At 46.2% G+C, this 54,485-nt stretch overlaps 3 protein-coding genes, 1 non-coding gene and 1 pseudogene across 5 annotated transcripts; 1 reads left to right on the top strand and 4 right to left on the bottom strand.

Moving 5' to 3' along the window:
• Nucleotides 1-11,999: 11,999 nt before the first annotated feature.
• On the bottom strand, nucleotides 12,000-13,308 carry LOC125554360. The gene is made up of 2 exons (XM_048717933.1): nucleotides 12,636-13,308; nucleotides 12,000-12,333 (listed from the first exon to the last, which is right to left on the bottom strand). The coding sequence occupies exons 1-2, from the start codon at nucleotides 13,306-13,308 to the stop codon at nucleotides 12,293-12,295; spliced, it is 714 nt and encodes a 237-aa protein (XP_048573890.1). The 3' UTR covers nucleotides 12,000-12,292.
• Nucleotides 13,309-15,191: 1,883 nt separating this feature from the next.
• On the bottom strand, nucleotides 15,192-16,448 carry LOC125554950 (annotated as a pseudogene).
• Nucleotides 16,449-28,618: 12,170 nt separating this feature from the next.
• Nucleotides 28,619-28,700, top strand: TRNAS-CGA. The gene has a single exon. It is a non-coding gene; the product is annotated as a tRNA-Ser (tRNA).
• A 5,311-nt stretch (nucleotides 28,701-34,011) lies between these two features.
• LOC125553091 (phospholipase D delta-like) lies at nucleotides 34,012-39,164 on the bottom strand. 2 transcript variants are annotated; one of them, XM_048716849.1, is made up of 9 exons: nucleotides 37,436-39,164; nucleotides 37,160-37,276; nucleotides 36,857-37,051; nucleotides 36,435-36,695; nucleotides 36,271-36,339; nucleotides 36,014-36,161; nucleotides 35,704-35,877; nucleotides 35,017-35,178; nucleotides 34,012-34,901 (listed from the first exon to the last, which is right to left on the bottom strand). In XM_048716849.1, the coding sequence occupies exons 1-9, from the start codon at nucleotides 38,372-38,374 to the stop codon at nucleotides 34,324-34,326; spliced, it is 2,643 nt and encodes an 880-aa protein (XP_048572806.1). In that variant the 5' UTR covers nucleotides 38,375-39,164; the 3' UTR covers nucleotides 34,012-34,323. The 2 variants fall into 2 exon arrangements, with proteins under 2 accessions (XP_048572806.1, XP_048572807.1); XM_048716850.1 differs by having other exon boundaries at nucleotides 35,729-35,877.
• A 145-nt stretch (nucleotides 39,165-39,309) lies between these two features.
• LOC125553092 (protein SPIRAL1-like 1) lies at nucleotides 39,310-42,592 on the bottom strand. The gene is made up of 3 exons (XM_048716851.1): nucleotides 42,253-42,592; nucleotides 40,419-40,561; nucleotides 39,310-39,656 (listed from the first exon to the last, which is right to left on the bottom strand). Exons 1-3 carry the CDS (start codon nucleotides 42,473-42,475, stop codon nucleotides 39,642-39,644), a joined length of 381 nt encoding a protein of 126 aa, XP_048572808.1. The 5' UTR covers nucleotides 42,476-42,592; the 3' UTR covers nucleotides 39,310-39,641.
• Nucleotides 42,593-54,485: the final 11,893 nt, after the last annotated feature.

Genomic DNA, 54,485 nt, shown 5'->3' with positions numbered 1-54,485 from the left:
GACTCCACCTGGCGCGCCTCCTCTTGGCCGCCCCCCCTTTGAACCTTTATATACGGAGGCAAGGGGCACCCCTAAGGACATAAGTTGATCCACGTGATCATATTCTTAGCCGTGTGCGGTGCCCCCTTCCACCATAGTCCTCGATAATATTGTAGCAGTGCTTAGGCGAAGCCCTGCGACAGTAGTACATCAAGATCGTCACCACGCCGTCGTGCTGACGGAACTCTTCCCCGTCACTTTGCTGGATCGGAGTCCGGGGATCGTCATCGAGCTGAACGTGTGCTAGAACTCGGAGGTGCCGTAGTTTCGGTGCTTGATCAGTCGGGCCGTGAAGACGTACGACTACATCAACCAAGTTAACGCTTCCGTTGTCGATCTACAAGGGTACGTAGATCACACTCTCCCCTCTCGTTGCTATGCATCACCATGATCTTGCGTGTGCGTAGGAATTTTTTTGAAATTACTATGTTACCCAACAGTGGTATCAGAGCCTAGGTTTTATATGTTGATGTTATATGCACGAGTAGAACACAAGTGAGTTGTGGGCGATATAAGTCATACTGCTTACCAGCATGTCATACTTCGGTTCGGTGGTATTGTTGGACGAAGCGGCCTGGACCGACATTACGCGTACGCTTACGCGAGACCGGTTCTCCCGACATGCTTTGCACATAGGTGGCTTGCGGGTGACAGTTTCTCCAACTTTAGTTGAACCGAGTGTGGCTACGCCCGGTCCTTGTGAAGGTTAAAACAACACCAACTTAACAAACTATCGTTGTGGTTTTGATGCGTAGGTAAGATTGGTTCTTGCTTAAGCCCGTAGCAGCCACGTAAAACATGCAACAACAAAGTAGAGGACGTCTAACTTGTTTTTGCAGGGCATGTTGTGATGTGATATGGTCAAGACATGATGCTAAATTTTATTGTATGAGATGATCATGTTTCGTAACCAAGTTATCGGCAACTGGCAGGAGCCATATGGTTGTCGCTTTATTGTATGCAATGTAATCACGCTGTAATGCTTTACTTTATCACAAGCGGTAGCGATAGTCGTGGAAGCATAAGATTGGCGAGACGACAACGATGCTACGATGGAGATCAAGGTGTCGCGCCGGTGACGATGGTGATCATGACGGTGCTTCGGAGATGGAGATCACAAGCACAAGATGATGATGGCCATATCATATCACTTATATTGATTGCATGTGATGTTTATCTTTTATGCATCTTATCTTGCTTTGATTGACGGTAGCATTATAAGATGATCTCTCACTAATTATCAAGAAGTGTTCTCCCTGAGTATGCACCGTTGTGAAAGTTCTTCGTGCTGAGACACCACGTGATGATCGGGTGTGATAGGCTCTACGTTCAAATACAACGGGTGCAAAACAGTTGCACACGCGGAATACTCAGGTTATACTTGACGAGCCAAGCATATACAGATATGGCCTCGGACACAAAGACCGAAAGGTCGAGCGTGAATCATATAGTAGATATGATCAACATAGTGATGTTCACCAATGAAACTACTCCATCTCACGTGATGATCAGACATGATTTAGTTGATTTGGATCACGTAATCACTTAGAGGATTAGAGAGATGTCTATCTAAGTGGGAGTTCTTTAAGTAATATGATTAATTGAACCTAAATTTATCATGAACTTAGTACCTGATAGTATCTTGCTTGTTTATGTATGATTGTAGATAAATGGCCCGTGCTGTTGTTCCGTTGAATTTTGATGCGTTCCTTGAGAAAGCAAAGTTGAAAGATGATGGTAGCAATTACACGGACTGGGTCCGTAACTTGAGAATTATCCTCATTGCTGCACAGAAGAATTACGTCCTGGAAGCACCGCTAGGTGCCAGGCCTGCTGCAGGAGCAACACCAGATGTTGTGAACATCTGGCAGAGCAAAGCTGATGACTACTCGATAGTTCAGTGTGCCATGCTTTACGGCCTAGAACCGGGACTTCAACGACGTTTTGAACGTCATGGAGCATATGAGATGTTTCAGGAGTTGAAGTTAATATTTCAAGCAAATGCCCGGATTGAGAGATATGAAGTCTCCAATAAGTTCTATAGCTGCAAGATGGAGGAGAACAGTTCTGTCAGTGAGCATATACTCAAAATGTCTGGGTATAATAATCACTTGATTCAAATGGGAGTTAATCTTCCAGATGATTGCGTCATTGACAGAATTCTCCAATCACTGCCACCAAGCTACAAGAGCTTCGTGATGAACTATAATATGCAAGGGATGAATAAGACTATTCCCGAGCTCTTCGCAATGCTGAAAGCTGCGGAGGTAGAAACCAAAAAGGAGCATCAAGTGTTGATGGTTAACAAGACCACTAGTTTCAAGAAAAAGGGCAAAGGGAAGAAGAAGGGGAACTTCAAGAAGAACACCAAGCAAGTTGCTGATCAAGAGAAGAAACCCAAGTCTGGACCTAAGCCTGAAACTGAGTGCTTCTACTGCAAGCAGACTGGTCACTGGAAGCGGAACCGCCCCAAGTATTTGGCGGATAAGAAGGATGGCAGGGTGAACAAAGGTATATGTGATATACATGTTATTGATGTGTACCTTACTAATGCTCGCAGTAGCACCTGGGTATTTGATACTGGTTCTGTTGCTAATATTTGCAACTCAAAACAGGGACTACGAATTAAGCGAAGATTGGCTAAGGACGAGGTGACGATGCGCGTGGGAAACGGTTCCAAAGTCGATGTGATCGCGGTCGGCACGCTACCTCTACATCTACCTTCGGGGTTAATATTAGACCTAAATAATTGTTATTTGGTGCCAGCGTTAAGCATGAACATTATATCTGGATCTTGTTTGATGCGATACGGTTATTCATTTAAATCAGAGAATAATGGTTGTTCTATTTATATGAGTAATATCTTTTATGGTCATGCACCCTTGAAGAGTGGTCTATTCTTATTCAATCTCGATAGTAGTAACACACATATTCATAATGTTGAAGCCAAAAGATGCAGAGTTGATAAAGATAGTGCAACTTATTTATGGCACTGCCGTTTAGGTCATATCGGTGTAAAGCGCATGAAGAAACTCCATACTGATGGACTTTTGGAACCACTTGATTATGAATCACTTGGTACTTGCGAACCGTGCCTCATGAGCAAGATGACTAAAATGCCGTTCTCCGGTACTATGGAGAGAGCAACAGATTTGTTGGAAATCATACATACTGATGTATGTGGTCCGATGAATATTGAGGCTCGTGGCGGATATCGTTATTTTCTCACCTTCACAGATGACTTAAGCAGATATGGATATATCTACTTAATGAAACATAAGTCTGAAACGTTTGAAAAGTTCAAAGAATTTTAGAGTGAAGTTGAAAATCATCGTAACAAGAAAATAAAGTTTCTACGATCTGATCGTGGAGGAGAATATTTGAGTTATGAGTTTGGTGTACATTTGAAACAATGCGGAATAGTTTCGCAACTCACGCCACCCGGAACACCACAGCGTAATGGTGTGTCCGAACACCGTAATCTTACTTTACTAGATATGGTGTGATCTATGATGTCTCTTACTGATTTACCGCTATCGTTTTGGGGTTATACTTTGGAGACGGCCGCATTCACGTTAAATAGGGCACCATCAAAATCCGTTGAGACGCCGCCTTATGAACTATGGTTTGGCAAGAAACCAAAGTTGTCGTTTCTGAAAGTTTGGGGCTGCGATGCTTATGTGAAAAAGCTTCAACCTGATAAGCTCGAACCCAAATCGGAGAAATGTGTCTTCATAGGATATCCAAAGGAGACTATTGGATACACCTTCTATCACAGATCCGAAGGCAAGACTTTTGTTGCTAAGTTCGGAAACTTTCTGGAGAAGGAGTTTCTCTCGAAAGAAGTGAGTGGGAGGAAAGTAGAACTTGATGAGGTAACTGTACCTGATCCCTTATTGGAAAGTAGTGCATCACAGAAAACTGTTTCTATGACACCTACACCAATTAGTGAGGAAGCTAATGATAATGATCATGAAACTTCAGAACAAGATACTACTGAACCTCGTAGATCAACCAGAGTGAGATCTGCGCCAGAGTGGTACGGTAATCCAGTTCTGGAAGTCATGCTACTAGATCATGATGAACCTACGAACTATGAAGAAGCGATGGTATGCCCATATTCCGCAAAATGGCTTGAAGCCATGAAATCTGAGATGGGATCCATGTATGAGAACAAAGTGTGGACTTTGGTTGACTTGCCCAATGATCGGCAAGCAATTGAGAATAAATGGATCTTCAAGAAGAAGACTGACGCCGACGGTAATATTACTGTCTACAAAGCTCGACTTGTCGCAAAAGGGTTTCGGCAAGTTCAAGGGGTTGACTACGATGAGACCTTCTCACCCGTAGCGATGCTTAAGTTTGTCCGAATCATGTTAGCAATTGCCGCATTTTATGATTATGAAATTTGGCAGATGGATGTCAAAACTGCATTCCTGAATGGATTTCTGGAAGAAGAGTTGTATATGATGCAACCGGAAGGTTTTATCGATCCAAAGAGAGCTAACAAAGTGTGCAAGCTCCAGCGATCCATTTATGGACTGGTGCAAGCCTCTCGGAGTTAGAATAAACGCTTTGATAGTGTGATCAAAGCATTTGGTTTAATACAGACTTTTGGAGAAGGTTGTATTTACAAGAAAGTGAGTGGGAGCTCTGTAGCATTTCTGATATTATATGTGGATGACATATTACTGATTGGAAATGATATAGAATTTCTGGATAGCATAAAGGGATACTTGAATAAGAGTTTTTCAATGAAAGACCTCGGTGAATCTGCTTACATATTAGACATAAAGATCTATAGAGATAGATCAAGACGTTTAATTGGACTTTCACAAAGCACATACCTTGACAAGATTTTGAAGAAGTTCAAAATGGATCAAGCAAAGAAAGGGTTCTTGCCTGTGTTACAAGGTGTGAAGTTGAGTCAGACTCAATGCCCGACCACTGCAGAAGATAGAGAGAAAATGAAAGATGTTCCCTATGCTTCAGCCATAGGCTCTATCATGTATGCAATGATGTGTACCAGACCTGATGTGTGCCTTGCTATAGGTCTAGTAGGGAGGTACCAAAGTAATCCAGGAGTGGATCACTGGACAGCGGTCAAGAACATCCTGAAGTACCTGAAAAGGACTAAGGATATGTTTCTCATATGTGGAGGTGACAAAGAGCTCATCGTAAACGGTTAAGTTGATGCAAGTTTTGACACTGATCCGGGCGATTCTAAATCGCAAACCGGATACGTGTTTACATTAAACGGTGGAGCTGTCAGTTGGTGCAGTTCTAAACAGAGCGTCGTGGCGGGATCTACGTGTGAAGCGGAATACATAGTTGCTTCGGAAGCAGCGAATGAAGGAGTCTGGATGAAGGAGTTCATATCCGATCTAGGTGTCATACCTAGTGCATCGGGTCCAATGAAAATCTTTTGTGACAATACTGGTGCAATTGCCTTGGCGAAGGAATCCAGATTTCACAAGAGAACCAAGCACATCAAGAGACGCTTCAATTCCATCCGGGATCTAGTTCAGGTGGGAGACATAGAGATTTGCAAGATACATACGGATCTGAATGTTGCAGACCCGTCGACTAAGCCTCTTCCATGAGCAAAACATGATCAGCACCAAGGCTCCATGGGTGTTAGAATCATTACTGTGTAATGCAGATTATTGACTCTAGTGCAAGTGGGAGACTGAAGGAAATATGCCCTAGAGGCAATAATGAAGTTATTATTTATTTCCTTATATCATGATAAAAGTTTATTATTCATGCTAGAATTGTATTAACCGGAAACATAATACATGTGTGAATACATAGACAAACAGAGTGTCACTAGTATGCATCTACTTGACTAGCTCGTTAATCAAAGATGGTTATGTTTCCTAACCATGGACAAAGAGTTGTTATTTGATTAACAGGATCACATCATTAGTTGAATGATCTGATTGACATGACCCATTCCATTAGCTTAGCACCCGATCGTTTAGTATGTTTCTATTGCTTTCTTCATGACTTATACATGTTCCTATGACTATGAGATTATGCAACTCCCGTTTGCCAGAGGAACACTTTGTGTGCTACCAAACGTCACAACGTAACTGGGTGATTATAAAGGAGCTCTACAGGTGTCTCCAAAGGTACATGTTGGGTTGGCGTATTTCGAGATTAGGATTTGTCACTCCGATTGTCGGAGAGGTATCTCTGGGCCCTCTCGGTAATGCACATCACTTAAGCCCTGCAAGCATTACAACTAATGAGTTAGTTGCGGGATGATGTATTACAGAACGAGTAAAGAGACTTGCCGGTAACGAGATTGAGTTAGTTGTGAGATGATGTATTACTCCGATTGTCGAAGGTTAAGATACCGACGATCGAATCTCGGGCAAGTAACATACCGGCAAACCTTCGACAATACCTAGTTCAATCTCGTTACCGGCAAGTCTCTTTACTCGTTCCATAATACATCATCTCACAACTAACTCATTAGTTGCAATGCTTGCAAGGCTTATGTGATGTGCATTACCGAGAGGGCCCAGAGATACTTCTCCGACAATCGGAGTGACAAATCCTAATCTCGAAATACGCCAACCCAACATGTACCTTTGGAGACACCTGTAGAGCTCCTTTATAATCACCCAGTTACGTTGTGACGTTTGGTAGCACACAAAGTGTTCCTCCGGCAAACGGGAGTTGCATAATCTCATAGTCATAGGAACATGTATAAGTCATGAAGAAAGCAATAGCAACATACTAAACGATCGGGTGCTAAGCTAATGGAATGGGTCATGTCAATCACATCATTCTTCTAATGATGTGATCCCGTTAATCAAATAACAACTCTTTTGTTTATGGTTAGGAAACATAACCATCTTCGATTAACGAGCTAGTCAAGTAGAGGCATACTAGTGACACTCTGTTTGTCTATGTATTCACACATGTATTATGTTTCCGGTTAATACAATTCTAGCATGAATAATAAACATTTATCATGATATAAGGAAATAAATAATAACTTTATTATTGCCTCTAGGGCATATTTCCTTCACGGTGTACAACCCGTACAATCCGTATGAGGCGCCTCTTCCTCGGATCACGCGCCCACTACGTCCGGTTCCCCTGCCCACGCCTCGCCCCCGGATCCCGTGTCACGTGCACCTGCCGCCTCCTCGGATCACGCGTCGTCCTTGGACCCCACCGCATCCACCTCCCGTTCCGCGCCAACCACCCCATCGCCTCCTCGCCTACCGGCTCGTGCCGAGCCCGTCCAACCTCCTCAAAACTCTCACAAAATGCACACTCGTGCCAAGTCCGGATTTTGCCAACCAAAACGTCTTTTCTTAACAGCCACGCCTACCCCAACCATCTCACCCATCCCTGCCACCTACCGCTCTGCCCTAAAAGACCCTAATTGGCACCACGCAATGCTTGATGAATTTGCTGCTTTAACAAAGAACTCGACCTGGTCTTTGGTTCCCAAACCTGCAGGTGTCAACGTGGTCATGGGCAAATGGATTTTCCGCCACAAGTTCAATACTGATGGTTCCTTGGCCCGGTACAAAGCACGTTGGGTTGTTCGCGGTTTCACTCAACAGGAAGGCGTCGACTATGATGAAACTTTCAGTCCCGTGGTCAAGCCGGCGACGATCCGTGTCGTCTTAAGCATTGCCACATCCAGCTCATGGCCCATTCATCAACTTGATGTCAAGAATACATTTCTTCACGATGACCTCAAGGAGACGGTCTATTGTGCCCAACCAGCCGGCTTTGTTGATGCCTCTCGCCGGACCATGTGTGTCTCCTTTGTAAGTCACTCTATGGCCTCAAGCAAGCTCCTCGCACATGGTTTCATCGTTTTCAGTCGTTTCTCTTGTCCCTTGGGTTCATTGCATCCAAGAGTGACTCCTCTCTTTTCATCTTGCACCGTGGGTCCTCTATTGCATATTTGCTAGTGTATGTTGATGGTATCATACTCACTGCTAGCTCGTCCCACCTTCTCCATCATATCATTCACTCTCTCAAAACCGAGTTTGCCATGACCGATTTGGGCGCTTTACATCAATTTCTCGGCATCAATGTCACACCCAATGCATCCGGTTTGTTTCTCTGTCAACAACAATATGCCCTTGAGATCTTAGACCGCGCTCATATGCTGAATTGCAAACCTGTTTCTACACCCATCGACACCACCTCGAAGCTCTCTGCTAGCGCTGGCACCCCCTTGTCAAACCCCACCCACTATCGCAGCCTAGCTGGTGCCCTGCAATACCTCACGCTGACTTGCCCCGACATATCTTACGCTGTCCAACAGATTTGCCTCTTCATGCATTCCCCTCGCGACTCTCACATGCAGCTCATCAAGCGTGTACTCAGGTACTTGCGTGGCACCTCACACTTCGGCTTACAACTCTACAAGTCCTCCTCCCATGATCTAGTGGCCTATACCGATGCCGATTGGGCCGGGTGTCCTGATACACGCAAGTCCACCTCCGGCTTTTGTGTCTTTCTTGGACCCAACTTGCTTTCCTGGTCCTCTAAACGGCAGCCCACTGTGTCTCGCTCACTGTGTCCCGCTCTAGTGCTGAAGCTGAATATCGAGGTGTGGCCAATTGTGTGGCTGAGTCGTGTTGGATTCGCCAACTATTACACGAGCTGCGCCGTCCTCCCACTAATGCCACCATCGTGTACTGTGATAACATTAGTGCCTCATATCTCGCTTCCAATCCCGTGCACCATCAACGCACCAAGCACATCGAGATAGACCTTCACTTCGTCTGGGACCGTGTGGCACTAGGCGAAGCTCGTGTTCGCCATGTTCCATCGAGCTCGCAGTTTGCGGACGTGTTTACGAAGGGGCTGCCGTCGCATGTCTTCCATGAGTTTCGCTCCAGCCTGAACGTCCTTCCCCACGGCGTTCCGGCTGAGGGGGGGTGTTAGCATGTACCATACGCCTGTTGTATTCTACTGCTTATGTACTCATGGTAGCTCCTACTTTTTAGGATCGGAGTACTCGCCCGGGCCTGCGTGCCACCTAGATCGGGCCACTCATGTAACTGCCTGCATATATTGTACTGTTGTTGATCAAGGAAATACACAGAGAGCATATTCACACTCCAACTATGGTCAGTGAAGGCTTCTCGCGCCACAACCCGGGCCGAGGCCCCTAGGCCTGGGGTGTAGCTATAACAAATGCACCGTGCCTTCCTCTCTCGACAGCAGAGCACGAGACGTGTCGTTTCTGATCGCATGGTCAATCTCATACTCCTGTGTCCTGGCCACGCCGGAGCGTGCAGATGTACTGGACACCGAGGAACTGCGAGCACCTTGGCAACGGTGGCTCGCCATGGCAGCGCCTCATGGTGGCCCGCCTTGGTTGCGGGGACGGACACAGGCACGAACAACACCTGCCGTCGCCAGTGCGCCTCCGAGACGCAAACATCAAAGCGATGCTGGCACTGGATGGGAGTGTCAGGCGGCCGTGCATGGTGACGCGAGCGAACGGTGCGACTGCCCTTGACGCAATGGCGACTTGATTGGTGGGCGGAGCTCTGCACACTTCCTGTACGATGCATTTCGTATAGTTTCCCTATCAGTTTTTGGGAGATGTGGTGATAATCTTCACTTGAATCATGTCTGTACGACATCTATGATTTAGCTTCGTATTATGTTATATATTTTCAAAGAAAAGCTGTGAAGAAACTCCAGCGAAATGCATTGTAATCGTCAAATTTAACAAAACAAAGAAGCTCACTGGATACAAGTTCACAAGCTATATATTCAGAAACTTTATTTTGTACAAATTCCCAAACACGGGGTCAAAATAAAGAAAATCAGCATTTCAAAGCACTGAACCCTCCATGTAACTAATAACTACATAAAATCCAACGTTTTTAAAGAAAGGGAACAGAGAAGCCTTGCCTTGCCTTGCTCCTACTCCCGTGATCCATAACATATCTCTGAACTTGAGAACGATCATCAGTCGAAAAAACCACATGCTACTATGCCAAGTGCTCCATGCTTCAGACCTTTCAGTTTTGTAGCCAGACATGACCAGAAACAGAAGGGCAAACCATCCCGTCTGTTCATGGAACAATCCGTGTTCAGAGTGCAAATCTTCCATACTTTCAAGAGTGCAAATCTTGGCAAGATGCCACATGCTGTTCCAGATTTTCTGGGCAAGATTGTAAAGAAAGTTTTGTCCATCTTTCTTATTGACGGGGACACGATGTGCGAATCGTATATCGTGCCTGAGACAAAATCCGTGACATATGAACCTTTCCTATTATTTTGAAATGTTGGAATCCCCTTTGTGGATTACTAGCAAAAAGGCCCGTGCGTTGCAACGAGAGAAAAAAAAATCCTTTCATATCTCTAGCTGGGTGCATGGCCGGTTCGCAGGTTATGAGATCGAATCCTCCCATCGGCAATTTTATTTTTTGCCAACTCTCCGGACCTGAGCCTTAGTGCACCGCCAGGTGGGCTTTCTCCGTTGGACCAAAACGGATGGCAAGTAACGAAACCAAATAGCGTACGTGAAATTAATTGAAGCGGGACCAAACGAAACGGGACCAAACCAAGAATATCACCTCCCTTTAATAGTAGGTATAGATATAGATAAACTAGCCTATGAATTCTTTGTAAATCTTTTTGTTATTTGGTAACTGCAGGAAAGCCTAATAGTGGATTTAAAAATTTGCCATGATCCTCACGTGTTAAGATACTATCTTAGTAATAACCTTTGATTGCTCAGTGAACTCTATACCCGCTATGAAGTATATGGAGGAGAGATTAGGCAGTTAAATGCAGAATTCTGGAAATACTGAATCTTTCATGTGCAATCAAAAGCATCTGGAGTCTCAGCCACATAACACATTACCATGTTAAGCTTCAGAATGTATCCCGTCAAGTCGAGTCCAGCACATAGCGGTTAGGACCATATTCCACACCCTAATGAACAATTACAATTGCCTAAAAGCACGTATCGTATCGAGTCCCACAATTTGATATGGAGAACAAAAAACTGCAGAAGAACAATGCCCACATAATATGTGTCACCATGGTGGGGTGGGATCAATCATCACCATGTATAGCTAATTTACTAGAGTGGCATATTGCTCTTCAACATACTCAGCCAACATAACAAGCAATTCTCAAGCAATGTGAAAATTATAAAATCCAAATATATTATCCCTCTGTAAAGAAAACAGATTACCAACGACCAAACACCCACACATGAAGAAAATATTAAAGAGAGAAGAGGAGGCAACTCATTTTGCCCATGAAGAATGAACAGAGTTAATTAGGTATCAGGCATTTGGAACAGAGCCTTGCCTCTTCCATAAATATAGGTCAAGAATGCACATAGAAATGTGTGTTGATGCTTTTGAGTGAAAGATCTTGTCTAAGAAATAAGGAAACTCCGTGAACCCAGTCTGGAAATTATAACAAATTAAAACAGTTGCAATGAACACTGTAGCCTAGCAGTATGTGTGACAAAACATATATATCTTCATCTCACTACATGGGCATTGCAGTCTACTGTTATATTCACCGTAGGCTTAAAATATGCAACAAATAGCAGCCTAATACCTAATAGATTTGTGGAGCATCTATAGCAGTAAAACCTCTGAGATCTTCATGCAACTCAGATCCTGCCATACTGTCAGTTCCCTCAACTTACAGCTCAATATTTCAGTTTACATGCTATACTCTTCACTCTTCAGTAACATTGCTTGCTGGATACAAACAAGGAACTGCATGCTATACTCTTTACTCTTCAGTAACATCAGCACTTGACCTCTAGCACTAATCAAATTCACAAAATTAATTAAGTCATACCAGTGAGCCAGCATGCAGAAACCATCGCAGTTTCTTGGCAACGGAAATCACTACCTCTAAACATGCCATCATCCATGTTCTCTGTTTTCGCTCAAAGCTACGAGAGCAAACTGTAGAGTTTTTACAATGGTAAGACAAAGCCAGTGCCCACGGTACATTTTCAAGCTAATTAAAAAACTAAGCAAATAACTGATGCTGAAGAAATTGGAAGTTCATTACGAGATAATTCATTAGCCTGCTTACACACACCATTAACGCAGGGAAAATCTCAAACTTGCTGACAAAATCCAAAAACACTGAGAAAATAAGCACCACTGCATTAAAACAGTTACCGAATACTGACACCGATCACAAGACCCATGTCGCCTTCAAATAGTCATTTCTCATGTTGATGAGAATGGACTCCTGCCCTTAAGCATATTCAAGCATATGTTGTCAATGGCTTGCAGGGCGTCACCTTTTCTGCAAACATGGATTTATCAGTGTGATTCCAAAAAGTAGAAGACATGGTACTATATTAAATTGCACTCATAGGTAGGCATAAGAATAATTAGGTGTAACATTCGAGTGTACATAGCACTGAAAGTTTGCTCGAGTATATATATATATATATATATATATATATATATATATATATTCGAGAATGATACATAAAAAATAACTACCCATCTGCCTAAACATTGAAACTAAATCGTTCACCAACTGGTATACTCATTACTGAAGAACTGTTCCAAATCACAGAAGAAAAGGGCATATAGATATACCTTGCCGATTGTAGAAGCTCATGTATGGAATCAAAGAGCGGAAATTTTCTCTCTTCCATAGCTTCTTCCACCGTAGTGTCTTCAAATTAATCTCGTAGATGCCAAGATCTATGGTCACGAAAATGATATCATGGCCTTCCACAGACCCAATAACGCTAATTCTTTTCTTGGGATTTTGAATGGGGAGAAGTTCCTTGAGATCGATGACTTTACGCTGAGTCCATGACGCAACTCCGTGGGAACCTATCTGTCTTGACCATAGGTGGAGGATTAACCCACCCAAGTGTGCCAACCCCAAGCTGCCATCCTCCATTGCCATGAGGATAGCGGGCCAGACAATGGCCGGCCTCGTAAGCGGCGCATCAATCAGTGATAAGCAATTAGAGCTCAAGTCGTACTTGAGAATCCCTACACGCTCATCATCAAACGTAAGCCTGAAGTGAAGTGCGTTGTCGACGAGGACAGGAGGCAGTGAATCAATGAGCGGATCGGCTATAACAAGATGAAGAGCAGAGCACGGCTTGCTCCATCCATCAAAATGAGAATCAGAGCCCGGCTCGCTCCACTCGGCCGTCACGGGCGAGGACACACACACATGTGCAACACAATCACCATCATCCTCATTCATGTCCAGGTTGACGACGACAACCCGGAAGGGGCCCTCATATGGCATGCACGGTGGTCGCAGCCCCTCACAGCGCAGAGCACCGCGGCGCCGACATAGCTGACGGGCGCCTCCAGCTTCATCCGGCGGCCTGTCATGGGGTCCCAAACGACGAGCCCCGTGTAGTTCCCGAGGAGGACGCGGCCATGGCGGCAGTCCCACGGAGTGTAGTCGCGGTCCCAGCCATCGGCGGCGGGGATGAGCGCGCCGAATTTCGCGGTGGGGACGAAGTTTGCCGCGGGGTCATCCTCCTTGGGGCCGCCAAAAAAGAGCCAGTTGTAGAGGAATCCCAGCATCGGGGGAGCTCCATGGAAGTCGCGGTAGAGGCCGCGGAAGCGAGCGCCGGAGAGGAGGCCCAGCCAGAGCTTGCAGGCGAGGGAGGCGCGCACGAGGTGCTCGGGCTCGTCCGGCGGGAGGCGGAGGAAGATCTCCTCGAGAAGCTCGTCCGGCAGCGCCGGCGGCGGCGGTGGCATGGTCGGTGGCGGCGGCGAGGGTTTCGGGCGGGGAAATGTTTGGGCTGGTGCGCTGGGTGGAATGGAAGGGCGAGTGTGTACTGTGTTGTGTGCTGCTCAGTTTTCTCCGATCGGCCTCTTCTACTTTGGGCTTTCTTGTTTTATTGGGCTTTGGGCTTTCAGATTTCAACATTTTTCAGGCCCAAAGTAGCAACATTTCTACATATCATCTTTTTATTAAAGGTTTTAAAAATCATGTTTGTGTTTCCCTAGATTATGTTAATTTGCTCCAGATATTTTGATTTGAATATTTAGTATCATGTATAAATCTTTGGACATTTAGTTTGCCTAGATATAAAAAAATCCTAGGTTTTTAGTTAGTGGTTACAAAATCATAATTGCATTAAGGATATTTTTGAGCACTCAAATTATGACTTTTTATTTTTTGAAACATATGTGGTATATGGTACCAAAGGAGGAAGCGGCTTGGGGAGGGTGCGACGGCCATGGGTGGCATTGGAGGGAGGTTCCTTGGGGCTGGAAGAAGACGGTTTGAGGAGGAAGAAGCCTCCTGAGCACTTTAATTGACACCCAATGTTTTACCACTGCATAATAGTCGCCCCCTTTGATTTGCCAAAGCACGAGACAGTCATTGATAAATTCAATGCCATGGTCCCTTTTTACAATTTTGTCATGATGGTATTGATGAAAACAATTGTACTTTCATTTGAAAAACATAATTGTCGCCCCCTTTAATGTTTGCAGAGAATGTTATCTGTTAGGAGCGTTGCCTGCTGAATCTGGATTAATTTTGCAACCTCAGTTGGAAAGAGAGGAGCTTTTGTTTCTGCCTGAATGCCTGAAGAGGAGAGTTGACAGCAGCACAACTTGCCATGATCATCCTGCTTTCTGTAAATGCTGATTGCTAGCCTATATCAGGTTGCAGAGAGGAACTCTTCCCAGGAGCATCTGCAACAAACTTAAAGTCTGCAATGTTCAAGTCAGTTTTAATGGTAGCTCCCCCGAGGGGGGTCAGTCATCAACATCTGCCCATCAACACTTAGCAGGTAAAACTAATTAAATCTACAAGATTAATCAGGACACATCAGCACGCCAACATGCAGAAATCATCATAGCTGACGCATTGGATAAGAGTCCATTGAGATGAATCTAAAGAATGGATAAGAGTCAGGACAGCAAACTGTAGAGTACATGGCTACTAACAACAGAGGACATAGCTGACGCTGCAAGAAATTGGAGGTTCATTACAAGATAACTCATGCGTCCGCTTACACATAGCTACTGACGGGGAAATTATAAGCTTAGTGGCAAAAGCCAACAACAGTATGAAAAACAAGCACCACTGCAGAAAACCAACTACAGTAGTACTAAATAGCACCACTGCATCCTCCAACCCCAAGCATACTCAACCATACATTGTCAGTGCGCCACATCGCCGGGGATCACTCTTTCTGCAACTGTAAATTTGTCAGTGTAATTCCAAAAAGGAGATGACATGATATTATATAAAATTGCCAATGAGTAAGCATAATTAGTCATAGTTACACAGAACTCAAAGTTTGCTCGAGCACATTTCAAATATACCTTGTGGATCGTAGAAACACATGTACGGAATCAAACGACGAAGCTTTTCTCTCTTCTGTAGCTTGTTCCACCATAGAGTCTTGAGATCAATCTCATAGATGTCAGGGCCCATGGTCACGAAAATGAAATCACTGCCTTCCACGGATCCAATCAGTCTAAGTCTTTTATTGAGATTTTGAACGGGGAGATGGTTATTAAGATCAATGACTGTGCGCCGAGTCCATGATGCAACTCCATCGGAACCCATCTGCCTTGAGCACAGGTGGAGGGTTAACTTGTCCACATCTGCAAACCCCAAAGTGCCATCCTCCATCGCCATGAGGATAGCAGTATGAGTAATGACGAAACCCACAAGCGGCACATCAATCGGTGATAAGGAATTAGAGCTCAAGTCGTACTTGAGAACTCCTACACGATCATCATCATATGCAAGCTTGAAGTGAAGTGCATCTTCAATGAGGACAGGGCGCATATCGTCTATGACGGCTTGCTCAAGTCACCGGTCACCGGCAAGGACACACAGGCGCTTGCAACGCACTCACCAGATTCAGTTTTGTCCAGGCCGATGAAGACCACCTGGAAGGGGCCTCCGTGGCAGGCACGCGCACGGTGGTCACAGCCGCTGACGGTGCAGAGCACCGCGGCCCCGTAGCTGTCGTCCACCGGGTCGGGCGCGTCCATCTCCCTCCGGCAGCCCGTCATGGGATCCCAAACGACGAGCGGGATGGGTTGGTAAGTCAGATTGGGATTGCCGAGGAGAACGCGGCCATGGCGGCAGTCCCACGGAGCGTAGTCCCAGTCCCCCCAGTCGTCGTCGGGTATGCGCGCACGGAATTTCGTGGTGGGGAAGAAGCGTGGGATGTTATCTCCCACCTGACGGACGGAGTTGGAGCGCCAGGAACAAAGGAAACCCAGCATTGGGGGAGCTCCATGGAAGTCGCGGTAGCGAGCACGGAAGCGAGGGCCGGAGAGGAGGCCGAGCCAGACCTTGCTGACGAGGGAGGCGCGCAGAAGGTGTTCGGGCTCGTCCGGCGGGAGGCGGAAGAAGACCTCCTCGAGGAGCTCGTCCGGCAGCGGCGGCAGCGGCGGCATAGTGGGTCGAGGCGGCGAGGGTTTCCGATGAGGCAAATTCTGGAGCTGGTGCGCGCGGCGGGTGAAGGGGAATCCGACGGGTGGGGCCGGGGCGACAGTGAGGTGCTCTCATTTTTCTCTGATCGGCTAGAGGCAAATATAAGATTGCCTCTGATCAAACATTCTTGGATTAGTGAGCTAATTTATTAGTCTGTCTAGTTATAAAAATTGTTTTCCTCGATTTTTTGTAAGTGAGCTAATTTTCCCGGAGAAATTGTTTTTTCTCTTCTGGATTTTCTTTAATGGTAAAGAAAATGATCTCTTTGGCGTGCTATATGGGTTTGACACTTGAGCGATGAATATCCACCCGCCATAGAGCTGAGGGGACAAAGTTGGACTCCAACAATAGTCAGGGACCATAAATTTTCTTTTCCCATTTTGAAGGAACATTTCCAAGTAGTAAAGTGTCATCACATTAACCCTTAAAAAATTCATCACATTGTCCGTCTTCGAAAAATATAAGGTCATGTCAATATCCATGTCCCGACCGTAAATATCTCACCAAAATTAATGAGGAGGTGGGCAGGTGGTCCTTGGAGAGGAGAGGATGCAGTGAGAGTTGTAGGTGTCATCCGGAGGCTTCGGTGGGTTGAGGTCGGCGGTACGACAAGCTCATCATGATGATGGGGAGGAGGAGCTTGGCGTTAGGGGCAACGCGAGTTAGACGGGAGGACGAGTTTGCCATGACGGCATGATAAGGATCAGGGCTATTCGAGATCAAAGTGCCCGGAGGAGCGACCGACGAAAGGGTCGCCGCTATGGTTTTGACGACGAGGAAAATGTGTAGGCGATGCGCTTTATTTTGTTCATGGTTGTCTACTTGAGAGTAAACTGACATCTTTGGCGGTGGCATATTTTGAAAATTAGCGAGAACTCTATGAATCACGGTTCTCTCGATCGTGTAAATAGCCCTCTTCGTTTTTTGTACTACATATGTCCTCTGATCTGTTAACTGACATGGGCTCCTTTTTTTCACCCTGTTCCCCAGCAAACAGCACCTGACGACACTAGTAGCCAGTACAAGTTCAGTTCACAAGGCCAACATGCAGAAGCCATCATGCACTACTGATTCTTTCTATAAATTTTTGAGACACTAATACACGTTTAAGAGTTCATTACCAAAATGATACGTAAACACACGACAACAAATATATATATAGTCCTGCTGGATTTCGAAGTAACTTCAGACAATAGTTCATTTTCCTGTGTTCTAAACCGCACAGCAGTGACCACAGTAGTACAAGTCCAGAACCAAAGTAGAAGTGCACATTATAGTGCAGAAACTGCCAAGGTGAAATACCACCAACCTTCTGCCAGTTTCATCTGAAACCATCCGACCTACTCCCTTCGTTCCGAATTACTTGTCTTAAATTTGTCTAGATACGGAAATATCTAGTACTAAAATAAGTCTAGATACATCCGTATGTAGACAAATCCAAGACAAGTAATTCGGAACGGAGGGAGTAGCAGTCTGGCACCACTTTCTGCCAGTACAACTCTAGATATCCTGCCCACTTGAGGAACTGAGCTGAGGAACAGTACGGGTAAGCATTAAGAGACTTCCTCCTTAAATGCCAGCAAAAGATTTCCTCCTTAAATGCAAAAGCATTACAAGACGGCTTTAGCAGTGATATACTACTAATCATTTTACTAGGAGAAAGGGAATTTGCATTCATAATCTTGGCAACTAGTACTACTTGAGACAAACGGAAACCCAACTTAACAGTGAAACACAAGTATTATACTTGAGCTGACAAGAGCATAATGACAAACTGAAACCCTCAAACTGTTATCCCTTATCTAGTGCATTATACTTGAGCTGACAACAGCATAATGCCCTGGATGCAAGACATAGACCTGCAACCTTGGTGATATGAATATATTGATTGTAATGCCATTGTGGAAAAGTTAAGTGAGCCCGGATTTACAATCAGATTACAGAAACCACTAGCTCTGGTCATGCCCCCATCATCTGCTCAACAGCTGTACCCCTTTTTGGGGATGAATTTGGAGATCGGATCAAATCTTGGAGAATAGTTATTTCCTTAATACGATTTTAAAGCCTTCTTGTTAATATGAAGTTTGGCAAAACACTGTCAATGCCACAAAACTCTCAAAACAATCAAACTACACCTACAGATTTGGGTACATCTACGGTAGGACCTTGGAGCTTAAAACCTAGTTACATGCCAGCTTGGCCGTGCTCTGCCTAGAGTTATTGCAGCACTATGAACGTCTCAAACAGTATAATATGAGCATCCAACCAGTATAAATGTATACACTGAGAGCATTCGCTGCAATTCTAGTAACAACATCAAAATTAAGGAGAGATAGATCAGGGTACACAAATAAGTTCCATATTCTGAGAAAAGAACAAGTGATAAAATGTATAGCTGGGGATGATCCAAATTCCTAGAGTTGCAGAAAACATATGCAGTTCAAAACTTCAGTAACAACAGGATTTGACATGTAGCACTAACTAAATCCACTGGACTATTAATTACGACACATCTGCAACAAGAGGAGTTTTCACTGACACATCTGCAAGCCAACATGCAGAAAGTATGTCACATGATCCCTTCAGAGATAGAACCACTAACTCTGGACATTCTCTCATAATTTACTCATGAGTTTGACCTCTTGTGCAAGATGAATTTAGTGTTAAGTTCTCTGGATCGGGGTAGGCTAGATCAATCCGGTAACCTACCTTCTGCCTTGCCTTGCGAGCTTGAACCAGCAGCCATGGTGATGTTGTGGCGGCTGTGATGGCAGTGAGATGGCGGCGGTGGTGTGCTTCCCGTGAGCACCGCGCTAACCCTAGATCAGTAGGGAATATCGGTGGGGTTTGCGGCAGCGATTAACCTCGTAAGTCGTGCCCCGGGCCCCACCTCTGTTTATATAGCGCGGGTCATAGGGGCCCACCAACCATAATGAATTGGGCGCCCCCGATCAGGGCGCATTGACCAAGGGCCTGGCACGCCGTTGGGCCTGCTCAGAGGAGATCAACCTAACATTCTCCCCCTTGATCTCAACTTTACTTTTAGCTTTATACTTTCTAGTTTATTTGTTTCATCACATATTGGTACATAGAGCATGTTTCATCGTCATAGCTTAATTGCCGATAGAATCATACAGCTACAACATACGTTATGTTCGGAAGCAAATTATGTTCCTTTTGGGCCTATCCAGAAATCATAAGGCTTTCCCTTAAACCCATGCCGGCTAAGTGTTCCTTGAACACATTGGGTGGTAAGCCTTTCGTTAGCGGATCCGCAAGCATATCTTTTGTCCTTATATGCTCGAGACTTATAGTTTGATCCTGGATTTTATCTTTCACAACATAATACCTTATCTCTATTGTTTTGGCAACATTACTCGACTTGTTGTTGTGAGCATAGAATACTGCGGGCTGGTTATTACAGTACATCTTTAGTGGTTTGTGAATATAATCTACCACTTTCAAGTCGGGTACAAATTTCTTTAGCCATATCGCCTGCCCCGTGGCTTCGAAGCATGCTATGAATTCTGCATACATCGTGGATGATGCAACTATCGACTGTTTGGAGCTTTTCCACGAAATAGCTCCCCCAGCGAGAGTGAAGACGTATCCTGACATGGATTTTCTATCATCTATGTCCCCCGCAAAATCTACGGCTGAATACCCTTTTGTCTCTAGGGAATCACTTCTCTTGTATATTAGCATGTAGTCCTCCATGCCTTGCGCATAACGCAATGCTTTCTTTACCATCTTCCAGTGCTCCATGCCTGGATTCTCTTGGTATCTACCGAGTACCCCGGTGATAAAAGCTAAGTCAGGGCGAGTGCGCACTTGTGCATACTGTAAGCTGCCAACTGTCGAAGCATATGATACTGCTTTCATTTGATCGATCTCGTACTGATTCTTGGGACATTGGAATTTCCCAAAACTATCGCCCTTGACTATAGGAGCAGGTGTGGCTTTACTCGCATGCATATTATACTTTTTAAGAACCTTTTCTAAATATGCTTTCTGCGATAGTCCTAAGACTCCATTATTCCTATCTCGGTGAATTTCTATGCCCAAAACATATGATGCTTCACCAAGATATTATGTCAAAATTTGAGGATAAATATTTCTTTGTTTCTTGTAGTAGACTAACATCACTACTAGCGAGCAGGATATCATCCACATACAAGATTAGGAAAATATATTTCCCATTTTTAAACTTTGCATAAATGCAATTATCCTCAAGTTTTCTTTAAATCCAAAACTTTTAATCGTTTGATTAAACTTTAGATACCACTGCCGAGAGGCTTGTCTTAATCCATAAATGGATTTCTTCAAGCGGCATCCCATATTTTCCTTGCCTTCCATGATAAAACCCTTAGGTTGTTTCATGTAGACATTTTCTTTTAAATCCCCATTGAGAAATGCCGTCTTAACATCCATTTGATCTAACTCTAAATCAAAATGAGCAACTAATGCCATTATGATTCTGAAGGAATCCTTACATGAGACGGGAGAAAATGTCTCATTGTAATCTATCCCTTCTCTCTGTGTAAATCCTTTTGCCACGAGTCATGCTTTATACTTTTCTATATTCCCTTTAGAGTCATACTTAATTTTGTAGATCCATTTACAACCTACTGTTTTGGCTCCTTTAGGAATTTCCTCTAAGTCCCAAACATTGTTGGAACTCATCGATTTCATCTCGTCTTCCATTGCCTTCATCCACTTCGATGAATGAGGGCTTCTCATGGCTTCTTCATATGAGGTGGGATCTTTTTCCATATGAACCATTTCTGTGTTATAAACTTTAAAGTCAGTAGAAATAGCTGACTTTCTTGGTCTTGTAGACCTTCTAAGGGCCTCAGTTTCTGGCACACTCTGTGTCTCAACTTCTGGCACTTCTTCTAAAATTTGTTGTTGCACATCCCTTTCATGCTCAACAACGGGTTCAGTCGGCTCCTGACGGATAGGTTCCGGGTCTACTCCCATAGTTGTCATGGGTGGAGTTACAACTGGTAGTGAGAAAATTGGCTCCTGAATCATCGGATTAGGTGCATGCACCCTCTTCTCCTCAAGATCAATTTTCCGAGCTACCAAGCTCCCCCTCATCATTTTGTCCTCTAAGAAGACTGCATGTCTCATTTCTACAAACTTTGTATATCTGTCTGGGCAGTAGAAACGAAAACCTTTTGATATGTCTGGATAGCCAATGAAGTGGCAATTTACTGTTTTGGGATCTAACTTTGCAATGTTTGGATTAAACATTTTGGCCTCAGCAGAGCACCCCCACACACTAAAGTGTTGTAGGGAGGGCATCCTTCCTGTCCATAGCTCGTACGGTGTTTTGGGCACCGACTTGCTTGGTACTCTATTGAGAATGTGAATGGCGGTTTTAAGCACCTCCATCCATAATCCCAATGGCAAGTTGGAATAACTCATCATGCTGCGCACCATATCCATAAGTGTACGGTTGCGCATTTCAGCTACTCCATTCTTTTCTCCTAGAGTGGGATACATTAAAAGCACATGAGTTATCATATCTTTCTCTTGCCAGAATTTCTCCCGCCATACAGGTTTTTTGACATAATATTATGTCAGCTTTACCCCATTACACATGTATTTTCCCAAACTTTTCCCGCCATGCAGGTTTTATCATAATCATCTTTTCCCGCCATGCGGGTAATTCCCTGTAAGGGAACATAAATGCCAGAATTGGCTTTTTTGACTGCATATCCAATCATCAAATTTAGGAATAAATCCGAATGCTCTTTGACACACATGCTTGATCGACGTTGGTCAAATTAAACACGTATGTTGCTTGTTTCATCTCAAATCATGTTGACTGAAAAATCTTCTTCATAGAGAGTACATGAAAGACATTCATCAACCAAGACTCTCAATGATCTATTTCTTTTCTTTTGATGCAATTCTTTAGAGAGAACATACTCCCTCCCTCATGTTATGACCTTTCTTGGTCATCTTTCTGGTCACAAGTATCCAGCCATTCTCTTTCACGAATGAAAGCATGGAAAACTTTTAGTCTGAGAAAACTTAGCCAATAATCAACAATAATGGGCATAAAAATAACCCTGCGTTGGTCTGGTTAAAAGAAATGCACATTAAACTTTTTGAAACTTTCTTTTATATTCTAAATCACCGTTGTGGCAGAATTAGAATAAACATCATCCTTCTGCATTAATTCCATATCACCGTTGGGCGGAAATGTAAATAATGCATATAACTCATAAACAATGTGATGATAGTATTTCTATTAAACAACTTTGCTAAGAATTAATCATCATCATTAACTTTATTGCAGCGATAACAAGAAATGTACATTTCTCTAGTTCAAGAGCATTTCTTGATCTTTATACGTTCTCGGGAAATTAATCACTTTGATACAAAATTTATCAGAGATTTAAACTTTGAACATAAGACTCAGACTTATGGCACTGTTATCATCAACGTTGGTCAGAAAATAACAATACCATATTTTAACTTTAAAACAAATATCTTTCTTTTATCATAGCGGAAACTATCTGCATCTTATTTCACCCACAGGGGTAAAACATTGCTAAGAGCATTTCTTCTAATTAAATTTTCCCGTTGGTTCCAATTTAATTGGAGGATGAAACTCTTACTTTGCAGCGGAAACTTTACAATATTCTATTCAAAAACAATTCTGTACTCTTTTACTCTCTAAACAATTTTAACCGGTTGGTTCAAAAATGCATTAGAGAAGCAACAATTTAATCTTTTACTTTAGTTCTATTCACTTTTAAAAGAGCACTTTTATTTTCAATAATAAAACATGATCATGTTATCAACAACGTTGGTCATAAAAATAACATAATCATTTCATTTCAATAATTACGTTAATATGCTCTTTAAATATAATTCTATCTAAACTTTTATTTTCTTTGTAAAAGAGTACTATTAATTATTTACGCAGCGGAAAAACATGAATAAAAAATCATGAACTTTTTATACTCTTTACAGAAACTTTACTTTTACTAAAGAAAATATTATGAACTTTATTATTTCTTTATAAAATTCATGAACATTTCTTTTTCTGAAAAAATTTCTATTTTCATTTTCAGAAAAAAAAATCTGTTTACTTTCTATTTTCATTTTCAGAAACTTTTTCTGTTTACAGAAAACAGATAAAACGAAGAGAAAACAAAACTGCAGCGCAGAGCAAGCCTTTGATTCGGCCTAGGCCGCCGGCCTCAGCCCAGCTCACGTGGGCTGCGCCTGTGGCTGCGCCCGCGCCGCCGCTCCCGGCATCTGGCTCTTTTGGCCCAAAAGGCCCAGGCCGCGTTAGGTTTCCGATCGGGGCTGTCCATCGTGATCCGACGGTCCAGGGCCGATCTCGCCCGAACAAAAACCCCCACTGCGCCGCTCGGATCAAACCCTAACGCATTTCATTCCCTTTCCTGTCGCTCTTGCCCGCACGTTGAGCCACCGCGCCGCGCACGGTCGCCGGCCGCTCGGCAGCCGCGCCGCGCCTATCACCGGCGATGGCAACGAAAACGGCGTGCCGTGCCGGCCTTCTCTTCTTCCCTCTCCTAACGCGCCCCCGCTCTTCCTCTTTGTCCGCAGCAGCGGATCTGACCAGCGGTCCCGTCGCATCGCCGGCAAGCCGGAAACGGCATGGGACGCCGCCGCGGCGCGCGAACCTCGCCTCTCTTTTCTCCCTCCCTGCTTTCTCCATTCACCACAGAGAGAGAGAACGCTGGCTGGGCCCTCCTCTGCTCCCCTTGTTCTCGACGACGGCGGAGCACTCTACGATGGCGCCGTGGTCATCCCCTTCGCCGGTAGCGCGTTTTCCCTTGCGGTAAGCGCGCCACCGTCGAATGGATTGGCTGCATTGCCCTTTGCCCCTCTCGGGGTGGTTCTTCGTCCGGCGCCTCGGCTTGCCGATGCGCGCCCGGATCGAGAGGAACGGCGCGGCCATGACGGCGGCGTTACTTTCTCCGTTGAGAAATTTTCCTTTGCCCTGTTTAGGGTTCTTTGGGGAGGGATCTTTTTTCTTTCACTATTTATTCTTTGTACCGAAAATCGTAGGCTAGCATGGCCTGACACCATTGTTAAGTTCTCTGGATCGGGGTAGGCTAGATCAATCCGGTAACCTACCTTCTGCCTTGCCTTGCGAGCTTGAACCAGCAGCCATGGTGATGTTGTGGCGGCTGTGATGGCAGTGAGATGGCGGCGGCGGTGTGCTTCCCGTGAGCACCGCGCTAACACTAGATCGGTAAGGAATATCGGTGGGGTTTGCGGCAGCGATTAACCTCGTAAGTCGTGCCCTGGCCCCATCTCTGTTTATATAGCGCGGGTCATAGGGCCCATCAACCATAATGGGTTGGGCGTCCCCGATCAGGGCGCATTGACCACAGAGGAGATCAACCTAACATTTAGATAATGGATCAAAGCTTGGGAGGACAATGGATCAGAGAGTTATTTTAAATGGGTACATAGCTGGTGCGGCAAGAAATTAGATGTTCAGTACAAGGCAATCCATTCACACATAACGCACGCCACTAACATTAGGAATTTATAAAGCATACCGACGAAAGCTACCAAAACTATGAGAAAACAAGCACCATCGCACCAGACAAGCAGCCAGATACTTCATATTCATCACAAGACCATGTCGCCTCCAACTGGTCATCTTTGCTATTGATGACTGCCGTTATATTCAGTTCCTACGTCGTCAATGAGCCACATCGCAAGGGATCACCCTTTCTGCAAACGTAGATTTGTCAGTGTGATTCCAAAAAGGAGAAGACAAGACACTATAACATTCGATTGTACATAGCAGTAAAAGTTTGCTCAAGCCGATATATTACCACAAAATGAAACATCCAATGTAACCTTCAGTCTAATTAACCATTCAATTATTTTGTCTGTTTGGCTAACTAATATATAATTACTTAAGATTTGTCCTCAAATCATAAAAAAAAGGATAGATAGATATACCTTGTGGATGGTGGAAACTCATGTACGGAATCAATCTATAGAATTGTTCTCTCTTCCATCGCTTCTTCCACTGTAGCGACTTTATATTAATCTCGTAGACGCCAAGATCTGTGGTAACGAAAACGATATCACTGCCTTGCACGGACCCAATCAGTCTAAGTTTTTTTTCAGGATTTTGGATGGGAAGAAGGTTCCTGAGATCGATGACTCTAGGCTGAGTCCATGATGCAACTCCGTCGTAACCCATCTGTCTTGTCCACAGGTAGAAGGTTAACCTATGCACTTGTGCAAAACCCAAACTGCCGTCCTCCATGGCCATGAGGATGGCGAAATCGTCCCTGAGAGCCCATGCCCGTGGCGCATCAATCCGCGACAAGCAATTAGAGGTCAAGTTGTATTTGAGAATTCCTACTGTGCGATCACGTTCACCAATGCTATGCGTGAAGTAAAGTGTGTCTTGGATGAAGACAGGGGGCACTGGCGTGATGCCTGTATCAAGGCCAAGATCAAGACCAGGGCATGGCTCGCCCCACTCACCCGTGTCCAGCGAGGACACCCGCGCGTGTACAGTACAACGATCATCATCATCCGTGCTCATGCCGAAGAAGACAACCCGGAAGGGGCCCTGATGGCACGCGCGGTGGTCACATCCTGCCACGGCACAGAGCACGGCGGCTCCGCCGAAGTCGGTGTCCAAGGGCATATTGCATCCTTTGGGCGCTCCCAGCTTGGTCCGGCAGCCTGTCATGGGGTCCCAAACGATGAGCGGCATGGGCTCGCCATAGTCCCCAAGGAGAACGCGGCCATGCCGGCAGTCCAACACGCCGCACTCGGAGTCCTCCAAGTCCGGCCAGCCGTCGTCCGGAATGCGCCCGCTGAATTTTGTGGTGGGGAAGAACTGTGGGATGAGGAGGTCCTCCGACCGTTGGCGGGAGAACGGTGGCCAGGAATAAACGAAGCCCAGCATGGGGGGCGCTCCATGGAAGTCGCGGTACCGGCCGCGGAAGCTAGGCCCGGTGAGGAGGCCGAGCCAGAGCTTGCAGGCGAGGGAGGCGCGCGCGAGGTGCTCGGGCTCGTCTGGCGGGAGGCGGAAGAAGACCTCTTCGATGAGCTCGTCCGGCAGCGATAGTACTGGCGGCGGCGGCGGCGGCGGCATGGTCGATCGGTGGAGGTGAGGGTTTCGGGAGGGGATGGGAAGTGGGAGTCTGGGACGGAGGAGATAGCAGTAGCACTGCGGTTGAAATTGGCAACCGGAGGCAATCACGCGAGGCTGCCATTTCTGTACGGAAGAAGAAGGCGTTGCATGGCCAGCGACGTGATTGCAATGGCCCAAGGCCCAGGTGGAAAAGAAACTAAATTGAAGAGAGAGGACTTGCTTTGTGGGCCTGGGAAGAGAGATATTGAGCCAGGGAATTCGGCCAAGCCCGGCTGGAATTGCTTTTCCAATTAAAAGAAATGCTCTTCGAGCAGAGATTGATACCGCGAAGAAGGTGTTTTTAAGAGATTTCATTGTAATTCTTAATCATAAGAGTTACTATGGATTTTTTTTATTTTCGGTCCAGATCAGTGTACCTATAATTGTTACGAGTATGAATAAAATTACAGGTGTTTCTAAAAATTAAAAGAAATGCAGAAATCTACCTCAAAAGTTAAATAAATGCAGAAATAAATTTAAGTCAAAAGAAAGAGCAAATGGTCACTGAAAAACCTGAAACTTTACAAGTAAATCAAATTGGACATGGATCATCCAATAAAAATACTTCCAAAGACAGAAAATCCACATAGGTCATTATGGATTTTGTTTCCTCCTCTCATATGCGAAAATTAATTTCAAAACCTTTGGGATTAATTTGAGTAATCCCAATAAAATTAATTAGTAACACAATAAGATTATAAAGATCAAGTGATTTTAGTTTGCGTCTAGTCTAGTTTCAAATTTATTTCATAGACCCAATAAAATTTATTGGCAGCGTGATCGTGTTGATGTATCTGACAGACAATACCAACTAAATAAGCATGGATGCACGAAAATGTGTGTGACCTGGTCCAAGTGGTATAAGTTCAGGCTTAGGGTGGAACTAGAAGTGGTTTGCCCGATTTGCTGCGCCGTTACATATCAACATTAATCATCGTTACATATTAACACCTCGTGACCATTTATCGTTCTGTTGGAGTTGCCTTTTTTTGGAGATGTAAAATGTACTTTTTGAAGATGTAAAATTTTACATTTCCTGTTTTACATCTTCAAATTTGCATTTTCTATTGGAGATGCTCTAAGGCTGTAGCTGTTGCGAGCTAGGAGGCTGCCTGCTAGAACACACAAACAAGAGTTGCAAAGGCACGGCGACACCAAGCCATTGTTGTCAACTGCAATGAAGTCCAGATCTACTTTTGTGGCCATGCTGAAGAACGTTGAGGTTCGTTTTGTTGTTGCTAATCCGCCATCGCAGGCTTTCACGAGGTGTTACTCCATGGAGCGAGAGATGGTATGTTCATCCGAATTTCCTCGCTAGACGGTAGATTTTGTTGTGAAGATGACTTCCCCTTGCGCCCTGTTTTGTTCATCTAGATTGTTGCAGTACCTTGATTTTAGCTTGAGGGTATACCAAATTCAGTCCCTGTAACTAGTAAGCAGCGGATAGTAGAAGAGTGTGTCCATAAATTCAGTGTAAGAATGTCTAGAGAAGATTCAGAGCAAGAGATGGTATCTTCATCGGAGTTTCCTCGTTAGATGCAGATTCTGCTACGAAGAGGACTTCCCCGTGCGCCCCGTTTAGTTTATTTAGACTGTTGCAGCACCTTCATTTTAGTTTGACTGTTTGAGGGTATCACAAATTCACAATTCAATCCCTGGAACTGGTAGTGACTAGTGGAAGAATGTGTGCACAAAATTCAGTGTAGGAATGTGTACACGAATATTCAGTGTAAGAATGTCCACACCAGATTCAGTGTAAGAGTCTTATTGCCTTTTTTTTACCCCTAAAAAAAATTGGTAGTAGCCAGGAATTAAATGTGTGTACAGAAAAATAATTTCCTGTTGATTTGCTCTATTGTTTAGCTGCCGAACTGCACCATCTGTCTGGATTTGGGCATCTTGGTTTCTGCCCAGTGTGGATGTAAGTCATGTAATAAATAAAACTAGTTTCCAAAATAGGCATCAAAAGTCGATATGTCCGAGTGGTTAAGGAGACAGACTCGAAATCTGTTGGGCTTTGCCTGCGCAGGTTCGAATCCTGCTGTCGACGCTTTTTTTTTTCTTTTCTCCGTCGACAATTTTTTTTTGTTGCATTTGTGCCATTATTATTGTTCTGTACTCTGCTGCACGCATGGTTATGATATTTTCAATCTTTTTTGTCAATCATGCCCAAGGAACATATTTTTTGCAGTGACAACAGGCATATCTCTAACTCCTCTAACGGCCCCTTTTTGCCGAAAAATATTAGCAATAGTGATGGTCTAATAAAACATAGAACCGAAGTAGTGTAGTGTTAAAAATGTTCTTATATTATGGGACGGAGGGAGTATGTTTTTTTCATACAAACTGTTTCCTACATCTTACGCACCAAACAGTATTTGGCCTAAGATATAAGCGTAGTATATTATATAAGCAAGAATACGTCATGTCTCATTTGGGGCTGATGACCATTTCTTCCTTATCCTTCTCATGGAGTTTCACAGGCAGCGCACCATGAGTCACATTCCTCGCCTCCTTTCAGAATTTTCATCAAAAATTATTTGGGGCGAGAATATGCCATCTCTAATTCGCCTCATGACCATTTCTTGTTCATCCTTCTTGGGAAATTTTGAAGGCGGCGCACCATGAGCAGCGCATAAGTTACATTCCTCGTCTCCTTTTAGAACTATCTTACACAAGTTGGGAGATCGCTGGAGCACCGATCTTATGAGTGTAAATTGTTGTTCTAGTGACCTAAAGCCAACGAATACTAGCTCTTTCAAAATCCAATTCTTGGTGTGGTCAAAGTCCATCTCCCACTGAGGAGTCCTTCTTTCAAAGTTGTTCCGTCGTCTGCAATCCTCACTCACTTCATCCATATCGCATACATGTTCCCATACCTATTTGGATGAAAAATGGATACACATGTAGTTGGATAATGTTTAACAGCTTTCACCTAAATTTGTCAAGAATAGAAGCCTCTATATGTGGAGAACCAAACAAAAGGCAACATAATTTACAACTACGTTACCTCAATATGTAATATCTCGATAGATGGTGCCGCTGCAAGAAAGGCCATCGTCCATAAAATGTCAAATTCAACAAAAATACCACGCACAAACAACTTCCTTAGCTTGTTGAAAGCTGTGCATAGTTGCTTCATTTCAGGTTGCATCCAAAGCTGGTCAGAAGAAAACAATCAAGAGTGGATAATTTCCAAGCACAAAAATGAAGGTATCAAACATATTTAAGCTATGCTTAATCAATATCATGAATAAACACATCTAGCTATGAACTTTGATAGCTGTGATAACTAATGAATGCAAACAAAAATATGACCACTTCGCAAAAATAAACTACAACTTACATTTTCTCCTTCGAAATCCAATGTGAGAGTATGTACGCCTGTGGTTCCATGTATAAGCTCACTTAATTTAAGTTGATCTTTAGAGCATATTGCACCATATGCGAGTTCTAATTCTCCAAGAGACGGGGCAAAACCAAAGGCCAATGGCATATCTATATCTATACCTACTATTAAAGCAAGGTAATATTCTTAGTTTCGTCCCGCTTAGATGATTTTGTATTTAAGATATATAAACAAGATGGTACTATTTATAAGAAAATCCACGCAGCCCGTTAAAAATCGTTTCATAGGTCAGCTGGGCCAGAAGTCTCAACATGGCTGGGCTTCCCGGGGGTGCTAGTTTTGCGCCTGGGCCCGTGAAATTGCTTCAGCGAAGCATTGGTTCCAGCCCACTTATGGGCCATGAGGCAGGCAAGCCTTCTGAGGAATTGGTTCCTGCAGCTAAATGAGGAATTGAACTCACAATCTCATCTACAGCTGAAACTGCAGGCACCAACTGGGCTAAGCACCTGCATGTGATTACAATAGAGAGCTTTCCGTAAAAGTATCCTGAACAGCGAACGCACAACTTTTCACAGTTTCTTTTTCATCATAAGTTTCCACAGTTTAATAGTCCCACCTGGGCTATTTACAACAATTTCTACCAATTTAAATACGGTCTTGAGTTACCTGGCAATAAGCGAGCTCAGGAATCAACGAACAAAAAGTGAATACAGAGAAGGGCTCGAGGTGCATGAGCATGACATTAAACGGGGAATTATGGGCGTATAACTTGTGGCCATGCATGGGTATTAAATTTAATTGGAATAATTTGTGGGAGTTAATAAAGAGGCTATTATAGTAGTGCAGTCAGGGATGATTGGATTTAGCTTAGGCTCTGTTTGGTTCATAAGTCTTAGGACTTTTTCTAGTCCCAACTAAAAAGTCCCTAGTCCATAAAAATTCCATCCCTGTTTGTGTTTCCAGAGACTAAAAAGTCCCTAGTCCCTTTCTAGAGGTTATTAAATGACCATGTTGCCCCTAGTATATAGAATAATAACAATCAAACAACACCATGGGGTGGCGGGTCAATGGATGCATGGAGGGGCATTGTTGGAAAAGTCCCAAAAAGTCTCAAAAAAGACTCTCCTTGAGAGTCTTCTTCATTTAGTCCCAAATGCCTAGTTTAGTCCCTAAAAAGTCCCTCCCGTTTGGTAAAAAAAAGTCTCTAAAAGGGACTTTTTCTAGTCCCTACACAAAAAAGCCCCTGGAAACAAACACCCCCTTAGCCGTATAGGGGGTGCTGCTTCCCACCCACCTCACGCTTCCAAAATAGAAACCGCTAATTACGTGGGTTCACTCACCAAGAAACAAATTATGTGTCAACAAAAAGCCCCTGGAAACAAACACCCCCTTAGCCGTATAGGGGGTGCTGCTTCCCACCCACCTCACGCTTCCAAAATAGAAACCGCTAATTACGTGGGTTCACTCACCAAGTAACTACCGGATTTTCATCTGTTGGAAACAGATTTTATTTCTGCTGCAATTGAAATTTGCTTCAATCTAAACTTATAAGTCTGCTTCCTGTTGATACATAATTTGTTTCTTTGCTACAGTCGACAAAATTGATTCCATTACAAAGACAAGTCTATGATTTGTTAACTTGACAAATACACCCATAAATTAGGCTAGATGCATATCATGTGTAGATGTAAAGTAATTAAATGGTAGAAGCCTGCATGTGGTGTAGTTGTATGAAGGTCCCAGATGAGGACGTGCCCTAACTTGTGGGATTAAACATTTGCTGTAATTTTAATTGGGTGTCCTCGTGTTGGCTTTTTTTAATAGAAGAAAACTCCATGAGCACCATGCGCTAGAGCCGAGGTTCGAACAAGGGTGGGCTGGCTGCATACTCAAGTGGCCAGACAACGGAGATGTGTCTTCCTTAGGTCTCAAAACGAAAGTGCCATTTCTTTAGGCGTACAAACTATTTTCAGACAATGCAATGTTTTTGGTGTAGTAAATATCTTCCGGGTTCATAAATCTTATATGCATGGATTAAATTGTTTCTGCAATTGCACCTACTATAATATTAACCCCTCTTCGTGTGCCCATGTCCAAACCCCTCCTTCATATGGTCTCGTTCAGCTACGACGGCAGTGCCCGTAAAATTAGCAAGCCGACTTGCTACCTATGAAGAGTTTGGCTTGCCACCGGGTGAGTTGTCAACGTAGTGGTGGAGGAACATCACACTGTCATCCTCCGGCAAGAGCTATCATGTCCCATGAGTCGCTTCTCGAAGAACCATGTTGATGAATCCTTTTTGACATTAGAGACTCTTCTCCTACGTTCCAGTTCATCATCCAAGCAATCTGGATTCATTACAGCTAGCATTTACGTACTCCATAACGAAGAATGAGTGGTTCAACATAGTTCTAATTTTTTAAACATAGTTCAAATCCACCCGTTGCAACGCACGGGCATATGTGCTAGTAGTTAAAAAACCAAGTATCTAAATTGCACTTCTCCAATTTCGGAAGGCATGCTACCTCAAGTTTCACAAAGCCACACTCGGTGAGCTCTAGAACACATAGTTTTGAGTTTGGTGCATCAATTTTAAAGGGAGACGTATCACCAATATCACACTGAGTGAGGCTTAGGTGCTTCAGTTGCTTGCAGCAATCAAACATGATATGGTGCATGTCCAATTTGTCAAAGGCTACATTTTGTAGAGAGAGCTTTGTGAGGCAGCAGAGCACACTAGGGTAGGCAGTGAAAAGAACATATATTTCCTGTGCTCGCTGCAACATATACTCTTTACTGCATTCCGAATTATATGTCTCATCAAGAATGGCGAGATCTAAGTCTTTCAACAGACCGATGTCGATTGCATCGCCTACGAGTAGGCCGACTTCGCACAAGAAAGTGTTGATAAAGTAGAGCTTAAGGTGCAAACATGAGATTGGAAATTCTCTATGTCGTTTAACCAAGAAACCTCTGGTCGCCTTTGTTAGAGACGCCATAGCTTCCTCCATATCCTTGGCCTTGATAGGTTCTAGGTCTGGTTCCCTCGATCGTACTATGTCGGAAGAGATCCTCTACTCTGCGGTGGCGCGGCGGATGGAATCCGGAGTGGATTGTGGAACAAGAAAGGCCTGGGTCTGGTGGAAGGAAGGCGGAGGACTCCCGACCGGAGAGATGCCGCTGTTTGAAGTACGTGAACGATGGATAGATACGATCTTCACATCCGGGCCCTATGCTGGAGATGGGCGCGCACGGGTGTAAAAAGCCCAGGCCTTGTTAATTCCGGCCCAGGCTCGGGTGAGGAAGCCCAGCTGGGTCCACCCTAGCTCCAATTGGGCTGCACAGGGCAGAAAATTAAGCCCTAAAGGCCCGCCATTTCCACTAAAAACCCGTAAACGCCATCTTTTTTGTTGGAAGTGGGACGCCATTTCCTGCAGAGTGCAATGTGCAGCCATAGGTAAGAATATCACGAGAGGAGCACATGCTAGCTTCAGGGTAATATCACGGGAAAAAATAGGACGCTACAGCATCGCTAATAGCACACAATAGCGTGCTGAGAATGCTCATTATATGAATTATTGTACAATATCTTGCTAATAGCAGATTTTAGGACCGACGCTGTTTTGGTATAGCACACAATTTTGTCGCTAGATGATACTGTAACATGTGGCCGCATCAAACATGAAACAACGGCCAAATTCAATCAACAACACGGGGCGAAGCTCCCCATAGGGCAAGTAGGGCGGCTATTGCACGTGTTCTCCATGAACAACAGCGGATTGCAGGGTAGGCTATGCTGGATTTTGGCCAACTGCAAAGGATTGCACCAATGTGTGATGCTTTATGCAACAACAACAGTTGTATTTTGAACAAATTCGACCACAAAAACTGGTGGTTTGTGTAAATTTCTCTAACATGCACACACGGCATCTCAGCATATGCATGAAAAATACCCACCATGACATAAAAGATACATGGGACCATCTCAATAATTAATAGATCCAATAAATCATGTACTCAAAATATTTCTTTTAGTTCTCGTGTTACTCATCCAAATATTTATTTATCCAAATACTCATGTTTCAAACAATTAAATCTCATCAAAACATATTGCAACCAATCCCCTAGCAACGCAAGTACGCGGCGGGCATCATGTAGTAGTAACAAAAATAAGCAAACCACAAAATTTCACCCCAAAAAATAGCCATCTACTCCCTCCGTTTCGAATTACTTGTCGTAGATATGGATGTATCTAGATGTATTCTAGTTCTAGATACATCCATTTTTGCGACGAGTAATTTGAAACGGAGGGAGTACTATGTTATTACAGTTTTTCTTTTCTTTTTTTCTTTTGAGTGAGTGCTGTCTCGTTAGTGTTCTTTGGATCCTGACAATCGGTTAGCTTAATTACGTGGTGAGAGCATCGGGCAGCGATGACTGCCCGCCGAGGACCTTGCCGCCGACGTCCGGGAAGCACTCGTGGCCCGGCAGCGGCCCAACGCCGCCGTCCCTGTCCACCTTCACGGGGTACCGCATCAGGTGCCCCCTCGTCGTCTCGTCCGGCGACACGTACGCCCGCCAGTTCTCCTCCGCCGCCGCGTTCACCCGCCGCACGCACTCCTCCGACTCCGGCCGCCGGAACCACTCCTCCGCCCTGCCGCCCAGGTGCTCCGCCCACAGCGACATCCTGTACCCGTACACCTGTCCGCGAGGAGGAGCGCCGTGGTCTCCGGCCGAGGTGTGGTGCGGCTGGTACGCGCCCATGGCGATCTCCGTGTCCCTGGACCCTTCCATGGACCTCTGGTTGATGTTGGCCGACCCGATCACCACGTACTCGTCGTCCACCACCATCCCTTTGGAGTGCACGTAGATCATGAACCTCCGGTGCTTCTGCGCCATGCCCTGTGAGTTTGCACCAACAACCATGTCCTCAATTGTCACCCAATTCCAATACAACATTCACCATGCATGTGATTAATGGAATCAGAGAGGAGGGTGGATGGATGATGTGCAGTACCAGAGCAGAGTTGTCGTTGCATAAGCTCTCCTCCGGAGAGGCGGCGAGCTCGCGCCTCCCAAGGCAGTAGAAGTTCAGATAGTCTTGAGGATGGGAGTCGAGGAGACCCTGGCTCTCGAGAGCGTCCGCTATGATCTTGTACATCATAGACATGGTTTGCCCCTTCAAAAAATCATCATTATCATCATCATTCGTATATAAGGAAATGATTCTATACTCCTTGTATTATGTACTCTCACACCTTATATAGGACCACTGAGACGAATCGGTTACATCTCTTTATTATTTTTAATGTACTTTAATAGGAGTAGTAATTACTCCCTTTGTTTCATAATTCTTGTAGTGGTTAAACAGAGTCATGCCTACCATATTAGAATCTGAAGGTGTGCTAGTGTCTCATTTTAATGAATTGACTTCAATATAATAAAATATTGTGAGTAGATTAATACATAATTCTTATTTTCAAATGTTGAAAATTCTCCATCCAAAAAACCAGATGAAACTTCGACTATAAATCTTGGTGTTTTCAAACATTTGCCACATGGTATGCAATGAGATGTTCTCTTTTTTCTTCTGAGGAATTGCAGGGATATGTTCTCTTGCTTTCGGTCCATGATTTTGTCGGTTTTGTGAGTTAATCGTCACAAGAATACCTACAGATGATGCTCGAAAAAAAAAAAGGGATACCTATAGACTTTGGTTGGGAGCAAACCTGCCAAAAGAGGATTTGCTGCACTGCTGCTGTGGTTGGGATGCCTTCAGGCCACATTGGGATAACAATGTAGACCGCAAATCGCTGCTTCGCTTTGATCTTGCTCGCAATCTTCAAGGCCAGCTCGACGGGTATTAAATTGTCTGCACCTAAACATTACAATCGTAAGAAGATTAATAACACAGACAGTGAAGCATTAAGTTCAAAACTGAAGGGGGAAATGAGTAATTTAGCATCGTTGCGATCAAATCAAGAACGGGTTGTGATTTTAATTTATTTGTGTACCTGTATTTTTGTGTGAATGCCAGCAGAATGAAGACCCAATGAAGTACTGGTTCTCGATGTATATGAAGTGTTGTGCAGACCTGATGGCTTTCACGTATGCACTGTGTATGCTCCTGTCAATTTTTAGATTCTTGGCACAAACTAGATTCTGAAGAAGAAATGGGAAAACATACGAGGTTATCGAAAAAGGTGTGTAAATGGACACATTTTTCATGGTATATCATTGTGCATGGAAAGGATTCGTTTTTTAACCTGACCTGTGACTGTGCCTCTTGGACAAGTTTAGGAAACCCCTTGACAGATCCTGAGTCAATTGACCTGAAAACCTAGATCACCAAAGTAAGTAAGAAAAGATACCATCTCTGACATTTCTATAAGTTTGTTTGTGTATTTGGATAATAAAAGTTATAGTCATATATACCTGTACATGCCAGTTTTCCGTGTCCTGTTCGTGACAAACACGCGCATCCGCCTCATCGGTAGAAGGTGAAACAATCCAGGGCATCCGTTTAATCTTGATCAATGTGTCGTAATGCCAAATGACAACCTTTTTAAGGTTGACCCTCCATTTCGTGGCTTTCCGCCATCGTTGTTCGAAGTTTGTCAGTATGTCATAGGCGGCAGGACCCTCGATTTTGCAGTGCAAATCATGCCATGGCTGCCTTGGTCCATAAGAATTAACCTGCAAATCATAAGAAAAAAATAGATGCTTCATTTTAAGAGAGAATATCAGTTCACACTGTCGAATGTGGCTGCTGATACATTCTACTGAAACAAATTCACCGTTGTTTTTTGGATAAGGACCAGAAGTAAGAAATATGAACCAGGGGAAGAGGAACTTACAGGGAAGGTAGGATTATGAAAATCCTGATGAAAAACAGTGTCAAGGTCTTTGAAAAGCCTATGCTCAGGCGTATCATATCTGCCATCACACAGGTCCAGACCGCCGAGAAATGCGGTGATCTTGCGGTTGTTTCCCGCGGCCTGCGAATCGACAATCACGCATTTCTGATGGTGCGTAAACAGAGTCCCCACAACCTGGAGAGAAAATCACAGGCAAGTCAATTACTTATATATGAATCATTGTGAATCCAGTAGCAAATCAATTTGATTTTAGCAGCACATTAGATAGAGATCCTCACTCACGTGCTGCTTGAAGATGCTGAGCTTGTTGCTGCCGTAGCGAGGAACCAACACGCAGTGGACGCCCGAGTGCCTGAAGAACTTTCTGGTCTGCTCGTCGTGGGTGTGCATCACGCCGTCCTGCATCCAGCCTAGATTTTATTTCCGTCAGACCATTCTTCACTTTCAATCTACTCATGGAAGCACATTTCTCCATGGATGCGCGGTGTCGAAGAAACAGAGAAAATAATGGCTTGCTGAACTGAATGATGAAGAGCAGATAGAAGCAGAGGAGCGTACCGTTTTGAGGAGGAACCTGTCGTGGGACGTCTTGTCGTCCCAGATGAGCATGACCACGCGGACGCCCTCGTGGACCTTGCCTTTGAGGAGCTCCCCGAGCGTCTTCATGGTGGTGCCGGTGCCGGCGGCGGGCTCCCTGACGAGGCGGATGGGGTGGTGGATGGACCAGCCGACGACGTAGACGAGGTGGTGCGCGTCGACGATGGCGCGGGAGATGTCCTCCCAGCACCGGCCGTGCTCATACGTCCCGCCGCCATCAAGCTCAATCCCAGGGAGCTGCCCGTCGGCGACGTGGGCGTCCTGGTAGAGCGTGACGCGGCCGCCCCGGCGGAGCGGGAAGTAGGCGTTAGGCACGGCGGCGCACAGCGGGCTGCTGCCGCCGTGCTGCTGGGCCACCGGGGTGTAGCGCAGGCAGAAGCGCAGCTCGGCGGCCGGGCTGCTGCCGTGGTGGTGGTGGTGGTGACCGTGGGCGTGGACGACGGGGAACCAGCCGTGGACTAGAGCTCCGGCGGCGAGGCGGCGGGCGGGGACGGAGGCGACGCCGATGAGGCGCGCGCCGAAGACGTGGTTGTCCTTGACGTGGAGGTCGAGGGTGGCGGCGGCGTGGGCGACCTCGACGCGGAAGCGCTCGTCCCACCGGGGCGCGCCGGAGTTGGGGATCACCCGGGTCTGCGCCACCGTGGCGCCCGCCAGGCACACGGACACGTAGGCGTAGCTGGCGCTGGTGATGAGCCGCTTCTTCTTCTTCTTCTTCTTGCTCCGGCTGCCGGCGCTGCCGCCGCTCCTGGACCCGCCCTCGCCGCTAACGCAGGCGGTGAAGCAACTCCGCATGCGCTCCGACGTGATGTCCATGTTGGGGAGCCGCCTGGCCTCCGCGATCCACACCTCCAGGTCGCCGTGAAGGTGCACCGGCGCATCGGCGCCGGCGGCAGAGCCCATCGGACACGATCTAGCTAGCTTGTTGCGTTGCGCTAATCAATGATCATCTCTCCGTCCGTCGTTGGTGCTGGGTGGGAGGTTGGTGGACCAACTTGGTGCAGTCGCCGGTGGGTGGGGTGCGGGTGCGGCTGCTTGGAAGGTGGCTGATCGATGCTGCCATGGGTGGCTCGTCGGGGCGGCGAATGAAGCGTCGACATCGCCTGCCATGTTGATCTGGATGTAGTGTACGCACTTTGCTTTCATCAGACTGTACTAAATAAAACACGGAGCACATGTACATTGTCGCGTGCTTTCGTCCGCAGCAATCTTCCCTCCCACCATCCGTTTCATCTTTCATGTGGGAATTAACCCAACCTGACATTAGAATTCACTGCAAGAAATCCGTATCAAGTGTACCCCAACCTCTATTGCTATCGTGTAAAGACTTTTTTTACACGATAGGAAAAAGTGACAATGAATTCCCCTTTTTGCTTGCAAAACCCTGTGTGTATCCTTTGAGCACACGCCTGTTAAGTAGCGATCAAATCAAGGAAATCCAGCAAACGACCCCAATACCGTGCCAGCCTAAATCATGATCTTCACCAACTTGAATTTGGTTCTCTCACGAAAATCACGCCAGGTTGAAAGAACCGTCCACATCGCCAGCCATGTGGATCGTGCGCCTGCGCCTCTGTACTGCCGTACCACTTTCCTTTCACCAGACTGTATATTAAAGCACAAAGCACACGTATAACATCGCATGTTTTCGTTTCATTGTCATAGGAATTCGCTGCCAAAAAGTCCTAGGAAATTATGCGCGGACAAGCAACACCAGTGTCCAGCCTGCCGACCTATCCATGGGAAATTTGGAAGACATTGTCCGCCTTTTCTAAAAAGGCAGGCGTGCAAGCAAAAGGCCAACCCAAATCGACCTACTCAAATCAAACAGGCGTTGGTACAATCAAACCACCAAGATGGCAAGTAGTATAACGTACAGTAACAGCGCCAGAGCATTACACAACAAGTTCACATGACCAAAAATTTATTGCCAGACATAAAACCTCAGGACAGACCGAACTTACGGAGCCATAGGGTCATATCATCAGACCTCAGTCAGGAATGGTTTCCGCGTAATGTGTGAAGAAAATTCACGAGAGGGGGCACATGCTAACTTTCAGGACATACTATGACGAGTGGCGATATCATCAGACACGAAACAGCTAAGTTCAATCAGCAAGCACTCCAAAACTCCGCCAAGATTGGGCTACTCATCCCGCCCGACAGTGTTTTAATTGTCTCCCCCCTGGTGAAAAAAAGGAGAGACCAACATCGATATAAGCATGTACTGTTTCATTTCACAAGGAACAGATCAATCCACTACAGCAATATCCAAACATCATGAGAACCATTAACAGCTATATTGAAAAGCAGTGGTGCCACATAAGGATAGCAATAACCTTTCTTACCCATGTGCAGATGAAAATAAACTAACCCATAAACAAGAGAACATAGGAGCATCTCAACGAGTTTTTGATAAGTTTATTGATAGAAAAGAAATGCAAGCACCGACTCAGCAAAAGCTAATAGACCAGACAAGCATGGAAGTTGATACATTACTCTCAACCAGACTGCACTTGGAGCTTATGTTTAAATCAGTGCTGGCATGAAAATATGTTTGCAATTGCCAACAGTTGGAAGGTTAGGAAACTGTCCATAAATAAGTGACGTCCACTTAATATACACTAACTAATTGATTTATATTAGAATATACATCCTTCCTACAATGTTTTCAACATATGAACCTGCTATGTGCCTTAAGTTTAGTAGCAAAGTGTTGAAGCCATAAACAAGAAGATGTATGTACTTGGCAGACTATCCACTATGTTTCAAAAACATACTGATCTGGTAACCCTAGCGTAAACTATCATAATGATGATATATTTACAACGAGAAAAAAAATGAACAGCATATTTGGCAATTTGGTATCAACCATATAGACATACTGACCATAAATTTTAACCAACAAACTAACAGTACGATATGGACAAAGTGAGAAAGCAGTTACTTCAGAATGAGCAGGAACAGTCGAAGCTTTGGCCGACCACTTTGGAGGAGAACCATTGAATATGTATGAGCATTCAGTGAACGCAGCCCCTATCCCCACGCCAGCTCCAAGGGCAACTGATGCCCAGCGGGTTGTTGGGCTACCTGTATAAAATAACACAAGTCAACCATGCATTAGACCATAGATTTAGTGACGGTTACTTCACGAAGTGTAAATTTGAGTTCTTCTCAAAGTACTCCCTCCATTCCACAATGTAGTGCTTCCTCTATCCACGTGCTTCAACTTTGACCGTAAATTTAACTACCAAGACCGATTGCGGCGGGAGCAAAAATTATATCAGTGAATTCGTATTCGAAAGAAGTTTTCAATTATATTATTTTTTTCTCCCGCCGCAGTTGGTCTCGTTGGTTAAATTTATGGTCAAAGTTGGACCTCGGGAAACGCGGGCGCACTATATTTTGGAATAGAGGGAGTATTTCTTTCGGCATGTGCCAACTCTGAATAATTTACAAGTAAATAAGATTATCAAATTTGAGAACATTCAAGAAAAATGCATGAATACTTGCTAGGCAAACTCATAATTATGGATTATCAGGTGGAAAACAGACAATTCACATAGCCAAAGAACTTTTTCAATAGTTCCCTAGCCAACATCAGATACACAGTAACAAGTTGCATTGTTATAGAACTTTTGAAATCAAACTCATTCTGGATACAAATAAAAGGACTCCAAGTTATTCAGCAGAATAGGATACAGGGAAACAGTTTGAGATTAGCTGATAACAAGCATCACATAGACATCAATGGACAAGCCCCTAAAGCTCAAGAATGAAACTGACTTAGGACTCTGCATACTGCAGCCTATATGGTGTAAGCAGTTTGCGTCACTGCTAGAACAGAACTAAGGTAGCGAGTTTGATGATGATTTAAACAAAACCAACATTTCACAAATTCACACTAGCAAAGATCAATAAAAACCATACCACAGCCCTATCAATTCATGCTTAACACTTGGAATGAACAGCATCAAGACCAAACTCAGGAATCACTAGGTCCGGCAGCTCACCATCGATCATATAAAAAACATCTTACATTTTAGTCTAAAAATGAGCATCGTGCAGATCTATGGCCTAAGTGGTATAACTGTCTAGGACAGAATATGATTGGGCACTAACAGGAAACACGCTGTAATTTTGAAGGGCCGTTCAGTATTCAAGTCCTCCACAGACCAGAATCCCAGTTAGACCATTATTTCTCTAAATTACCAGCCACAGGGAAATGATGATAGCTCCACAAGGAAAGCATCGCTCACAGCAACTAAAATCACAAACAGCTTCCCTGGCTACCAATCAAAACCATCACATAGCCTAGCCAGCAATTCAAGGACGTCTTGCTCTTCCTACACTGATTGACGAATCGATTGAAATCAGACTCTGCCCTCTACACTACAGAATACAAACATACAGCAAACGAAACATAAGCACATCTTCGCTTATGCTCATCGGAATCTCACAGCCTTTGACGCAAATCTGACTAGAGAAATTCAACTCTGGTCAAATTTGGCGCTCCAATCGCAGAGAAATCAATCAATCTATAGCGCCCTAAAGCAGGTGATGCGCATTAGTCCCGTCCCCAAATGTTTCCGGCCGGAGGAGCGCGCCCTACCTAGGTAGCTGGGGAATCCCGCATCAGATTAGGCCAATCGAGATGGAGCACGAGCATTATTTTCGCGCAACCCTAGATCAACAGATAAACACGGGCAAGCGTGGCACGCGGCGAACAGATCTCGCGATGCAGCCACGGGAATGGAGAGGTGGGGGATTGGGGAGCTTACGGAAGAGGATGAGGCCCCCGAAGGCGCCGGCGAGGGAGGAGTAGGCGACGCGGCGGATGGAGAGGTCGAGGCAGGCGTCCCACTTGGCGTCGAGGTCGTACCGCGGCGGGATCCCGGACCTGGTGGGCGGGGACGGCTTCGTTGCCGGCGCCGGGGCCGGGGCGGGAGCGGCGGGTGGCGCGGGCGCGGGCGCCGCGGCGGCGTTCTCGGGCGACTCCGCCATGGGAGGAGGGACGAGGGAGGAGAGGAAGGGACGAGGGTTTCTCGCGACACGGGGGAGGTGGAGGAGGAGAGGGGAGGCCGGGTGGGGTGGAGACGCGACGCGAATGGGGGAGAGAAAGGCGGAGGAGGGGAGGGTTGTGTTTGCTCTGCCTCGCTGGTGCGGTGCGGTCTGGCCTCGATTCGATTTGGATGCGGTGCGGCGGAGGGAAGGGTCTGGTTGGTCGATTTTTGTGCTTGGACGATTTGCGCCGGTGGTTTTCTAGTTTAGAGCATGTTCAACAGGCGTCCAATATCAGTCTCGCGCCTAAAAAATCATAAGTTTAACATGCACAGAGCTAGAAATAATACTCTAGCGGACGCTGTATAATAAAGCACGTTGTAAAAAGTGTTCAGCGCGCACAAAAAAACTGGACCGAAGCCGTATATTTGGGGCGTGAGCTCCAGCGCGCCGAACATCCCACGCATGCGCGCGCCCGCCCGCCAGCCTCCTCGTGTGCACGCGAGAGATTAATTTTGGGTGTCTGTTGGAGATGTAGCTGTGCAGTATATTTTTGGGCGTCTGCTGGAGATGTCCAGTTATTCGGCACGCTAAAACGCTATTTTGGCGCTGTAAAATTTTTTTTGCACGTGGCTCCGTAGGGCGTCTGTTGAAGATGCTCTTAGTTTTTTAGGCCGCGTTCGCCTCCTCTCTACTCCTAGACCGCGCTCCCGGAACAGATCAGTCTCTAACTAATTTTAAAGGAGCAGTTGAAATTAAGCTCTACAACTTCACAGAGTCGGCTCCGTGAAGGGATCCCGAACAGGGCCTTAAAGAGCGAAAATTTCAAATTCAAATTCGACCAAGTCGAGATGCGGATGTTTGGGACAGTTATTTTTGCGCGAGTGAATTTTTTCCCGTTTCACGTTTGCAGCACGTATATAATTTCTATCCCTACAATCCCCACTGGCCCGGGCATTGTGCCTTTCGTGCTGCAAGCTCTGTGTGGGTTGTGTTGGAAGTTGGAACTACTCCTAGAAGATAGTCCCTGCTGCTTTCGGACTGCCACTACTAGCATGGCATGACGGATGCGTGTAGATTTTGAAGACATCTATAAGTTACTCCCTTCGTTTCTTTTTAGTCTGCATATAAAATTTGGTTAAAGTCAAACTTTGTTAACTTTGACCAAGTTTATAGAAAAAAAAATCGAGATTCATAATATGAAATCAATATTGTTAGATGCATCATGAAATCAATAGCTAGAGTTTAACATAAGAATTCAGTTTTCAAAGTAATGGAAACCATTCTATCTTTCTCTTTTTTTTGTTGGAAAAACCATTCTCTTATAGAGGAAATGGTTCTATTTTCTTAAAGGAACCAGCAGGAGCTCTGACTTTTCATTAAAAGAAGAAAAATGACTAGTTAACAAGAAAATATGGTTGATAACATATACAACTATGGCAGACACACCAGCCCCCAGGCTACACCCCCACCGAGCCGACGATTCCGTCACCCGAGCAACCAGAATCGACACCCTGCAACATGACCCGGAGCCACCGCTCCGGCATACAAACCTAACAACGCTCACACACACCGGCCCCAAAGCCACGTACCAGACGAGTCGATGACTCTGCCACCCAAGAGACCATAATTGGCACCTACAACACAAAGGCACTCTCCGGAGCCGCTGATTCGTCTTCCACACCGGCCCCGAGGTCGCACACCCGCCTAGCAAAAGGCAAAACCGTAAGACAACACAAACCACCGAGCAAGACAGAAGACCGAACATCTAAGGCGATGCCCCCAAGGGGGTAGAGACGGGTAAGACGTCGTCGCCCACTTCAGCCAAAACCAAAAGTTTGGATTTTCACCCGAAGAACTCGAGATCCAACTACCAAGGAGGTGAATGGGCTCAACGACGACGCTTCCAACAAGGGTAACAACATCCTAGGACGCTGTTGTTGCCGACATCGATCGAGGTCACTTGAGGGAGTCGTGGATTAGGGGGTGTCCGGATAGCCGGACTATGCCTTCGGCCGGACTCCTGGATTATGAAGATAAAAGATTGAAGACTTCGTTCCATGTCCGGAAGGGACTTTCCTTGGCGTGGAAGGCAAGCTTGGCGATACGGATATGTAGATCTCCTACCATTGTAACCGACTCTGTGTAACTCTAGCCCTCTCCAGTGTCTATATAAACCGGAGGGTTTTTAGTCCGTAGGACGAACAACAATCATACCATAGGCTAGCTTCTAGGGTTTAGCCTCCTTGATCTCGTGGTAGATCTACTCTTGTACTACCCATATCATCAATATTAATCAAGCAGGACGTAGGGTTTTACCTCCATCAAGAGGGCCCAAACCTGGGTAAAACATTGTGTCCCCTGCCTCCTGTTACCATCCGCCTAGACGCACAGTTTGGGACCCCCTACCCGAGATCCGCCGGTTTTGACACCGACATTGGTGCTTTCATTGAGAGTTCCTCTGTGTCGTCACTTTTAGGCCCGATGGCTCCTCCGATCATCAACGACGATGCGACCCAGGGTGAGACTTTTCTCCCCGGACAGATCTTCGTATTTGGCGGCTTTGCACTGCGGGCCAATTCGCTTGGCCATCTGGAGCAGATCGAAAGCTACGCCCCTGGCTGTCAGGTCAGATTTGGAAGTTTAAACTACACAGCGGACCTCCGCGGAGACTTGATCTTCGACGGATTCGAGCCGCAGCCGAGCGCGCCGCACTGTCACGATGGGCATAATCTAGCTCTGCTGTCGAACAGTGCCCTGGAGGCCGCACCCGCATCAGCTCCGACCCTTAATTCGGAGCCAACTGCGCCAATCGAGGATGGGTGGTTGGACACCGCCTCGGGGGCTGCAATCTCTAAGGCGATCGAGCCGAACACCAGCCCTATTCTCTGTGAAGCCCGTGACTCCAAGGAGCCAGACTCCTCTCCAGACTCCGAGCCCTCCGCGCCCCTACCGATCGAACCCGATTGGGCGCCGATCATGGAGTTCACCACCGCAGACATCTTTCAGCACTCGCCCTTCGGCGATATTTTGAATTCACTAAAGTCTCTCTCTTTATCAGGAGAGCCCTGGCCGGACTATGGTCAACAAGGTTGGGATGCGGATGATGAAGAAATTCAAAGCCCGCCCACCACCCACTTCGTAGCCACTGTCGATAATTTAAATGACGTGCTCGACTTCGACTCCGAAGACATCGACGGTATGGACGACGATGTAGGAGATGAACATGAACCAACGCCTATAAGGCACTGGACAACCACCTCATCTCATGATGTATATATGGTGGACACACCCAAAGGAAGCGACGACGAGGGACAGAGGGATGCAACGAGGGATCGTTCACTCGAAAAGCAATCAAAGCGGTGACGTAAGCGCCGCTCCAAGCCCCGCCTCGACAGAGACAGCAGCCATACAGACCCAGCCATAGAGGAGGACGAGCCGGCGGATGACGAACATGCCTTCGAGCAACCGTCCGAACAGGTCAACTTGGATAAACAAACCGAACACCCCGTCCCCGGCGAAAACAATAGTCCGGACGACCTTACGCCGGATAAGCTCATGGAGCAGAAGAACCTCCACGAAGGGCTCGTCGTTACTGCGCGTAGCCTAAAAAAGCAGAAGCAGAAGCTCAAAACTGCGGAAGATGCACCCAGAATCAGATGGAGCAAAGTACGCAACACCGCAGACAAATATGGCGGCAGTCGCCGCACAAAAAGCTATCCAAAGCGAAAACTATTGCCTAAATTTGACGAGGAGGCCTTAGAGCCCCCACAGTCAAAAAATAGGAAAGCCACCCGGTCGGATAGATGACCGCATGGCCAGCATGGAGCTGCAAGCGGCGACGCACACAAGCCGGCACGCGATCCACCAAAGGATCCGCATCAAAAAGATGGCCCAGCCAGATCTATCTACGGGCCAAGAAAGCAAGCTCTAGTAAGCAATGCAACACAACAAATATCCGAACATCACGGCACACCCAAATACAGGGGTGCCGCACACCCCCTATGTTTCACCGATGAGGTGCTGGACCATGAATTTCCAGCGGGATTCAAGCCCGTAAATATAGAGGCGTACGACGGAACAACAGACCCAGGGGTCTGGATCGAGGATTATATCCTCCACATACACATGGCCAGAGGAGATGACCTCCACGCCATAAAATACTTACCCCTCAAGCTTAAAGGGCCAGCCCGGCATTGGCTCAAAAGCCTTCCCGAAAACACCATTGGAAGTTGGGAAGAGCTTGAGGATACTTTTCGGGCAAATTTTCAAGGGACCTATGTCCACCCTCCGGATGCAGACGATCTTAGTCACATAACTCAATAGCCCGGAGAGTCAGCCCGGAAATTCTGGAACAAATTTCTTACTAAAAAGAATCAGATAGTCGACTGTCCGGACGCCGAAGCCCTAGCAGCTTTTAAGCATAACGTTCGAGACGAATGGCTCGCCAGACACCTCGGCCAAGAAAAGCCAAGAACAATGGCCGCATTAACAAGCCTCATGACCCGCTTTTGCGCAGGAGAGGACAGCCGGTTGGCAAGATGTAGCACCAGCGACCCAAGTACATCCGAAGTTAGGGATGGAAACGGAAAACCCCGACGCAACAAGGACCAGTGCCGGAATAAGAGAAACAGCCCAAAGAGCACGGTGGTCAACGCCGGATTCAAAAGCTCGCGGTAGAATCAGAGAAAGCCGCCCCTCAAGGATAATAGGGATGAGCTATCCAACTTAAACAAAATCTTGGACAAGATATGTCAAATACACAGTACTCCCGGGAAGCCTGCGAACCATACCCACAGAGATTGTTGGGTTTTCAAGCAATCCGGCAAACTCAACGCCGAACACAAGGGGCTCGACACACCAAGTGAGGACGACGATGAACCCCACAAGCAGAGCACCAGGAAACAAAAGGATTTCCCACAAGAAGTCAAAATAGTAAACTTACTTCACGTGACGAACAGAATGGCGCCAACAGAAATACGCGCCATACGGCCTATCCCAAAGGAGTCTCGCCAATGGTTGTTAAAACCGATCACCTTCGACCATCAGGATTACTCTAGAAGTATCCGGAACGCAGGCTGGACTGCCTTGGTATTAGATCCAATAATCGGCGGACTCCACTTTACAAACGTCCTGATGGATGGCGGCAGTGGTCTAAACCTGTTATACCAGGACACAATCCGCAACATGGGGATAGACCCAACAAAAATTATCCATAGCAAAACCTCCTTTCAAGGGGTAACGCCAGGCCCGGATGCCCGTTGCATGGGTTCTCTCCAGTTAGAAGTTATGTTCGGCTCCCCCGATAACTTCCGCCGTGAACAGCTAACTTTCCACATCGCCCCATTCTCAAGTAGCTATCAAGCACTGCTGGGACGCGAAGCTTTCGCCCGCTTTAACGCAATACCGCATTATGCATCTCTCACGCTTAAGATGCCCGGTCCACGAGGCATCATCTCATTAAAGGGAAAACATTGAGTGTTCCCCCCGCGCGGAAGACAGTGCGGCTACCTTGACAGCCCCACAATAAAGCGGCTTCACCAGCCAAAGCACCTAAACAGGTCGTCAAGACCACGGACACGGCTAGACGAGTCCGGCATAAACATACAGTTGATAAAGGCTTAATAGTCGTATGCCCCTGTACTAGGGGCTCCGCGCATATAAAACAAGAGACAATAAAGCTCAATTTTACCCATTTCGATTTATACTTCGTTTATTTAGTATAACTCATGTTCGGCATGATCTTTCTTTAACTAAGTTCCTCTCTTTTACAGATGAATACCGTGCTACGCCCGTCCAGGATACGGTACAACGGAGACACAGGCGCAGACGTGCAGCAGGGACCCGTTCCAAGGATTCTTTTCAGATTAAGACCCTGCGTAAACCTTTTTTACTGTCTCTTGTTGATACACATCCCCTGGTTTCTTGGTATAACCAAGGAGGAGGCTGGCGTTTTGGCATGTGGCCACGTCAGAGTTTTTGCGCGTACCTGGACACCAGGGGCTTATTACTAAGGGCGTATCCCGCCCGCCCTCATAAAGACCGAATACCTTAGGGAGTGTTCAGCGTCGCGAGTTTGGCCTTATATGCATCAGCTCTGAATCATGTCTTTGGTCAAATGTTGGGTTTGCCCGGCTCCTATGTTTTGCTTCCTTAAGTTCTGCTCTATCGGCTAAGGCGGCACCAGGAGAACTACTGTGATTGTGCCTCGGTTCGGCCAGGCGAGCACCTTAGTAGAGAAAGCCGAAAACTGACTGTCATGATATAGCGTGAGACTGGTCAACCACTCGATGACTTACCGGAATCTTTAGGATTCCTCCGCATTAACGAAGGGCCGCTTCCCGGCCAGGCACATACGCGCCCCGAGTTCGGGCAAGCGCAGGCGCCACCAGGGGCTATATAAGTAGCCTCACTGTCAAACTCCTATGGCTAAGTGAAAGTGATAAAGCATCATAGTCCGATTGCCTAGTTCGCTGCGCTATCACCTCCTTTGTAGGACCAAGACGTTGGATCAAGTGTGAAAATGCGCCTTCTGCGAACACCCCCGCATTATGTGCGTGGGGGCTGAAGTCGACGATTGCCATCTTTCAGATTATATATACATATATGTTAAACGGCCGCACAGGAGGTATTATAATACTTGCAGGCACAAGTATAAAAAGCTTCTATAATTTATCAAAATATTGTTTTACAATAATGCTATTCGAATATAGTGTCCTTCGAGCACCGCGTCTCTATTAAACGGGCGCCTTGCAGAACTTCCTAAAAATAGTGCTCGGCAGGTACTCGGCTTCCATCCGAGTCTGGGGATGCAAAAGCGGTGGCCTCCATTTCCGCCCAGTATGTCTTGACACGGGCAAGAGCCATCCGCCTACCCTCTATGCACGCTGACCTCTTCATCGCATTGATATGCGGCGCCGCACCAAGGAACTGCTGCACCAAGTTGAAATAACTTTTCGGCTCTGGCCTCTCTGGCCACAGATGACTCATGACATACTTCATGGCGAGTCCGGACAACCTATTTAGCTCGGCCCATTCGGCCAAACGATCGGCTAATGACAGCGGACGCTCCGGATTGTGGAACTGCGACCAAAAGAGCTTTTCCACTTCGCGATCTTCTTGATCTCGGAAGTGTTCGGCCGCATCCGCAGCACTCGCTGCCAAATCCAGATAGGTGTCCGCCGTACTCCACATCCGGTCCAACGGAGCATGTTTAGGATCACAGAACTTCCTCCGCAGCATAAAGGGCTTTCCAGCCGCGATCTCTCCGGCCTGACGCAGCTCCTCCTTCATAGCCCTCATCGTAGAGCGAGCATCCTTGGCATCGGCAACGGCCTTCTCCAGGTCCGTCTGTTCCGCCCGATCTTCTTTTTCAAGAAGCTTGCAACGGTCAGCAGCGTTCTTCAGCTTCATGGCCATCTCGGTCATTTCCTTCTTGCTTCGGCAGTGAGCAGCCTGTTCGGCTTTCAGCTCTTCAATTGCCTTTCCAGCGGCCGCATCACTTTTCCTGGCTTGCTCCTTGGCTCGGGCAAGTTCCGTCTGAAGATTCTCCATGGCGGCAGCACTATCTGCATCAAGCGCACACATTGTAAGATACTGGCATAAAGCTCCTCTTACCAGGTGCCGCCGGAGGAATTACATACCTTGCGCCTCGTCAAGCCGCTTGTTGACAAGCGCGATGTTGGCATCTGCCACGTCAAGTTGCCGCTTTAGCTCGGCAAATTCATCAGTCCGGCTTGCCATCGGACACTTCGCCACCTACGTATGAAGGCGGAATATTAGGCCTGGGATTATGATCCTCTGCGCGCCGTCACTTTTGACAACGCACAGAGTCTCAGGGGCTACTATCTACACAGGGCGCATCTTATTTGTGCGCAACTGTCCAAAAAGGGTACATTATTTCACGTACCTCAAAACCTGTCAGTAAACTCCTGACGGCCTCGTGCAATCCGCTCTCCGTGGATGAAATCCTCTCAATCACCGTACCCATCAATGCACGGTGCTCCTCTGAGATAAATGCTCGCCCTAGCAGATCCTTCAGCTCCTCCGACCGCGCACCAGACGGTGCCGGACTCGTCCGATGGCCCTTTTCGAAGGCCGGACACGGAGGACTTTGGGGGGCCATATGACTGCCTTCCGGCCCTGCTGGATTCGGAGAAACCCTCTGCGACGATACCTCAGGGTCGCCCGCCTCGCGAGGCGGTACGGCAGGGGGAGGCGTTCCGCTCTCCATCATCTCCGGAAGAAGATCCCCCGAAGACGAGCTCTGCTGAGAAGGGCTAAGGTCCGAGCTACAAGGTAAATTTTCGATTACTTTTCTCAGATATAAAAGCAAGGATTTCTCTCGATCCTTAAAAATAAAACTCCTCTCTACTTACGGCTCGGTGGAGGGCTAATCCCCTTGAGGGCATAATTCGGCCGAAGTATCCCCCAGCACAGGACCCTCTGGCGAAGATTTCTTCCCCCGCTTTGAGGCCATGGTCTCCGGCTCTTCAGAGGCGGTCCTTTTCTTCCCCCGAGGAGAGGAATTTTTGATTCCTCCCTTCCGGACAACCTCCTTCGAGGAGGCTGTAGCTTCCTTGTCCCCTCCCTCGCTTTCCTTTGAAGGCACAACCTCCAACATCCTGACTAGCACGAGACCCGGCGTGGTCTCGGGGAGGGGGGCCGGACACCTGATTAGCTTTGCTTTCGCTATCCACTCCTGTTTAAAGGACAACTCTTTTAGGGGCAATTTTATGATAAATATACGAATAGCGAGTCCGGGCACAAGGCTACTTACTTGAGTATCCGGACGATTGCAGCTCAGACCTGCGTCCTCCGTAGAATCCGGACACACTACTTGTGGTCCAAAGAACAATTTGTACATCTCCACGGGCGTCATGCCAAGAAAATGTTGGAGAACTCGTGGTCCCTCCGGGTTGAACTCCCACAGGCGGATGGGGCAACGTTTGCAGGGCAGAACTCGGCGAATTAACATAACCTGCGTCACCATGACCAGACTGATGTCTCTTTCTAGGAGATCTCGGATGCGGCCCTGCAACAGGGGCACGTCCTTTGCCGGCCCCTAGTCCAGCCCCTTATTGACCCATGACGCCAGTCGTGGCGGGGGACCCGAGCGGAAAGCAGGCAGCGCCACCCACTTGGTGCTCCTGGGAGCAGTGACATAAAATCACTCTCGTTGCCATAAGCTAGACTCCCCTGGAAAAGAGCCCTTGGGCCATGGAGCACCAGCATTCTTGCTTATAAAAGCACCTCCGCACTCCGCGTGCCGTCCATCGATCATCTTCGGCTCTACTTTGAAGGTCTTGAGGCATAGTCCGAAGTGAGGAGTAATACGGAGGAAGGCTTCACACACGACGATGAATGAGGAAATATGGAGGATGGACTTCGGAGCTAAGTCGTGAAATTCCAGCCCATAATAAAACATGAGCCCCCTCACGAAGGGATCAGTCGGGAATCCTAGCCCCCGAAGGAAGTGAGACATGAACACCACACTCTCACCAGGCTTGGGAGTGGGAATGACCTGCCCTTGAGCAGGCAGCCTATGCGAGATTTCGCCGGTCAAGAACCTGGCCTCTCTCAACTTCAGCACGTCCTCCTCCGTCACGGCATCAATCGGCCTCGAAGGTCGGAACCGGACATTGTTGAAGGTCTGAAGCGCCTGAAATCTGGAGCCTTGGGTGTTGGAACTCAAGGCGAAGGGCGAACTCGTTTGAGATTTAAAGAAAGGAGTAAGGCCTTGGTCTCTTTATAAGAGGTTGAATACCAAGGGCCCTCCCCGTGACCGTTTGGGACTCGCCTTTGATCGAGAAAACATACCAACGGGTACGGTTGGGTTACCCACGCCCGTATTGATGAGAATCCCGGAATAAGGGGACACGATCTCTGCTTTGACAAGGCGTGCCAAGGAAACCGCCTCGCTAAACGCGCTGAGGTGGGACCATAAAACGATTCGAATAAAGAATTGGCCGTGGTGTGATATCACACTACGGAATACGTCAGCAGATTAGATTTGTGTAAATATTATTCTCTCTATGGCAATATGTGGAAACTTATTTTGCAGAGCCGGACACTACCTTTGTGTTCAAAATCTTCTATGAAGTACTTGGAGGAGGAACCCGCCTTGCAATGCCGAAGACAATCTGCGCACCGGACTCGTCGTCATTGAAGCCTGGTTCAGGGGCTACTGAGGGAGTCCTGGATTAGGGGGTGTCCGGATAGCCGGACTATACCTTCGGCCGGACTCCTGGACTATGAAGATACAAGATTGAAGACTTCGTCCCGTGTCCGAAAGGGACTTTCCTTGGCGTGGAAGGCAAGCTTGGCGATACGGATATGTAGATCTCCTACCATTGTAACCGACTCTGTGTAACCCTAGCCCTCTCCGGTGTCTATATAAACCGGAGGGTTTTAGCCCTCTCCGATGTCTATAGAAATCCCATCATTTCCCTTCCCCACCGATTGTTATCCCCCCTTTTTAGGGATCTTGATCTTATCCCTTCGGGATATGATCTTATTCCTTCTAAGGGGGGATCTTGGTGCGCCTTGACCAGGGGTGTGGGGCCTTGCCCCCACTACCCACGTTCATGTGGGTCCCCCCATGCAGGTGGGCCCCACTCTGGAACCTTCTAGAACCTTCCTGGTACAATACCGAAAAATCCGAACATTTTCCAGTGGCCAAAATAGGACTTCCTATATATAAATATTTACCTCCGGACCATTCCGGAACTCCTCGTGACGTCCGGGATCTCATTCGGGACTCCGAACAACTTTTGGGTTACCACATACTAATATCTCTACAACCCTAGCGTCACCGAACCTTAAGTGTGTAGACCCTACGGGTTCGGGAGACATGCAGACATGACCGAGACGACTCTCCGGTCAATAACCAATAGCGGGATCTGGATACCCATGTTGGCTCCCACATGTTCCACGATGATCTCATCGGATGAACCACGATGTCGAGGATTCAATCAATCCCGTATTCAATTCCCTTTGTCCAGCGGTATTGTACTTGCCCGAGATTCGATCGTCGGTATCCCGGTACCTTGTTCAATCTCGTTACCGGCAAGTCTCTTTACTCGTTACATAACACATCATCCCGTGATCAAGTCCTTGGTCACATTGTGCACATTATGATGATGTCCTACCAAGTGGGCCCAGAGATACCTCTCCGTTTACACGGAGTGACAAATCCCAGTCTCGATTCGTGCCAACCCAACAGACACTTTTGGAGATACCTGTAGTGTACCTTTATAGCCACCCAGTTACGTTGTGACGTTTGGCACACCCAAAGCACTCCTACGGTATCCGGGAGTTGCACAATCTCATGGTCTAAGGAAATGATACTTGACATTAGAAAAGCTTTAGCATACGAACTACACGATCTTTGTGCTAGGCTTAGGATTGGGTCTCGTCCATCACATCATTCTCCTAATGATGTGATCCCGTTATCAACGACATCTAATGTCCATGGTCAGGAAACCGTAACCATCTATTGATCAACGAGCTAGTCAACTAGAGGCTTACTAGGGACATGGTGTTGTCCATGTATCCACACATGTATCTGAGTTTCCTATCAATACAATTCTAGCATGGATAATAAACGATTATCATGAACAAGGAAATATAATAATAACCAATTTATTATTGCCTCTAGGGCATATTTCGAACAGTCTCCCACTTGCACTAGAGTCAATAATCTAGTTCACATCGCCATGTGATTAACACTCACAGGTCACATCGCCATGTGACCAACATCCAAAGAGTTTACTAGACTCAATAATCTAGTTCACATCACTATGTGATTAACACTCAATGAGTTCTGGGTTTGATCATGTTATGCTTGTAAGAGAGGTTGTAGTCAACGGGTCTTGCCATATTCAGATTCCTATGTATTTCGAAAAACTTTATATCGTAGATGCTGCTGCCACGTTCCACTTGGAGCTATTCCAAATTGTTGCTCCATTATATGTATCCGGTATCTCTACTCAGAGCTATCCGGATAGGTGTT

The sequence above is a fragment of the Triticum urartu genome, chromosome 4 (genome assembly GCF_003073215.2).
Source record: "Triticum urartu cultivar G1812 chromosome 4, Tu2.1, whole genome shotgun sequence".
NCBI lineage: Eukaryota > Viridiplantae > Streptophyta > Magnoliopsida > Poales > Poaceae > Triticum > Triticum urartu.
The sequence above is the reverse complement of the archived record's forward strand: the minus strand, read 5'-3'. Positions and strand labels throughout refer to the sequence as shown.

Bases quoted from the DNA above. Each gene is read 5' to 3' on its own strand.
- LOC125553091 (XM_048716849.1), bottom strand. From the start codon at position 38,374: ATGGGCTCTGCCGCCGGCGCCGATGCGCCGGTGCACCTTCACGGCGAC. The intron at 36,696-36,856 runs GTAAGTTCCTCT...TATGATTTGCAG, and splicing joins TTCATAATCCTACCTTCCCT to GTTAATTCTTATGGACCAAG. The intron at 35,179-35,703 runs GTATCCCTTTTT...GATTTTTTGAAG, and splicing joins CTCCCAACCAAAGTCTATAG to GGGCAAACCATGTCTATGAT.
- LOC125554360 (XM_048717933.1), bottom strand. From the start codon at position 13,308: ATGCCATATGAGGGCCCCTTCCGGGTTGTCGTCGTCAACCTGGACATG. The intron at 12,334-12,635 runs GTATATCTATAT...CCATGTTTGCAG, and splicing joins GAGCTTCTACAATCGGCAAG to AAAAGGTGACGCCCTGCAAG.
- LOC125553092 (XM_048716851.1), bottom strand. From the start codon at position 42,475: ATGGCGGAGTCGCCCGAGAACGCCGCCGCGGCGCCCGCGCCCGCGCCA. The intron at 40,562-42,252 runs GTAAGCTCCCCA...TATTTTATACAG, and splicing joins CGGGGGCCTCATCCTCTTCC to GTAGCCCAACAACCCGCTGG.